General features: G+C 52.7%; 1 protein-coding gene and 1 non-coding gene across 4 annotated transcripts; both read right to left on the minus strand.

The window, feature by feature from the left end:
* Window positions 1-2381: 2381 nt before the first annotated feature.
* LOC133358323 (ATP-dependent translocase ABCB1-like) lies at window positions 2382-55517 on the minus strand. 3 transcript variants are annotated; one of them, XM_061576585.1, is made up of 28 exons: window positions 55421-55517; window positions 39933-40040; window positions 38124-38214; window positions 36215-36263; window positions 35559-35697; window positions 34273-34372; window positions 32444-32635; window positions 31931-32102; window positions 31285-31409; window positions 29493-29670; window positions 28441-28554; window positions 26901-27011; window positions 24714-24839; window positions 23929-24132; window positions 17898-18068; window positions 16867-17028; window positions 15602-15958; window positions 14633-14779; window positions 13849-13953; window positions 12976-13053; window positions 12411-12494; window positions 10616-10819; window positions 8125-8225; window positions 6727-6867; window positions 5942-6299; window positions 4861-5067; window positions 3911-4057; window positions 2382-3221 (listed from the first exon to the last, which is right to left on the minus strand). In XM_061576585.1, the coding sequence occupies exons 2-28, from the start codon at window positions 39994-39996 to the stop codon at window positions 3021-3023; spliced, it is 4128 nt and encodes a 1375-aa protein (XP_061432569.1). In that variant the 5' UTR covers window positions 39997-40040; window positions 55421-55517; the 3' UTR covers window positions 2382-3020. The 3 variants fall into 3 exon arrangements, with proteins under 3 accessions (XP_061432569.1, XP_061432568.1, XP_061432570.1); XM_061576584.1 differs by having other exon boundaries at window positions 55186-55493; XM_061576586.1 differs by lacking the exons at window positions 35559-35697; window positions 36215-36263; window positions 38124-38214; window positions 39933-40040; window positions 55421-55517 and adding an exon at window positions 35291-35309 and having other exon boundaries at window positions 2385-3221.
* Window positions 14478-14584, minus strand: LOC133358424 (U6 spliceosomal RNA). Its single transcript, XR_009757067.1, has one exon. It is a non-coding gene; the product is annotated as a U6 spliceosomal RNA (small nuclear RNA).
* Window positions 55518-72089: the final 16572 nt, after the last annotated feature.

Genomic DNA, 72089 nt, shown 5'->3' on the forward strand with positions numbered 1-72089 from the left:
CTTAGCAAAGGCTCGGGGAGGCTTAAAGAGCCCCCCCCCCAGTTTCGTGATGTGGGTGCCTCGAATCTCGGCGCAACTTAATCCTAAATACATTAAAATCCGTAAAAGGTGCCAGGTTGATGCCAACGGTGAATGTCTCGTCTAGATCTTGCTCTTTCTCTTCTAACCACATCTCCTTGTCCAAGTTCCACGGACAGTGCCGGATTATGCTAGTAGCAAAAGTAGCTACATATGTAGCTACGGGCCCAGCGCTAGAAATGCTTTCAAGCTATCAATTTCGGTTCAGTGATTCTGCACTTGCTCTATTAATAGAGTACTATAATGAACGACTGCGTGTTTAAGGTGAGCGATTTTCGACCTGATCTTCACCTGAGGACGGCTGCTTGCGTTGTGGCCGAAACGTCGTGAGAATTATTAAATTGTTTTATTTGTATTATTTTATTATTTTCCTTCTACGTGACTTACGAAAGACCAAGATGGTGAGCGATTTTGTCGTATTATCCGGCTGTATAGCAAATGCAAAAATACAATTACTTTATTATGCAAGTTACACATTTGTGTATTAATGTTTTTTTTTTATTTAGGGCCCCTTTATAGCATATGCTACAGGCCCCCCCCCCCCCACTAGTTTAATCCGGCACTGCCCACAGTGTCTTCTCTCGTCGCACTATCTTGTCTTGCGTTTACATTCCTCTATCGCGCCACCAATCTCCGCGCCGACATCGCTTTTCGTCGCCGCAGCTCTGAATCTCCGTTTTTTTTGTTCGCCGCCGTTTTCAAAATGCTTTGGGTAGTCTTGCAATATTCCTCGAGTAGCATGCTGGTCATCGTTCTCTGCAATGTCGTCTTGCTCTATTTAAGACCGGAAGCAGGTGGATTGCTTCACTCTTCTGGCAAAATCGCCCGTGATGCTGGTCAATGTCGTCACCAGCGAATCTCTGCCATGGCAAGGTGACATGGCCGTTTGCGCCATTTCCGATGGAACGCCGCGCTGTGTTGCACTGCATGGTCCCACCACCCACGATGTTGGACAAACGATTGCAGGGTATTTTTTCGCATCTGCGTTTCTCCTCACCTCTATCCCCCCCCCCCCCCCCCAAGAAAGGGGTTGAATGTTTTAGCTTCATATACACGGCGTCATCCTGCGTGCAAATTGCATCTCCCAGTTGCCATGGAGCAACGAGGCGCGGCACTTATACAGTGGTACCAACGGGTGCCTAAGCTCTGCAGTCCTCTATATATATTAAAGACTTTTTTATTTTGTTTACGAGCATTTTGGGAAGGAAACCTGCCAGGAGCACCCCATGAAAACGCACACTTTTTTACGGGGGGGGGGGGGGGTGGTGGCAATGCTACAATTCCATTCTTTGCAGAACCACCTTTTTCATATCATGTCTATTGTGCTTTATAAGATAACTTTAAAAACTTTAAATACACGAGTAGCAGGCTCCGCACCGAGTCGGTAGCCGGTAGGTGCGTAGGCTTGGGTACAACTAGCTGGGCCTGTGGCCGCCTCCGTGGCACTTTGTCGGATTCGATGCTTTTTCAACGGTTTTGCTTAACTTGATTCTTCTGTTTGTCGTGGTCAAATCTTGTAATCAAAATTTCCCGTTGTCCAATCAATTCCACATTTTGCACACGTACTCCGATGCGGTGACCATGCATGCCTGTATCAAAATCGGCATCGATTAAATCGCTACTTTTTAAAGCAATTAACATTTTGTGTGGACGCCTTATTATTTCTATATATTTGTATAGGTCAAAAACGCCGCGGTCGCTAAACTGTGGAATCGGCTCGCACAAAACGCAGGCGCCACGTGTCTCAGGCGCCATTTGACGTACTTCTCGACCGCGAGTTAAACTAAGTTGTTAATAAAACCGTTGTTTAAAAAAAAAATATTTTCAAGGAGTTTATTATTCCCTTAAAATCGACCCAGGGAAGTTCAACTTCCATAGGCCTTGCCCTTGACTCTTTAGGCCCTCACCTCCTGCCTCTGTATATCCCCCACCCCTAGATTTGGCCCTGTTGTTGTATCTTCCCTATTTTGTCTCTGTGCCTTTCCTTTTTAGGGAACGCGCCATTTTATGTTTAGGCACCAATCCTGTGGCCAAGGGGGTATTGGGCTGGTTTGGGTTGTGGTAGGGGTTGTGCAATTGAGCGGCGGGGGGGGGGGGGTGGGGGAAGTGTGCGTGTGCAGCAAGCCCAATGACTAATCTTTTTAAGAGCAGCAATATGCTTGTAGACTGCATGTGCAGCAGAGTTATCCGTGTCGACCGGGAGGGGGGGGTGGGGGGGGGTAACCAATGGGAACTGTTTCCCAGTGGCATGCCCGCCTGCCCGCCCACCCGGTCCCCCAACTTTCAAAAATCCCAGAGCAGCAGCTACCACCGCCTCCAAAAGAGGACGAACCTGGGGAAACTCCCCCAGTTCAGGTGGCGTTAAGGTTATTTACAGCCTGAAGTGTGTGTGTGTGTAAAGCGTGTTGTGCATATATACAGGTTCATATAAGTGTGTGCATAATATACATGTCCATGTGCGTACAAGCCTTTACTAGGCCCAAACGGGCCTGGCCTAGTGCAGGCTGTTTTGCGTGCCTCCATCAGGGAAGGGGTGTAAATCCCTTTTTAAAAGGTTTAATGCAACCGTATCCTACTTCTTAAAGTAATTCCAGTAATAATCCCAAGACAGCCTCGCCGAGTCAAGACTCTTTTTCAGGAGGGTCCTGCATTGTGATGTCTGGCCAGTCCCATATTTTTTTTTACCAAGCGTTTGGCATTAATTGGGATTAAGCTGGACCAAACCCACCATGCATTCAAGGGGACAACCATAAACTCCGCACAGATGTAGTCACGAATCCATTGCTGTACTGCCACTTGCAATGGTCCCCCATCCCCACCTAAAAATAAGCCGACCTCGATCCCGGTTTTAACCCACCTCCAGAAATCACACCAATTCTGGAAGAATTAACAGTTGGGCAGGTCAAATTGATGAATACGCTTCCATCGCAGAGGATCGAGTGCTAGTGGTGGTTAACCTGGGCGTTGACGAGAGAATGGTAGGCGCCCTGCCGCGCCAAAAGCTCGGTATGCGTGCCAATCTCGACGACACGGCCCTGCTGGATGACGGCTATGATGTCGGCGTTCTGGATGGTGGAGAGGCGGTGGGCGATGACGATGCAGGTCCGGCCTTCGCGGGCCCGGTCCAGGGCCTGCTGTACGATCTGTTGGGCAACAACGTGCGACGGAGAAGAGAGAAGCATTAGAGTTAAACATATTTTGCTTTAATGGACTCAACTGAACTCTTTACCATTTTAGGACCACCGAGCTGTTCAGCTCTTTCTCCAGAAGCGACGTGGCCACAAATGAAAGGTCAACGAATTGGCTTAGGTGGAACAGCCAAATGCTCTAAAGGCACGCTTCTAAACTGTGGAGGAGGGGAAAAAACTGAATAAAAATCCACGCAACCATGGGGAGAACATGCAAACTCCAAACATACAGGCGTCGGGGTCTGCATCAAACCCACCAAATTCCTGTATATCAGGCGAGGTAGTTAACATCTCGCTACCATGGACAGGTGGGTCGGTGGTAGGGCAAGTTGGTTCGCAAGTGGAAGCGTTGTGAGATCGAGTCCTGGTTTTGGGGTTGACACGAACCATCTCTCTCCAGGTCGATTTAAAATTGGTACCACTTTGTGGGGGGACGTCAACTGTGGTTACCCCTTCGCCACCACCATAAGAATGTGGAACAAAACCCCGTAAACACTGAGAACAAACAACCTTCGCGCAGAAAAATGGCGCCCGAGGGTTGGGAATCGAACCCAGGGCACGTCTGGCATTGAGCCACGAGTGTTACCATTTGCGCGATTTTTTTTTTTTGTAAACGTGTGTGACGATTTCGGCGGGACCCTCACCTTCTCGCTCTCCGTGTCGAGCGCTGACGTGGCCTCGTCCAGCAGCAGGATCTTGGGGTTGCGCACGAGGGCGCGCGCGATGGCGATGCGCTGCTTCTGTCCGCCCGACAGCTGCGCCCCCTTGTCGCCGACGCGCGTGTTGTATTTCTGCAGGTTTAGGCAGAGTTGCAGAGTTAGAACAACTTCCATTTTGGAGGTGTAGTGAGTTCTCAGGGAGACAGATGGCGTAGTTGAGGCACACTCTTTTATTTAACCAAAAGGCGGTAACAACACTTGAAGGGGTAACGGCCCCTTCACCCGTGCTCAATGGGAAACACCCCTAGCACTATTCCCTGACTCTCCTATTCCCAGTGCTAGGGGAGGCTATCTGATCCGGCCCTGGTCAAGCACGGATCCCGGCACCCAGCTAACCAGGCCGTGCTCTTACAAGAGCAGCGGTCCTGGAGCTCTTGGGGCCGCGCCACTGGCTTGCCCTGCTCGGCCCTGACAAGGACAGCGAGCCAGGGGAGTCCCAGGGCCTATTCTGCCGGTCTTCAGTCTTCACTGGTAAAGCTTCTAACACACTGGCTCCGAGCCCTCTGGCTCCCCGCCTTTTATAGGAATCCTCTCCGAGGGGTGGGGCTATGGGGGATCACAGCGCCCCCATGGCCCCCCCAGGGTTAACCGATGCGGACGTGGATGTAGACACCCGTGTGTGGGTGCAGACACCCTTGTGTTTCTGTCCGCCTTTCTCCCCGTAACAACCCCTACAGAGGCAAGGCGTTGTATAATAATAATAATAATAATGACGACATTGAAAGTTTCTGCGGTGGCTCCTGTGGACCTGATGTGATATTTGGGGGGGCCTTGCTGTGTTCGGTTGGGCCCACCCTCGTGATTAGACTCGGTGGCCTTTTGCGGGGAGGTTTTAGCGGTGGGCCCTGCAATGCGGCCGTGGCGCGAAGGCTTACGTCGGGCAGCTCCTCGATGAAGTTGTGGATGTTGGCCGCCTGGGCAGCCGCCAGCATCTCGGCGTGGCTCACGCTGCGCTCGTTGTCCCCGTAGGCGATGTTTTCGCCGATGCTGCAGTCGAAGAGGATGGGCTCCTGCGACACGATACCCATCTGCTGTCGCAGCCAGCTGATCCTCAGAGTGCGCAGCTCCTCACCGTCCAGCAGCTGCACGAAGGGGGTCGGGGGTCGGGGGGGGATGGGGTCGGTGTGCAGACAAGGATGTGTGGTAAGGGTTTGGGGGTTTAAAGTCCCCCCCCCCCCCGCTCCCTTTATACAATGCATGGCAATTCTATGAGAGTATTTGGCTGCTATGAGTTTCCACGTGATTTGAAAGCCACTTCGTTGAGCTATTATCTGTGGCCATGTCGCTTCTGTGTGCCCCTCCCTTTTTTGAAACACGGTCTCGTTTACAAGGTTGTGACAACCTCTGATTTTCTTTTTAATGCACGGTTGGCTACGTACAGTGCCAAAGAAGTTCAGCATTCAAAATCATCATCAGCAGCATAATAACCATCGGTCTCCCCTCCTCTACCCCCTCACTTGCACCGTCTGAAACCGTAATCCTCCTAACCGCCCTTGCTCTAACACCTCGCCCTCCTCCATCCCCTCCACCCGTGACTCTTGCTAACCCTTAAACATCCCTCGCCGTGTACCAGAGGTCGCAACCGGGTACCCGATACCCGTACCCTGCCCAATACCCGGCTACCTGTACCCGGCCAGGTACGGGTACGGGTAGCCGTTTGCGACCCTAGTGCGGCCAGGTATGGGTACGAGTAGGCCACGAGTCACTGGTGAGTAACCGTTTGTCACTCATTTCGGGTAGGGTACGGGTAGGGTACGGGTAGGAAACGGGTACCCATACCCGGCCGAGTACGGGTAAGGAATCAAAACCCGTTTGCGACCTCTGCCGTGTACCTCCATAACTCGCTCGCCCCTAACCTCCATCATAACCCTCCTCCCCATCCCTCGCCTCACCCTCTCGCCCTCAATCTCTGCTCCCCCCTCGCACCTCCCCCCCACCCCCCCCACCACCACTCACCACAACGCCATCGGCGGGGTCGTAGAAGCGCTCGAGGAGCTGCACCGAGGTGCTCTTGCCGCAGCCGCTGCTGCCGACGAGGGCCAGCGTCTGGCCGGGCTCCACGGCGACGCTGAGGCCCTGCAGGACGGGCACGCCGGGACGCGTCGGGTAGCGGAAGCGCACGTCACGGAACTCGACGCGCCCGCGGGCGCCCCCCGGCGGGGCGGACCCGGCCTCGCTGTAGCTGTCGATGGAGGGCACCTGCGCCAGCAGCGCGAAGACTCGCCGCGCCGACATCTGAGCCTTGGCGAAGTCGGGCGCGAAGGAGCTCGTCTGACCCACCGACATCGCCGAGAAGACGATGGCCGAGAAGACCCTGGGGGGGGGGGGGGGGGGCGGGGAAGAGGAAGGTTGTTTGGTGGTTGTGGTGGGGGTTGAAGTGGCGGTCCTAGTAGGAGAAGAGGGAGGTGGATGTGTGGTGTGATGGTGGTCGTGGTGGGGGGTGGGAGTTAAGAGGGAGATGTGTTTGAATGAAAGTCTTGTGTGACCTCATGGGGGTGCTTTTAACGAGTAGCGGCAACCTATAATTATGCTGAAGCCCGGCAAGACGCACAAGGGGTTGGTGGGTGGTCAACGGCACCATGTACTGCCTCTAGTCAACCTAGGGGAGGCCCAGGACCGGTTCGGGTAATCGTCTCCAGCGCTGGTTTGTGGCAGTGCGCAAGTGGCGAAGGCAAGTCGCCAGTGGAGGGGGGGAGTTGAACTCGCAGGAAGACCACGTGATGAGTGGGATTTGGACTCACAGGAAGACGTTCTCGAACGTCATGTACTGGTTGGCGACAAGCCAGGCGCCGAAGCGGAAGGTGACGGCGTAGATGATGTAGAGCATCATCTGGGAGATGCCGTACGTGAGGCCGGAAAGCGGGGCCTGGCGCATGCTCTGCCTGGGAAGGGGGGGGGCGGGGGGGGGAGGGGGGGGCGGGGGGGAGGGGGGGGCGGGGGGGAGGGGGGGGGCAGCAGCGGTGAAGACGACATCAGCAGTGGTGGTGACCTCATGATTAATGGTCATTGCATTGGTGGTGGTCATTGGAGGTGACAGTAGTGATTGTATTGCGAGGATGGGGCTGACAGTGGTGGTTCTGCTCGTGTTCATGGTTGTGACTGTGGGTAGAGGTGGTGGCCGCTGTGAAGACGACATCAGCAGTGGTAGTGACCTCATGATTAACGGTCATTGCATTGGTGGTGGTCATTGGAGGTGACAGTAGTGATTGTATTGCGAGGATGGGGCTGACAGTGGTGGTTCTGCTCGTGTTCATGGTTGTGACTGTGGGTAGAGGTGGTGGCCGCTGTGAAGACGACATCAGCAGTGGTAGTGACCTCATGATTAACGGTCATTGCATTGGTGGTGGTTATTGGAGGTGACAGTAGTGATTGTATTGCGAGGATGGGGCTGACAGTGGTGGTTCTGCTCGTGTTCATGGTTGTGACTGTGGGTAGAGGTGGTGGCCGCTGTGAAGACGACATCAGCAGTGGTAGTGACCTCATGATTAACGGTCATTGCATTGGTGGTGGTCATTGGAGGTGACAGTAGTGATTGTATTGCGAGGATGGGGCTGACAGTGGTGGTTCTGCTCGTGTTCATGGTTGTGACTGTGGGTAGAGGTGGTGGCCGCTGTGAAGACGACATCAGCAGTGGTAGTGACCTCATGATTAACGGTCATTGCATTGGTGGTGGTCATTGGATGTGACAGTAGTGATTGTATTGCGAGGATGGGGCTGACAGTGGTGGTTCTGCTCGTGTTCATGGTTGTGACTGTGGGTAGAGGTGGTGGCCGCTGTGAAGACGACATCAGCAGTGGTAGTGACCTCATGATTAACGGTCATTGCATTGGTGGTGGTCATTGGAGGTGACAGTAGTGATTGTATTGCGAGGATGGGGCTGACAGTGGTGGTTCTGCTCGTGTTCATGGTTGTGACTGTGGGTAGAGGTGGTGGCCGCTGTGAAGACGACATCAGCAGTGGTAGTGACCTCATGATTAACGGTCATTGCATTGGTGGTGGTCATTGGAGGTGACAGTAGTGATTGTATTGCGAGGATGGGGCTGACAGTGGTGGTTCTGCTCGTGTTCATGGTTGTGACTGTGGGTAGAGGTGGTGGCCGGACACTGGTTTTTGTTGTTGTTGTTGTTGTGGTTAATTACTTGTGCACATCCTCCAAGCTGTCTGCAAAGCTCTGGAAGAAGGCATCCTCCCGGCACAGGCCCACCACCGTACGGATGTTCTCCACTGCCTCTGTGCTGATCTGGATGACACACACGCAAAACAAACACAAAGATCCCCCGTGTAGCCTTAGCAGACTTTTGGGGTAGGTGCTGCAAGCGAGTGGCACGCAACGAAGGTTGGCGCAGCGCACGAGGGGAGCGGGTGGCCAGAACCCACACCTCACCGCCTCCCTCGTGCCGATGTTTACACACGGCACTAGGTCGTAATTTGAGGCCGAGCCAACCTAGGGGAGGGCCCAGGAGAGGCTCCAATAATTATCACCCGCTGTGATAATTCCCGCGAGCAAGGATTCCGGTGGATGAGTTCGGAGCGCCAAATGAGACAATAGGCATGCGGCAGAGGTCGCAACCGGGTACCCGATACCCATACCCTACCCGATACCCGGCCGGGTACGGGTACCTGTTTGCGACCCTGGTGCGGCCGGGTATGGGTACGGGTAGGCCGTGAGTCACTGGTGAGTAACTGTTTGTCACTCATTTCCCAACGTCTTGTCTCTTCTCACAATTCAAGTTCCTAGAATCAACCCACCCGCGCCTGCAACATGGCTTCATCCCAGAGGTCGCAATCAGGTACCCGATACCCGTACCCGGCCGGGTACGGGTATGGTACGGGTACGGCCGGGTATGGGTACGGGTACCCATTTGCGACCCTGGTGCGGCCGGGTACGGGTAAGGAATCAAAACCCGTTTGCGACCTCTGGCATGCGGGTGCAAGTGTTGGCCACTCATCTTGTGGTGGTGGTGGTGGCGATGATGGCAGAGGGTGGTAGTGGGGAGCGGTGGCGCAACGGTTAGGGCAACTGCGCTACAGACCACCTGGCGACTCGCATTCGACTCCCGCTCGACCAATAGCGTTGGAGATTATTTGGACCAGTTTAACACGTGTAAGGCTTTCGCGACCAATATTATTCATAATCAACGTTTTTGGGTTTAGATCGCGTTATTTATAAATGTGTCGTAACCCTCCACCACCCGACATGGCCAGTCAGTAAAAAATTAACCCGTAAATCCTTTATATGCGTGGCGGCTAGAGTCCTCTCGTCCTCTGGCTTGAGATGGTTGCCACCTCTGGGTCAGATGATTGTCTGCAGTATTAAACAATTGGTAATTAAATATTTAATTTGTTTTCCCTAATCAGTGTAAAATTTTGGAAGAAAAAAATTCACGAACATTAATTGTCTCGCACAACGAGTCTGTGTGCAAAATGTCAGCTCGATTGGATTACGGGAAGTGGGTTAAAAAACGACCGAAAGATTTGCATGGTCCTAAGCAAGCAAACAAGCACGCAAGCAAGCAAGCAAGCACGCAAACTTAATATAAAGGATTTAAAAAGTGTCACGTTGACAAAAGACAATTAGTTCACCGCTTTAGCCCACCGGTGTGTTGAAGCGTGAAACCACAACATTTACAATTTGAGTAGTACGACGTTTCGCTGGTAATTGCAACCAGCATCATCGGGCAATTCGCCAGAATGGTGAGGCTCTGCTGTGTCTCCCGTTCTTATATAGAGCAGCAGCAGGAGGGTGACGTCATCATTAATTAATGATGACGTCACCCTGCTGCTTATATAGAGCAGCAGCAGCAGGGTGACGTCATCATCAACTCATCAACTCATCAGGTGCAATGATTTGAGGGGGGGGGGGGCGGGTTATTGTAATTATATACTAGATTAGTAATCGGGCAGTTGTTACGATGCGAGTTGTAGATTAGTAATCATTTGGAATGTGTTTTATTGTGATTATGCTACGTTAGTAATCAGGCCTGGGCCCTCCCCTAGGTTTACTCGCCATTAAACGAGTACCTGGGTGCAATGTGGTAACATCGGCACTTGGGATTCAACAACAGTGCCTGGCGTGCGGCGCTGGCCCACCCATCTCCTTGTGTGCCATACCGGCCTGTGTTTGATTCTGCTCACGTACAATGTTATTATTACACCGAGACCTCCTTTAGCAGTGGCAAAATATAGTGATAGGTTTTAACCCTTTAAACTGGTACAAAAACTGACACCTTTATACAAGGCATCATGTTACAGTAAATGCTTACCCCGAGCTCTCAATACTCTGATAGTGCGCTGTTTTTGAGTTGTACGCCTTTTGGCGTCATCTGGTCCAACACCAATGGAGACTAGGCTCTAAGGAAAGCTGTCTCGGGTGTGGACCAATCAACTTCAAGGACATCATCAGAGTTATTTATTTTAGTTTGCAATTTAACTGCTTGTGTTGTGGTTATTGCAAACATGATGTCTTGTATAAAGGTGTCAGTTTTTGTACCAGTTGAAAGGGTAAAAACCTATCACAATGTTATTATTATTGACCTGACCCTATGTTTACATGTCATATTGGGGGGTGTGTGTGGGTGGGTGGGGGATGGAGTGGGCTGCTACCACAACCACCGCTTTGCCCCTCCTCACCCTGCCGGAATTCTCCAGCGCCGTGTGATCCTTGTTAGCGTGGCCGCCCACGGCACGGAAGCGGATGACGGTGGAGATGGCGATGATGGGCATGAGTGCGAGGATGAGCAGGCACAGCTGCCAGCCGAAGACGAACGCGATGATGACCCCCGTCGCCAGGCTGGCGAGCGTCTGCGCAGACAGGCCCAGGCGAGCCCCCGTAGCCTGCACCACAAAAACGCGTTGGCAACTGCGTTAGAACCCTGTAGCTACGTCGTCGGCTGTGTTATAACTCTAATTAACGAGCCAAATGCGTTATAACCCTGTAATAACTAGGTCGTCGGCTGTGTTATAACTTTAATAGACGAGCCAAATGAGTTATAACCCTGTAATAACTAGGTCGTCGGCTGTGTTATAACTCTCATAAACGAGCCAAATGAGTTATAACCCTGTAATAACTAGGTCGTCGGCTGTGTTATAACTCTAATACACGAGCCAAATGAGTTATAACCCTGTAATAACTAGGTCGTCGGCTGTGTTATAACTCTAATACACGAGCCAAATGAGTTATAACCCTGTAATAACTAGGTCGTCGGCTGTGTTATAACTCTAATAGACGAGCCAAATGCGTTATAACCCTGTAATAACTAGGTCGTCGGCTGTGTTATAACTCTAATAGACGAGCCAAATGCGTTATAACCCTGTAATAACTAGGTCGTCGGCTGTGTTATAACCCTGTAATAATGGCATCAACTTTGTTATAAATGTAATAACTACACCTTGTAACAGTGTTATAAATAACAAAGCTACAACCCTGTAATAACCACGTGAACTGTTATGGACCGCAACCATCGACTGTTATAACGGTATTACATTCTCGTTATCCCTGCACCGGGACACATTATATAATCGTACAAACCACATTACAGTGAGGGAAAAAAGTATTTGATCCTCCGCTGATTTTGTACGTTTTCCCACTGACAAAGAAATGATCAGTCTAATTTTAATGGTTGGTTTATTTGAACGGTGAGAGACAGAATAACACTAAAAAAAATCCAGAAAAACGCATGTCAAAAATGTTATGAATTGATTCGAATTTTAATGCTACTGTAGTGACATAAGAAGGGAGGGGCTGCTGGGGGCTCTGAGTTCCCAGGTGGGTCCAGACGCTTAAGCTTCTGGGCGCCAGGCGTTGGGTTCCCAGGCGCTTAAGCCTTTTTGGCGCCGCCAACGGGGGGGGGGGGGGGGGGCTGTGTGTGCTCTGTGGGATGTCTGGTGGCGCACACAGCCCCACCCCTCGTTAGACCAGGCATAAAAGGAGAGCTCCCTGGACGATCAGGGTCCAGTTGTAACTCAAGACCCAAGACCCACGACCAGCCATCTGAAGACCCTGGGATGCTGTGAGAGCCAGCGCTGGGACTCTGGAACTCCCGACTCTACGACCTTGTGAGGGCGAGTTCCGGAGCGTAGCCAGAGTAGTGGATCTAGGTTGTGTAGCTAGGCTGTGTACCTAGGCTGTAACAGAGTATCAGGACTGTTGGAGAGTTGGAGTACTGTTGGAGTGTTGTATTGTAATAAAGAAGTACATCTAAAAGTGTCTCCGGAACCCGTTACACTACCAACAGCTACATTCAAACGGGCACACACCACACACGAACCCGCAGCATCATTAACCGCAACGTAACCGCGACTTAACCGCATTATAACGGCGCCGCTTGGCATTGTCGCCACGACAACATTGCCCGCTGAGCGGCCCCGCGTCTAGACGAAGACGCGAGCGTTCCAAGGCCGCGCTCCGCCACAATGCGCCACTCACCCCCTTGATTTGCGAGGCATCCGTCGCTAGGCGTGTGGTCAGCACCCCCACGGCGTTCTTGTGGTCGTCGAACCAGGAGATGTCCTGCACGCGGAGCGAAGGTAAAGAAACCTGCCACACTCCCCACCCCCCTCTGTGTAGCCTCCAGAATCTGCTGGGGCAAGTGCTGTCGACGAGCTCAAACGATTACCACGATGACAAACATGATGATGATGATGACAACCATGACGATGATGATGATGACAACCATGATGATGATAACCATGACGATGATGACGACGATGATGATAACCATGACGATTATGACAAAAACGATGATGATGATGACAACCATGACGATGATGATGATAACCATGACGACGACGATGATGACGATGACGACCATGACAACGACGCTGATGATGATGATGATGACGACAACGACGATGATGAGAACGACGACGACAATGCTGACAACCATGATAATGATGACTATGACAACCATGATAATGACGACGACGACGACCATGATGATGATGACAACCATGACAACGACGCTGCCGATGATGACGACGACGACACACACCTGTCGCAGTATGGCCTTGAAAAGGCGGCCGCGCACTCGCATGGTGAGAATCTCGCCGGCCTTGCCGAACATGACGCCCTGGGAAAGCCGAGAGACGCACGACACGCTCATGTTGACGCCTCTCAGGGGCTCTACAGGGACGACGCACGTGGAGATGGAGGCCCCTCCCTCTCAGCCATTCGGCCACACCCACTTTGACACTAGCACCACCCACTTCACCACCAGCCCCAAAGAAAACAAAGACCCCCCCCCCCCCAACGTACAGAGACTCCTCCGTTTAAGACGCAGGGGGGCTTTGCGCGACCAGTTAATCAATCGCAAAGGTTTTTTTGGGTTAGATGGCATAAGTAGAATTGTGTCGTGACCCTCCACCACCCGACACAGCCAGTAAAGTTCGTGACGTAAACAAAACGCCAATTAGTGGGGTGGGGGTGGGGGGTCGGGAAATATCCATTTAGGGCCGTCCATAAATGATGTCACGTGATTTGACGATTTTTGACCCCCCCCCCTCAAATATGACATCACAAAGCTCTGCCCCCCCCAAAAAAAAATAAAACATGCTTCAAATCTCTTTAAAGTATTGTCATTGCAGTGCGTATTTAATGTGGCGCTGCACTCTGATGTTGTAGGAGAAAACATTTATTACAAAGTCTAAGTAGAAAGTATCTATATTTATTTAAAGTTGCGTATGACGTCTCATTTCTCACCCCCCCCCCCTCGTCACACCGTCACAAATGTCTGACCCCCCCCCCCAGGTTCGTGACGTCATTTATGGACGTCCCCTTAGGGACGAGCACTGCTGAGCGGGCACGACGTGGGATCTGTGGGTCAGCCTGCCAAGGTGCCCGGGGGGGTGGGGGGTGCAGGGCTCACCTGCAGGAAGTAGGAGACGAAGCTGATGGCGCCCAGGAGCAGGAAGATGAGCGAGTAGGTGATCGTCTTGGTGCTCTTCACCTGTGCGTCTGGTTCGTTAAACACCTGGGTGACGGGACACGGACAAAGGTTTTCCCCGTTTAGCCCAAACGGACTGCTGGGGAAAGTTGTTGTGATGGCGAGCGGAGCCCACGAAGGCCGGCACGTCACACGAGGGGGTGGTGGGGTGGTCAACACCGCCGTGCCCGGCCGCCTTTGTCTCCCCGGTGGCATTGTGTTTTTTTTACTTTTTACACACCACACCAGGTCGAATCGACCTAGGGGGGGGGGGGCGGGAGGCCCAGGACCAGTTTGAGATAATCATTGCCGGGTGTTGACCGTGAGCGGGAAATCGAACTTCGTAGCGCAGCGTAGCCAGCCACTCCACCACCGGTCCCCCCCCTACCACCACCACCACTGCTCCTCTACCGTGTCCACCAGTGTGGCAAACCTCTCCACACACACAGCTCGTTAACCACGTGGGCAAGGGGAGAAAACCCCACGTGTGCAAGGGGGGGGGATTTAAAACATAAAAAAAACTGCTGCACGCAAAGAGGCGGCCAAGTCTCTCTCTCTCTCTCGCATGTTCTGTCTCTCCTTTTTTTTTCACGAATTTGCGTGTCATCCTTGTGCAGGGGCCATGCTAATCTTCTCTGTATCGTTCCAATTTTAGTATATGTACTGCCGGAGCAAGTACTCTCGTTCTCTCTCTCGCTCTCTCTCGTGCTCTCTCGCTCTCTCTCACCCCGATGATTTTGGCAAAAAAGACGGCGAACGCCGGCTGCACCCCGCCGCTCACAATCGCCGCCACGACGCCGATCACCAGGAAGTGCCATTCCGGGCGGTTCATCGCCAAGATCTGGGAGTACTTCACTGTTGGAAGCTCCGCCTCCTACACACACGGACACACGGACAAACACAAAGACACACATGAACACGCAGATTCCCCCGTATAGCCTTAACAAACTGTAAGGGCAAGTGCTGTTAGCGAGCACCAATGAAGGCCGGCACGGCACACGAGGGGGTGGGTGGTCAGCACCACGCCCGGCCGCCTTTGTCTCCCCCAGTGCTGATGTTTTACACACTGCACCAGGTACTCATTTGAGGCCGAGTTGACCTAGGGAAGGGCCCAGGACCGGTTTAGATAATCGTCACCGGGTGTCGGCCGTGAGCGGGAATCGAACTCTGGTCGCCGGGGTTTGTAGCGTGGCGCTAACCACTACTCTACCGCTACACCACAAACAAAGATTCCCGCGTGTAGCCATTGCAGAGCGGTTGGGGCGAGTGATGCGAGCAGCTATGAAGGTTAGCGAGCACCTAACCAGCGGTTGCTCGGGGGCGGGGGCAGCGACATCCCGATGCCGCGGAGGCATTTCACTCGATAGGGGAAATAAATTTCGATGTAAAGCTTTCGTGACTGCAGGGATTCATCTTCTTGGTTCTTTCGGTAAAGTCACGTAGAAGGGAAGTAATAAAATAATAAAAATAAAACATTAAATAATTCTCACGACGTTTCGGCCGTCCTCAGGTGAAGAACAGGTCAGACGCTGTCTTCTCGACAGACCTGCTCTTCACCTGAGGACGGCTGCTTGCCGTTGTGGCCGAAACGTCGTGAGAATTATTTAATTATGTTTTATTTTATTATTTCCCTTCTACGTGTCTTCACCGAAAGAACCAACAAGAGGGGAAATACAATAAAATAAAAAGTCCAAACCTCCTCCTTCTCCAGCTCCTTCTGGCTTTTGGCTTTCTCTCCCTGCTCCGCCTTCCTCTTCTTCTTCCTCCGCCTCTTCTCCGCCCGGCTCATCTTCGCCGTCCTCTGCGACCGTCGAGAGCTCGCGCCGTCACGGAACGACGCCCCCGCCAGCGACGCCGCGTCGCCCGGCGCGCCGTGGTTCGAGTCCTGCCCGGGGTGGAGCGAGCCGGTAGCCACCACCTCGTGGTCGTCCTCCAACACGATATCCTCCTCCTCCTCGTCCTCCACCGCATCATCATTGATCTCGTCGTCGTCCTCGTCCTCCAAGTTTTCTAAATCCGCGGCGCCCTCCTCGTCAGGATCCTGTCCCAGCGTCTGGCCGGAGGACGGAATACATCGCGGTTAAAGCAACTCCGGCCCACGGCTTGGCCACGCAGTGGCACCACTCGTTTGACCGTCGGCTCCAGAGGGATGCTGCGCAAGTTACGCACGACTGTTGAACTTCTTTTGCACCCTACGGAGCCAACCGCGCTCATGCGGAGGTGCGACGACGACGATGATGATGACGATGAGTCGAGCCGGCCCCCATGACCGGCATGCGAATTCGCCGTTTGATTTTGTGAGCTGCTCGCGTCAAAAAGCTGTGCCCACATCCAGACGCCCCAATGATTTGAAGAATGTAAAAAAATTGCCATCAATTATCTGGGAGGCTCCACAGGCAGCACGGTGAACTGGTCTGGCATCTTGAGTCCGCACATGTGACCGTGCACGTGTGTGACGATTATCTGAACCAGTGCTGGGCCTCTCCTAGGTCGACTGGTGCGGTGTGTAAACATCGCCACGACAGAGACAAAGGCGGCCGGGCGTGGTGTTACTCGCTAACAGCACTTGCCCCAACAGTCTTAAAGCTACATGGGGGAATCTTTGTATTTAGTCTTTGCATGCGGCAGTGGTAAGTTTGCACAGTAGGGGGCACAGCTGCTGCATCTGCCAATCATCTCAGTCGAGCCGTCGCACCTGGGGTCTGTCCCGTGTGTGCTTGTGTGTGTGCGTGTCTGTGTGCGTGTGGGTTTGTGTGTGTGTGTGCTGGGTCTGCCCCGTGACCTCCTACCACTGAGCCTTCGACACTTTACGTGCCCTCGGAGTGCACCTAGCCTGGCACAGGCGCCGTGGTGACGTCACTTAGCGGCGAACGGCGGCTACTGCTGCATGCGGTCATACGGTCGGGCGCTCCGCGCTGCATCGGCGTACCCGCGCGCTCCGTGCGGCGGGTGGGGGAGCACCTGCTGGGTGACGAGGAGGTGGTAGATGCCGCGGCGCTCCATAAGCTCTGCGTGCGAGCCCTGTTCCACCACGACGCCGTCGTTGAAGCCGGCGATGACGTCGGCAGTGCGGATCGTCGACAGCCGGTGGGCGATGACGATCGTCGTGCGGCCTTGGCGAGCCTGCAAGCGACGATGGCAGCGGAGAAGGAAAATGTCGAGCGGAGGAGGAGGAGGCAGTGACTCCCTCGCATGAGAGTCCAATCGTGACGGCGGTGGAGAGCGATCCACCACTCGCATGGCGATGTCTAGTGTGCCGCTCGATTGCCAGTCTGTGGTAGTCTGCGACCCTCTACGCGAGTCTGTGATTCTCTACGCGAGTCTGAGTCTCTGTGCTGGTCGAAGGGTCTCTGCGCGAGTCTGTGATTCTCTACGCGAGTCCGAGTCTCTGTGCTGGTCTACGGGTCTCTGTGCGAGTCTGTGATTCTCTACGCGAGTCTGAGTCTCTGTGCTGGTCTACGGGTCTCTGTGCGAGTCTGTGATTCTCTACGCGAGTCCGAGTCTCTGTGCTGGTCGAAGGGTCTCTGTGCGAGTCTGTGATTCTCTACGTGAGTCCGAGTCTCTGTGCTGGTCGAAGGGTCTCTGCGCGAGTCTGTGATTCTCTACGCGAGTCCGAGTCTCTGTGCTGGTCGAAGGGTCTCTGTGCGAGTCTGTGATTCTCTACGCGAGTCCGAGTCTCTGTGCGAGTCTGTGATTCTCTACGCGAGTCCGAGTCTCTGTGCTGGTCTGTGATTCTCTACGCGAGTCCGAGTCTCTGTGCGAGTCTGTGATTCTCTACGCGAGTCCGAGTCTCTGTGCTGGTCGAAGGGTCTCTGCGCGAGTCCGCTCACGGCCGTCGCCCCACTGGCGACCCCCCCCCCCCCCAGACACCAATTGCTTCTTCACACCCACCGCTCGCTCACGCACGCACGCCTCGCTCGCTCGCACACAGAGTTTGTGATAAACTCGGTGCCGCTGTTTCTCCGGCGCCCCCGGAGGGACCGAAGTGAGACCTTGTCGAGGGCGGACTGCACGACGGCCTCGCTCTCCGTGTCGAGCGCCGACGTTGCCTCGTCCAGCAGCAGGATCTTGGGGTTGCGCACGAGGGCGCGCGCGATGGCGATGCGCTGCTTCTGTCCGCCCGACAGCTGCGCCCCGCGCTCGCCCACCATCGTGTTGAATTTCTGGAAGGGCAGGACATGGCGCCAACACGTTACCGCTGGCACCCTCCGTGTGTGTGTGTGCCGTGTGACTGCCACGTGACTACCACGTGACTGCCGCCACCCTCTTGAACATGCGACTACAAATTTGTGTACCACCATGTGACCGTCATCGCCCTCTGTGCCATGTGACTGCCCCCACCCTCTGTAACATGTGACTTCTACAAATTTGTGTACCACCATGTGACCGTCATCACCTTCTGTGCCATGTGACTGCCGCCACCCTCTGTAACATGTGACTACTACAAATTTGTGTACCACCATGTGACCGTCATCACCCTCTGTGCCACGTGACTGCCCGCCACCCTCTGTAACATGTGACTACTACAAATTTGTGTACCACCATGTCACCGTCATCACCCTCTGTGCCACGTGACTGCCCCCACCCTCTGTAACATGCGACTACTACAAATTTGTGTACCACCATGTCACCGTCATCACCCTCTGTGCCACGTGACTGCCCCCACCCTCTGTAACATGTGACTACTACAAATTTGTGCACCATGTGACTGCCGCCACTCTTAAGACCAGACCAGACTTGTATCTCAATGCTGGCCAAAGTATGCGTTACACGAACATAATTCAATACGCGATCGTCATTTGTGTATATAAATGATGATCACAATAATCGACAACCTTTTTCAGATCTTAGCGCAGCACGCAAACCGCTGTCCCTGCTACCCCATTATATAACAAAGACAAAGATCCCCCGTGTAGCCTTCAGAGGCTGTTGGCGCAAGTGCTGTTAGCGAGTCGGCACACGAGGGAGGTGGGTTGCCAACACCACGCCCTTCCACCTTTGTCTCTCTAGTGGCAATGTTTAGACACCGCCCCAGGTACTCATTTGAGGCCGAGTGGACCTAGGGGAGACGCCGAACCGATTAGGATGATCGCCACTGGTGGGTTCGTAGCGCAGCGGGTTAACCGTTGCACTACCACTCCCCACACATACATACACACATATAATAACACCCGTCATTCGCCACTAAGTGGCGGTAACGTCACCACAGCGCTTGTGCCAGGCCATGTGCACGTCAAGGCCACGTGAACTGGCAGGAGGTCACGGTGCCGTGGGTTTACCGCCTGTGCCGCCCTCCCTCTGCCAACATACATACGCACACACCTCACACGCACGCACACACACGCGCAGGTATAATTGTCTCTTACGAGGCAGATCCGAATCTTGAGACCTTGAAAATCTGCACATTTGTAAGCGATACGAGGAGGCGCCGTCGTAGGTACGTTCCCGTCACGGCGTCCGCAAGTCGGGTTGCATTCTTTCAAAGCGACAAAATCGGGCCCCGAGAACCCAACTGCACCCCCCCCCCTCCCACCCCCGCGGCATCTTGATGCTCGTACCAAAAATAAAACGAGAAAAACGCGACTTGGTTCCCAGACGAGTGTTTTTTGTGTCCCACGCGCCGTGCCACACGCCGGCTGTCAAAAACGATTCGTCGGGCAAAGCCCCGCGGAGCTGTCTAGCTCTTCGCCACGCTTGGTAGCTGACTGCAGTGACCGGTATCATCGCCATCGTCACCCATGAAGCTTGGTGGCCTTCATCCAGCAGTAGGTAGACCACGGCTAACGATGGTGGCGGCCTTCATCCAGCAGTAGGTAGACCACGGCTAACGATGGGGGCCTTCATCCAGCAGTAGGTAGATCATGGCTGACGATGGGGGCCTTCATCCAGCAGTAGGTAGATCATGGCTGACGATGGGGGCCTTCATCCAGCAGTAGGTAGATCACGGCTGACGATGGGGGCCTTCATCTAGCAGTAGGTAGACCACGGCTGACGATGGGGGCCTTCATCCAGCAGTAGGTAGATCACGGCTGACGATGGGGGCCTTCATCTAGCAGTAGGTAGACCACGGCTAATGATGGGGGCCTTCATCCAGCAGTAGGTAGACCACGGCTAACGATGGTGGCCTTCATCCAGCAGTAGGTAGACCACGGCTAATGATGGGGGCCTTCATCCAGCAGTAGGTAGACCACGGCTAACGATGGTGGCCTTCATCCAGCACTAGGTAGACCACGGCTAACGATGGGGGCCTTCCTCCAGCAGTAGGTAGACCACGGCTAATGATGGTGGCCTTCATCCAGCAGTAGGTAGACCACGGCTAATGATGGTGGCCTTCATCCAGCAGTAGGTAGACCACGGCTAACGATGGTGGCCTTCATCCAGCAGTAGGTAGACCACGGCTAATGATGGTGGCCTTCATCCAGCAGTAGGTAGACCACGGCTAATGATGGGGGCCTTCATCCAGCAGTAGGTAGACCACGGCTAATGATGGGGGCCTTCATCCAGCAGTAGGTAGACCACGGCTAATGATGGTGGCCTTCATCCAGCAGTAGGTAGACCACGGCTTACGATGGGGGCCTTCATCCAGCAGTAGGTAGACCACGGCTAATGATGGTGGCCTTCATCCAGCAGTAGGTAGACCACGGCAAACGATGGTGGCCTTCATCCAGCAGTAGGTAGACCACGGCTAATGATGGTGGCCTTCATCCAGCAGTAGGTAGACCACAGCTAATGATGGGGGCCTTCATCCAGCAGTAGGTAGACCACGGCTAACGATGGGGGCCTTCATCCAGCAGTAGGTAGACCACGGCTAATGATGGGGGCCTTCATCCAGCAGTAGGTAGACCACGGCTAACGATGGTGGCCTTCATCCAGCAGTAGGTAGACCACGGCTAACGATGGTGGCCTTCATCCAGCAGTAGGTAGACCACGGCTAATGATGGTGGCCTTCATCCAGCAGTAGGTAGACCACGGCTAACGATGGGGGCGGCCTTCATCCAGCACTAGGTAGACCACGGCTGACGATGGGGGCCTTCATCCAGCAGTAGGTAGACCACGGCTAATGATGGTGGCCTTCATCCAGCAGTAGGTAGACCACGGCTAACGATGGTGGCCTTCATCCAGCAGTAGGTAGACCACGGCTAATGATGGTGGCCTTCATCCAGCACTAGGTAGACCACGGCTAATGATGGGGGCGGCCTTCATCCAGCAGTAGGTAGACCACGGCTGTTGATGGGGGCCTTCATCCAGCAGTAGGTAGACCACGGCTAACGATGGGGGCGGCCTTCATCCAGCAGTAGGTAGACCACGGCTGACGATGGGGGCCTTCATCCAGCAGTAGGGAGACCACGGCTGACGATGGTGGCGGCCTTCATGCAGCAGTAGGGAGACCACGGCTGACGATGGTGGCCTTCATCCAGCAGTAGGTAGACCACGGCTAACGATGGGGGCCTTCATCCAGCAGTAGGTAGACCACGGCTAACGATGGGGGCCTTCATCCAGCAGTAGGTAGACCACGGCTAACGATGGTGGCCTTCATCCAGCAGTAGGTAGACCACGGCTAACGATGGGGGCCTTCATCCAGCAGTAGGTAGACCACGGCTAACGATGGTGGCCTTCATCCAGCAGTAGGTAGACCACGGCTAACGATGGGGGCCTTCATCCAGCAGTAGGTAGACCACTGCTGCTGGTGAAGATGTCAAGCATTACGTAAGTTCAGGGACTCGGGCATAATCTGCTACCCCCCCCTATTAAATGTACAGGAATGGGGGGGGGGCATCCGTGCCAAGAATTTTAAGAATCCGTTTATTATAAAACAGAACCTGGTACAGTCGCATTTCAAAGGTAGGGAGAGCCGAGGAGAGCCGCGCGGGTTTTTACTTTTTTGTCTTAAAAGAAACCGGTTCTGCAGCCCCTGCTGCTGCTGCTGTGCTCGGGTTAAATTTAGCACGAGACGGTGGTGGGGGCGGTGGGTGGCCCAGTGGTTGTGGGGGCCGGTGGTGGGGGCGGCGGTGGGTGGCCCAGTGGTTGTGGCGGTGGTGGTGGTTGTGGTGGGTGGCCCAGTGGTTGTGGCGGTGGTGGGGGAGGTGGTGGGTGGCCCAGTGGTTGTGGTGGTGGTGGGTGGCCCAGTGGTTGTGGCAGTGGTGGAAGGTGGTGGATGGCCCAGTGGTTGTGGCGATGGTGGGGGAGGTGGTGGGTGGCCCAGTGGTTGTGGTGGTGGCGGTGGGAGGCCCAGTGGTTGTGACAATGGTGGGGGGCGGTGGTTGTGGCGGTGGTGGCGGTGGTGGTGGCGAGTGGCCCAGTGGTGGAGGCGGGGGGGGGGGGCGTGAGTGGTGGCGCTAGCGGTTAACGCTACGAACCCGGCCACCCGAGTTTGATTCCCGCTCGCGGTGTTGGCATCCCCTCGGTCAACAAATGAGTACCTGGTGCGGTAGTGTGGTTAATCATCACCACTGGGGAGACAAAGGCGGCCAGGCGTGGTGTTCCCAAGCACCCCCCCCCCTCGTGCGCCGTACCGACCTTCGTAGGTGCCACTAGCTCACAGCACTTGCCCCAACAGTCGGCTAAAGGCTCCACGGGGGATCTTTGTCTTTGCTTGGCGTGAGTGTGCCGGGTATCATGTCAAATGTCACAAGCGAGGCGGCTCGGCTCGCCTTACACAAACACAATGGATGTGTAACCGATACAAACACGAGCAAGGAACCTCTGCATCACCCCGTGTGGCCCACACAACACTATGGGGGGGCAAGTGTTTTATTCTTTACGAGGTAAGGACCACTGAGCTGGTCGCCTAGCTCGTTTTCAGCAGCGACCGGCTCTCGCGAAGGATCGCTCGACTGATCGGTGGCTTATCGTGTGGGAATCCAAAGCAGCCGATGACTCGAAAAGCGTGGTCATGTCGACTCTAAATGTGGAGGGGAAAAACGGAAGGAGCCGGACAAAAAATCCACTACACACCGTACCAGGTACTCATTTCAGGCCGAGCCGACCTAGTGGAGGGGAACCCCGTTCAGACACCCGGTTATTGGCCGCGCGAGCGGGAAGTCAACGGGGAAGCAATCTCTTGCCGGGTTCGCGTGCGCTAACCGCTGCACCTCCGCTCTCTCCTCCCCCCTCCCCCCCCCAACCCCCAAGCGATGGACGCGTGCAAATTCACGGTGGAGCGAGGGGGGGTGACGCAATTGCCGCGGCCTCTCTCAGGCGTGGCAGTTGATGTCACCACCATCATCATTATCGGAGGTGGAGGAGGAGGTGGTGGTGGTGTTGGCACAGAAGTCACCCAACGTTTTTGCCGTCAAAGCGATTCGAACAAGTTCCAACCGACACATCCCCGCAAAACACCTTTGATCTCCACACTTTCGGTAAAGTCACGTGGGTAGAAAATAAAATAAATCAATCACGACGTTTCGATTGCAACACAAGCAATCATGGTTACCGAAAGAAGCAAAGAGTATGGATTCCTGCAGTCGCGAAAGCTTCAAACCTTTGCTCACAGCGCTTGGGAACGAGCGCCGACAGTTACGCACCGTAACACAACCCCGGCTCATATTCTTTGGTTCTTTCGGTAAAGTCACGTATAAAGGTAAAATAATAAATTAAATAATAGCATACGACGTTTCGATCACAACACAAGCAATCATCATCAGGTATAATGAAATAGCGACATAAAATCTAACCAGAAAACTATAGGCAGACATATAAGCAGACAGATATCACCAAGATGCATAGAGAGAGCAACACAGGTACAGAGAGGGGTGATCGTCCAAAATTAAGATTGAACCCCGGCCCGCCCCCCACCACCCCAAACAAGCTGGGGGGAGGGCGAGTGGTGAGAAACGAAGCCCCCCCCCCCAAAGCCGGCGAGCGAACCACCACGCCCCGTCACGCCTGACCCAGGAGGCTCAGCAGGTCTGCGAGCCTGACCGGCGCACGCGAGCGGGGCGACCGACCGACTGCTGCCACATGTGACACGGGCGACACAACGCGGGGGGAGGGGGGGAGGGGGGGACGCGGGGGGGGGGGCACCTCGGGCAGGCGCGAGATGAAGTCGAAGGCGTTGGCCTCGTGCGCCGCTCGCTCTACGTCGGCGTCGCTGGCGTCCTGGCGCCCGTGCCGGATGTTCTCGCCGATGGTGGCGGCGAAGAGCACCGGCTCCTGGCTCACGACGCCGATGTGCTCGCGCAGCCAGCGCACGCCCAGCGAGCGCACGTCGCGACCGTCCACCAGCACCTGCGAGGGGGGAAGTTGGGGGGGGGGTGCGGGGGGTGAGTCACGTGGAGAGAGGCGCAGCCCTGCAAGGCCGCCCCGATCAACGCTGCCACTGCTGGTGCCGGACAGGACCACGCCAGCGAGCAAGAGACTTCGCGCCAGCTGACAGGATCACACCAGCTGACAGGACCACACCAGCTGACAGGACCAACCGCTGAACCACCGTTAAACACACACATACACACACGTGCACACACAAAAATACAAAGATCCCCCTGTACAGCCTGTAACAGACTGTAGGGGCAAGTGCTGTCAGCGAGTAGCAGCACCTATGAAGGCCGGCACGGCACACGAGGGGGGTAGGTGGCCAGCACCACGCCCGGCCGTCTTTGTCTCTCCAGTGGCGATGTTTACTACACCGCACCAGGTACTCATTCAAGGCCGAGTCGACCTAGGGCAGGGCCCAGGACCGGCTCAGATAATCGTCACTGGTGTTGGCCGCGAGCGGAAATCGAACCCGGGTCGCCGGGTTCGTAGCGCAGCGCGCTAACCGCTACCACCACCGCTCCCCGACACACGTGCACACGCGCACACGCACGCACCTCGCCAGCGCCGGGGTCGTAGAACCTCTGCAGCAACTGGATGGTGGTGCTCTTGCCGCAGCCACTGCTGCCCACCAGGGCGATCGTCTTGCCGCTCTCCACCTCCAAGTTCAGCCCCTTGAGGATCTGCGGGCCCCACGGTAGCAAACCCTTGAATATGACCTCTCACCGTCCCACGCAATCCCAGCAAGATCCCCGCGCAATCTCTCACAACTCCGATGGGATCCCTCACGCAATGATTTACAGCTACTCGCAATCCCATTAGAAGCCAGTCGTAATGCCATAGAATCCCCCTGGAATCCCTCAATCCCACACAATCGCTCACAATCCCACACAATATCATACAGTCCAACAGAATATAGCCGCAATCCCACACAATCCCATAAAATCCCTCAATCCCACACAATCTCATACAATCCCACACAATCCCATAGAATCCCTCACAATCCCACACAATCCCATAAAATCCCTCAATCCCACACAATCCCACACAATCCAACAGAATCTAGCCGCAATCCCACACAATCTCATTAAATCCCTCAATCCCACACAATCCCATTAAATCCCTCAATCCCACACAATCTCATACAATCCCACACAATCCCATAGAATCCCTCACAATCTCACACAATCCCTCAATCCCACACAATCCCATAGAATCCCTCACAATCCCATAAAATCCCTCAATCCTACACAATCCCACACAATCCAACAGAATCTAGCCGCAATCCCACACAATCTCATTAAATCCCTCAATCCCACACAATCCCATTAAATCCCTCAATCCCACACAATCTCATACAATCCCACACAATCCCATAGAATCCCTCACAATCTCACACAATCCCTCAATCCCACACAATCCCATAAAATCCCATAAAATCCCTCAATATCCCATGAGGATCTCACGTTGGTGATGAGGTGGAGGCACTGATGCAGTGTCAGCGATGGGGTGGTCTTGACGAGGTGGAGATGGTGATAAAGAGACGGTGATAAGGCGGTGAGCGGCGGGGGTGGTGAGCGGCGGGGGTGGTGAGCGATGGGGTGGTGAGCGACGGGGCGGTGAGTGATGAGTGATGGGGTGGTGAGTGGTGAGTGACGGAGGTGGTGAGCGACGGAGGTGGTGAGCGATGTGGTGGTGAGTGATGAGCGGCGGGGTGGTGAGTGGTGAGCGACGGAGGTGGTGAGCGATGGGGTGGTGAGCGGCAGGGTGGCGAGTGATGAGTGATGGGGTGGTGAGTGGTGAGCGATGTGGTGGTGAGTGGTGAGCGACGGAGGTGGTGAGCGATGGGGTGGTGAGCGGCAGGGTGGCGAGTGATGAGTGATGGGGTGGTGAGTGGTGAGCGGCAGGGTGGTGAGTGATGAGTGATGGGGTGGTGAGTGGTGAGCGGCAGGGAGGTGAGTGATGAGTGATGGGGTGGTGAGTGGTGAGCGACGGGGGTGGTGAGTGGTGAGCGACGGGGGTGGTGAGTGATGAGCGATGGGGTGGTGAGTGGTGAGTGATGGGGTGGTGAGTGACGTGGCGGTGAGCGACGGGGTGGTGAGTGATGAGTGATGGGGTGGTGAGCGACGGGGTGGTGAGTGGTGAGCGGCGGGGTGGTGAGCGATGGGGTGGGGAGTGGTGAGCGACGGGGTGGTGAGTGATGAGCGACGTGGTGGTGAGCGACGGGGTGGTGAGTGGTGAGCGGCGGGGGTGGTGAGTGACGAGTGATGGGGTGGTGAGCGACGGGGTGGTGAGTGGTAAGCGGCGGGGGTGGTGAGCGACGGGGTGGTGAGTGGTGAGCGGCGGGGTGGTGAGTGGTGAGCGGCGGGGTGGTGAGTGGTGAGTGATGGGGTGGTGAGTGACGTGGCGGTGAGCGACGGGGTGGTGAGTGATGAGTGATGGGGTGGTGAGCGACGGGGTGGTGAGTGGTGAGCGGCGGGGTGGTGAGCGACGGGGTGGTGAGTGGTGAGCGACGGGGTGGTGAGTGATGAGCGACGTGGTGGTGAGCGACGGGGTGGTGAGTGGTGAGCGGCGGGGGTGGTGAGTGACGAGTGATGGGGTGGTGAGCGACGGGGTGGTGAGTGGTGAGCGGCGGGGGTGGTGAGCGACGGGGTGGTGAGTGGTGAGCGGCGGGGTGGTGAGTGGTGAGCGGCGGGGTGGTGAGTGGTGAGCGGCGGGGTGGTGAGTGGCGAGCGGCGGGGTACCTGCACGTCAGGCCGGGAGGGGTAAGAGAAGTGGATGTTTCTGAATGAGATGTCGCCTTTGATCCGCTCCGGCTTGAACCCATCATCGGAACTGCTGTCTATGGGGCGGGGCTGTGCGTACAACCATCATCAGCATCATCAGCATCATCATCATCATCAGCAGTCGTCGTCACTATCATCGTAGTCATCATCGTCATAGCAAAAGCTCTGGGCCGGTTTTGACATTCGGTGCCTCATCGTCATCGTCGTCATCAGAGGCAGGCAGGAGGCTTGCCCGAAACCGATGCTGGTGAACTATTATTGGTTGAACCAGGTGGCCCGCGATGCGTCTATGTTGAACTTATTTTGCACCGCACTAATCAAAGGTGCGGGAGAAGGACAACCAAAACTAACACACACACAAAAAGCAGTTTTAAAGAGACGAGTTTGCAATCGAGATCATGGTGATTTTTAAGTGCATAGCCTCCCAATGGCTTCCTAATATCGGAAGGGGAAGAGCGTTCCAGACGGCCACAGAAGCAGCGCATCTGAAAGCCGCCGCTACTGATGCTCGGGGGGAATGATCGGAGTTTGCGCGATGGTTCGCAAGCTCGCAGACACCAGTTTAGGCACAGTGGTTCTCTCCAACCTTTACTTCTTGCAGCATTGCAACATCTTTTTTGGTTGTCAATCATTCAAGACAATGTGCAATGTTAAATAAAAACGTGTAGGGTCTGATGAAACAAAGTACGCTGCAACTTACATGCCCCATGCTTAATTTGTGTTTTCGATGAATTACCTTCTAACGAAATTAATCTGTCCATGTCTCGCACACCGCCACCCCCCTCCCCCCCCCCCCCCCCCCCAGTGCTGGTGGATTGAACTGTGCGTGTGTGTATATACCTGGCGCGGTGTGTAAACGTCGCCACGAGGGAGACAAAGGCGGCCTGGCGTGGTGCTGGCCACCCACCCCCTTGTGTGCCGTGCCGGCCTTAAATAGGTGCCGCTCGCTAACAGCACTTGCCCCAACAGCATGTTAAGGCTACACGGGGGATCTTTATCTTTGCGAGTGGGTGAGTAAGTGGGCGAGTAATTGGGCGAGTGATTGGGCGAGTGAGTAGGTGAGTGTGCCGTTTCGGCCTTCGTAGGTGCCGCTCGCTAACAGCACTTGCCCCAACAGCATGTTAAGGCTACACGGGGGATCTTTATCTTTGCGAGTGGGTGAGTGAGTGGGCGAGTAATTGGGCGAGTGATTGGGCGAGTGAATAGGTGAGTGTGCCGTTTCGGCCTTCGTAGGTGCCGCTCGCTAACAGCACTTGCCCCAACAGCATGTTAAGGCTACACGGGGGATCTTTGTCTTTGCGAGTGGGTGAATGAGTGAGTGGACGAGTAATTGGGCGAGTGATTGGGCGAGTGATTGGGCGAGTGATTGGGCGAGTGAGTAGGTGAGTGTGCCGTGTCGGCCTTCATAGGTGCCGCTCGCTAACAGCACTTGCCCCAACAGCAAGTGTTTTTTTTGTGTGTATGTAGAGGCCACGGATATCTGTGTCGGTGGCGTCACCTTGTCTAGGATCTGGAAGATGGTGAACGCCGCACCGCGGGCGTTGGAGAAGCTCTCCAGGTTAGGAGCTCCTTGTCCCAGCGAGAAGGCGCCAATGAGGACGGAGAAAAACACCTGCAGAAGGCAAAAGGCAAAAGATTCACAGCGTATGCCCTGTGACCTTGGTAATCCAAGGTGGTGGTGCGGTGGTGGCGGTGGCGGTTGGAGGTGTTGTGACGGTGCATTGTGACCTTGGTAATCCAAGTTCAAGTTCATGTATTAGGTGTAGCCCTGTGAGCCATTCGGCTCTTGAAATCGGGTACAACCGCAACAAACAAAAAACGAAAACATGAACAAGAATACATCTTATAGTGACTATGCGTAAACAGAAGATCCAAGAAAAGACAGCAAAATATTGCAGAAAAAGCACCGTACACTAACGTTGTGTGCAAAAATCCCAGTGGGATGCAAGTTAAACAACAACAACAACAACCACAAGACAACTTAGATTAAGGCCATCAGTCCAACTCTGTACTACAACAAACAAACATGACCAAACCAAAAAACTTTTCGAAAATCACCAAAATAAAGCCATAAAAGCAATGAAACCGTGTAGGTCATAGGAACTGTGACCGAATTTTCACAATAAACGACGTAAGCAACATGCATTACCAAACTCTGCAGCCAAGGTGGTGCGGCGGTGGTGGCGGATAGAGGTGTTGTGATGGTGCATTGTGACCTTGGCAATCCAAGGTGGTGTGGCGGTGGTGGTGGCGGTGGTGGTGGCGGTGGTGGATGGAGGTGTTGTGACGGTGCATTGTGACCTTGGTAATCCAAGGTGGTGGTGCGGTGGTGGTGGCGGTGGTGGTGTGACGGTGCATTGTGACCTTGGTAATCCAAGGTGGTGGTGCGGTGGTGGTTGGAGGTGTTGTGATGGTGCATTGTGACCTTGGCAATCCAAGGTGGTGCGGTGGTGGCGGTGGTGGTGGTGACGGTTGGAGGTGTTGTGACGGTGCATTGTAACCTTGGCAATCCGAGACTGGTGGGAGCGGTGGTGCTGCGGTGCGACTCACGATGAGCACGCGTCCGATGGTGTAGTTCTCGGGCTCTTCAATCACCAGCTTGGTGCCGTACCAGAAGGCGAGGGCGTACGAGCCGAAGATGATGAACTGCGTGAGTCCGAACGACAGGTTGGTGGCGACGGCCTTCTTCATGCCCATCGTGCTGGCGTCGTGCAGGTTCTTGTTGTACCTGCGGCGCCAGCGGCGACGAGCGCAGGAACGGGAGGTGGGGAGCGTCGCGGTGAGCGTGGTGGTGAGTGTGTTGGTGAGCGTGGCGGTGAGCGTGGTGGTGAGTGTGTTGGTGAGTGTGGCGGTGAGCATCGCAGTGAGCGTGGCGGTGAGCGTGGTGGTGAGCGTCGCGGTGAGCGTGGTGGTGAGTGTGTTGGTGAGTGTGGCGGTGAGCATCGCAGTGAGCGTGGCCGTGAGCGTGGTGGTGAGCGTCGCGGTGAGCGTGGTGGTGAGTGTGTTGGTGAGTGTGGCGGTGAGCATCGCAGTGAGCGTGGCGGTGAGCGTGGTGGTGAGCGTCGCGGTGAGCGTGGTGGTGAGTGTGTTGGTGAGTGTGGCGGTGAGCATCGCAGTGAGCGTGGCGGTGAGTGTGTTGGTGAGTGTGGCGGTGAGCATCGCAGTGAGCGTGGCGGTGAGCGTGGCGGTGAGCGTGGCCGTGAGTGTATCATGGTGAGCGTGGCGGTGAGCGTGGCGGTGAGCGTGGCGGTGAGCGTGGCGGTGAGCATGGCGGTGAGCGTGGCAGTGAGTGTATCATGGTGAGCGTGGCAGTGAGCGTGGCGGTGAGCGTGGCGGTGAGCATGGCGGTGAGTGTGGCGGTGAGCGTGGCGGTGAGTGTATCATGGTGAGCGTGGTGGTGAGCGTGGCGGTGAGCGTGGCGGTGAGCATCGCAGTGAGCGTGGCGGTGAGCATGGCGGTGAGCGTGGCGGTGAGCGTGGCGGTGAGCATGATGGTGAGCGTCGCAGTGAGTGTATCATGGTGAGCGTGGCGGTGAGCGTGGCGGTGAGCGTGGCGGTGAGCATGGCGGTGAGCGTGGCGGTGAGCGTGGCGGTGAGCATGGCGGTGAGCGTGGCGGTGAGCGTGGCGGTGAGTGTATCATGGTGAGCGTGGCGGTGAGCGTGGCGGTGAGCGTGGCGGTGAGCGTGGCGGTGAGCATGGCGGTGAGCGTGGCAGTGAGTGTATCATGGTGAGCATGGCGGTGAGCGTGGCGGTGAGCATGGCGGTGAGCATGGCGGTGAGCGTGGCGGTGAGTGTATCATGGTGAGCGTGGCGGTGAGCGTGGCGGTGAGCGTGGCGCCGTTCCTTTGCATCTCTCCCAATGACAACGATGACAACAACGAGGGTGGGTGGGGGGAGGGGCTGTGGACTGGACACCGTGCAGGAGAAGGCCGATGGGGGGGGAGGTGGAGGCAGGAGGCAAGCTCCTCGGTGTATCGTGACCTCTCTGTGTATCGTGACCTTAGTAATCTAAGCGTGGGGGGGGGGGGGTGCTGGTGGGGTTCGTTGGGACCAGGCGGTCTTCATTGGGGGGTGGAGGGGAGCGGGGCGGGGGGGTAACGGAATCAGAACAAGGACCAATGAGGCACGCCGTGACGTACGTCGTTGCGTACGCCGTGACGTACGTCATTGGAACGGGAAAGGGTTAATAGAGCAATGGCGTATTTGCTAAATTACGTAAAAAGGGGGCGACGTAAATCAACGTTACGGAGGGGGGCGGTGGGGGGGACAGTGGTGGGGGGGAGCAGTGATGGGGGGGGGCAGTGGTGGGCGGTGGTGGCGGGGGGGGTGCCCGTGTGCTCACCTGTCGACGGCTTTCTGCTGACCTCCGAAGGCCACCACCGTCCTGATGGCCATCAGGACCTCCTCCGCCACAGCTCCGGCCTTGGCGTACGCGGTCAGTTCGGCTGTCGTCAGCGAGCCCAGCAGCTGGTGTACGCGGACACACACACGCACACACGCGCACACACACAAAGACAAAGGTCACCCATAGAGGCAGACAGACCTGCTGGGGCAAGTGCTGTTAGCGGGCGTCTTATGAAGGCCGGCACGGTGCACGATAGCACGTGGCCACGTTTGTGTGTGTGTGTGTGTGTACGTTGAACTTGTTCCGCACCCTACGTAGCCAACTGTGCCAAATCGCTACTGGGGCACAGTTGGAGCAAGCAGTCGCCTAACAACAACAACAACAACGGAGGGTTAGAGGAGTGAGCGCGCGAGCTCATCCACCCAATCTAGCAGGCGAGCGAACGAGCCATCGGGCGAGCGATCGATCGAGCGGGCGAGCGAGCGAACGGTCGACGAATGAGCGATTGAGCGAGCGAGCGATCGATCGAGCGGGCGAGCGAACGGTCGACGAATGAGCGAGCGAGCGAGCGAGCGGGCAGTCAAGGCGTGGCCCACGCCGTGACCGCCAGCCCCGTTCGCCGACGGAGCGGCGCCGTTCTCACCTTGGCGAGCATCGAGGCGCAGATGGCGAGCAGCGGGCTCACGGAGAGGATGACGAGCGTGAGCTTCCAGCCGTGGGCGAAGCCGATGACGAAGCCCACCACGAAGGAGGAGAAGAACTGCATGAACAGGCTGACCTTGTCGCCGATGCCAACGTTGATCGTGTTGATGTCGCTGCGAGACGGGAGGATGGCAGAGAGACAGAGAGAGAGACGGAGGTGGGGGTGGGAGAGGGGATGAGTCACGGTGCCGTGAACAGGATGGTGCTTGTCACCCCCGCAAGCTTTCTGTGACCGGTACCGGCGGTGTCAAGGAGGAGGTTGTTGAAGGAAGGACGCTGCTGCTGCTGCTACTGGGCCGTTGGAGGCAGTCGCCCTTCAGCAACAGCGGAGGGCAGAGGAACGACGCTCACAACAACGAGCGGAGCGCCGGGCGTGCGTGTACTTGACTCCATGTGTATGTGACTCCGCGTGTACGTGTGCGCCCGACTCCGCGCGCGCGTGTGCGGTGCTCACTCGGTGAGTCGCGAGCCCAGCTCGCCGATCTGCGTCGTGTCGAACCAGCTCATCTCCTGGTGGAGGATTGCGCGGAAGAACTGGTGGCGGATGCGTTGGCACTGGCGCGCCGCCGCCAGCATCCAGCACGACACCTGCAGCGTCGCGGACACCAGCACGGCGCAGCCGATGGCCACGTAGTACCACGCGTACCTGCGCAGGCCACGGCGGGAGGGGTCAGAGTTCAGGAGGCGAGAGGAGCAATGCTCGATCCCCGCTCTCCTCCCGCATTCTCCACCGTTGCCGAAGCTATCTCCATCGCACCCCGGCCACAACACCCCCCGCCCCTCCCCCCCCTCACTTTGCGGCCGACTCCCAGATGGCGGCGAGGTGGCGCCCGCCGGACCGTCGTCTCCGCGAAACTTTGTGACGCTACGGCGTGCCCGCCCGGGGTCGGGCTGCGAGCGACGTGTTCAATCCACTGCCGGACTAATAGCCCTCCCCACCCCAAGAGCTGCCGTGGCCTCCGTCAGCCTCCGCCGTCGGCTTGCGCCCTCCGACAAGATAAAAACTGAGCTTTGAAAAGGGAGGAACCCTTGCGCTGCTTGATCATCATCATTATTACCATTACGAGTCGTAGTATTATCATAACCACTTGGAACGTCTGTGGTGTTGGCTCATGGTGGGCATCACTTTGGAAGGTGCTGCTGCCACCGCTGCGGTTCCTGTTCCTGCTGCTACTGCTGCTGTTCCTGCTGCCACCACTGCTGTTCCTGTTGCTGCTGCTGATCCTGCTGCCACCGCTGCGGTTCCTGTTCCTGCTGCTACTGCTGCTCCTGCTGCCACCACTGCTGTTCCTGTTGCTGCTGCTGATCCTGCTGCCACTGCTGCTGTTCCTGCTCCTGCTACTGCTGCTGTTCCTGTTCCTGCTACTGCTGCTGATCCTGCTCCTGCTACTGCTGTTCCTGCCACTGCTGCTGATCCTGCTGCCACTGCTGCTGTTCCTGCTCCTGCTACTGCTGTTCCTGCCACTGCTGCTGTTCCTGTTCCTGCCACTGCTGCTGTTCCTGTTCCTGCTACTGCTGCTCCTGCCACTGCTACTGCTGTTCCTGCCACTGCTGCTGATCCTGCTGCCACTGCTGCTGTTCCTGTTGCTGCTACTGCTGCCGATCCTGCTGCCATGCCTGCTGTTCCGGTTCCTGCTGCTGCTACTGCTGCTGCTACTGCTGCTGTTCCTGCTGCCACTGCTGCTGTTCCGGTTCCTGCTACTGCTACTGCTGCTATTCCTGCTGCCACTGCTGCTGTTCCGGTTCCTGCTACTGCTACTGCTGCTGTTCCTGCTGCCACTGCTGCTGTTCCTGCTGCTGGTACTGCTGTTCCTGTTCCTGCTACTGCTGCTGCTCCTGCTGCCACTGCTGCTGTTTCTGCTGTTGCTACTGCTCCTGCTGTTTCTACTGCTGTTACTGCTCTGGCAGCTACTCCTGCTACCCGTTGCGCTTGCTGCTGCTGCACCACAATGATGATGATGATGACGGTGATAACGATAACCGTGACAAAGATGTCGTTGGTGACGAAGATGATGATGGCGGTGATTATCATTGAGACCCATGACAATGATGATGACAATCATGACGAAGATGATGACCATGATGAGGATGATGACCGTGACATTGACCAAAACGATGATGACGACGACGATGATAACAAGGACGACGATGATGACGACGATGATGACCATGATGACGAAGACGACGACAACGACAATGACAACGACGACGATCATGATGACGATGACGATCATGATCATGATGACGATGACGACGCAGGACAAGGGCGACGACGATCCTCACTTCGACATCTCGGCCTGCAGCAAGTCGCCCATTTCGGTGGCGCTCAGGTTTGCCGACGGGAAGGTGACGTTCGTGTCGTTGGCACCGCCGGGCACCGTGGCTGTGGCACAGGACAGGGCGCGCGCAGAAGCCACCGAGAATTGATTACACGGAGACTCCACGCGGATAACACACAAAGACAAAGATCCCCCGTGTAGCCTCAACAGACTGCTGGGGCAAGTGCTGTTAGTGAGTGGCACCTACGAAGGCCGGCACGGCACACGAGGGGGATGGGTGGCCAACACCGTGCCCGGCCGCCTTTGTCTCCCCAGTAGCGATGTTTACACACCGCACGGGGTACTCATTTGAGGCCGAGTCGACCAAGGGGAGGCCCAGGACCGGTTCAGATAATCATTACCGGCGTTGGCCGTGCGCGAGGATCGAACTCGCGTCGCCGGGTTTGTAGCGCACCGCAGCGCTAACCGCTGCACCACCGCTCCCCACACGTACAGGCACACACACACACGCACTCACAGGCACCGAGCGAGCGATGGAGAGAGGAGGTTTCACATCGTCTCTCTCCGGGCTTTGATCACCGGATCGCCTCTGCCGGCATCACGGCGTCACGGACGCCTCCACATGAGCAGAGAGCGGCCCGCAGAAGCGGATTTCACAGAGCTACCTCCGAGATCCCTTCATCACGTGACGACACTGGTCCCACTTGCCATGTTCGTGGTTCTTTCGGTACAGTCACGTAGATAGAAATACAAATAATAGAATAAGATACAAAATAAGGCGGTCTTTTTCTTTTTTCTTTTTCTCTCCGCCTGATGAAGACCGCTAGTGTTGCGATCGAAACGTCGTGGGCTTTTTGCTTTCATTATTATTTAATTTAATTTTTATTTATTTCTATCTTGGTGACTTTACCGAAAGAACCAAGAATATTAATTCCTGCCGTCACGAAAGCTTTAAGTCAAAATTTAACCCACTTCCCATGTTAGAGAATGACCTGCAGGAGTAGATATCACCACAGAGCTACCTCCGATATCCCTTCTTCAAGTGTCACTCGAGCGAGTCTTTGAGAGTCCGGTTCAATCACAGGGGGCCAGAGTCGCTGCGGCCCCCCACAGTCGCGCCAAAAGAGCGTCACGGCAGCGTCAGACCGACGACGTCGAGACGGAGAGAACGAGAGGCAAAGAGAGCGAATCTGGACACCTGTGAAAAAGAGCTTCATAGGTCATCGGATTTCCTCCGGTCTGAATAAAGGTCGTGAATCGCGAGGTCGTGACCCCCCCCCCCCTTCCCACCGTTGATGCCGCTGCGGACGAAGCTGTCGGTCATTTGACCGAACACGATGATCATGAGCGGGAGGGCTCCTCCGTGACCCATCGCAGCCACCAGGCCCACGATCATGAGGGCCACGTCCAGGCCGTCGGCGAACCGGAACTACGGGCACCGGGACAACGGCACGGAGACATCGACACGGAGACATCGACACGGAGACATCGACACGGAGACACGGACACAGAGACATTGACACAGAGACATCGATACGGAGACATCGACACGGAGACATCGACACGGAGACAACGGCACGGAGACATCGACATGGAGACATCGACACAGAGACATCGATACAGAGACATCGACACGGAGACACGGACACATTGATAGAGAAACATCGACACGGAGACATCAACAGAGACAACGGCATGGAGACACGGACACGAACACATTGATAGAGCAACATCGACACGGAGACATCGACACCGAAACATCGACACGGATATCGATATGGAGACATCAACAGAGACAACGGCATGGAGACACGGACACATTGATAGAGAAACATCGACACACAATGACGCGGAGGCAACGACTCAGGTAGAAGCAATGTTTTACCCGTGTGTGTATAATAACTACACGTATGTAAATGTACGTGCGGCGTAGTGATTATAATTACCACTTCCAGTACGCCGACTGTCTGCTTTGGCTTCTTGTCCTTCTTGTCTCTGATTGGGGGGGGGAGAGAGATGGGGGGGGGGGAGATGGGGGGGGATGGGGGGGAGGAACAGAGATGGGATGGGGGGGGGTAGAGAGATGGGGGGGGGGGGGGGAGAGAGAGATGGGGGGGAGAGATGGAGGGGGGATAGAGAGAGATGGGGGGGGGAGAGAGATGGGGGGGGGGGGGTAGAGAGATGGGGGGGGGGGGAGAGAGATGGAGGGGGGAGAGAGAGAGATGGGGGGGGAGATGAGGGGGGAGAGAGATGGGGGGGATAGAGAGATGGGGGGGGAAGAGAGATGGGGGGGGAGGGGTGGAGAGAGAGATGGGGGGGTGGAGAGAGAGATGGGAGGGGACAGATATGAGGAGGGGGGGGTAGAGAGATGGGGTGGGAAGATGGGGGGTGGAGATGGGGGGGGGGAGAGAGATGGGGGGGGGAGAGAGATGGGGGGGAAGAGAGATAAGGGGGGGGGGGGGGAGAGATGCAATTTAAATTGCTGTGACAGCTTTAGATTCAGCGCAGGCTGGAGGCGTCTTATCAAGTAACAGACCACACACACATTGCAATTCCTTACAGGCGAGTCACATGCCAAGTGGCTGATTACAGATCTATTACATAATTGCATTCACCCCCACCCACACCTCCGCCTCCGATCTCGAATCCTGATGGGGTTCAACAATGATGACGTAATCCTGCACTATTTAAGACCGCGATCAGTTCACTACTCTGGCAAATCGCCCGACGATGCTGGGTGTAATCTCCAGCGAAACGTCGTACTACTCAAACATTTTTCAATGTTGTGGATCCACTCTTCAACACACCGGTGGGCTAAAGTAGTGAACTATTTTGTCTTTTGTGAACGTGACACTTTTTTTTACTGATTGGCCGTCTCGGATGGTGGAGGGTTGCGACACATTTATAAATAACGCGATCTAACCCAAAAACCTTTATTTAAATAATACTGGTCGCGAAAGCCTGCTACGTGTTAAAGTTGCGGTCTAAGTTTATTTTTTGCGCTTTGCTTACCCTTCCCTGTACTTTGCCCTCCCCATCGTTGTTGTATTGTTGTTGTTGTGTTGTATTGTTGTTATTATTGTATTGTGTTGTATTGTTGTATTGTTGTTGTATTGTTGTTATTATTGTATTGTTGTATTGTTGTTGTATTGTATTGTATTGTTGTTATTATTGTATTGTGTTGTATTGTAGTTGTTGTATTGTATTGTTGTTATTATTGTGTTGTATTGTAGTTGTTGTATTGTATTGTTATTATTGTATTGTGTTGTATTGTATTGTAGTTATTGTATTGTTGTTGTATTGTATTGTTGTTATTATTGTATTGTATTGTTGTTGTTGTATTGTTGTTGTATTGTAACACTCTGCCCCGCCATCCTGACTGGACACTCGTCAAAAAAAAAAAGGCTGCATAGCGCACAGAAAAATCTCGAGCATAAAAAAAAATCGGCATTCAGATTCTTCGTCTTCCACCGCTCAATGTCCTCCCCCGATGGAGGTCGCAAACGGGTTTTGATTCCTTACCCGTACCCGACCGGGTACGGGTAGCCGGGTATCGGGTAGGGTACGGGTATCGGGTAGCCGTTTGCGACCCTGGTGCGGCCGGGTACGGGTACGGGTTGGCCGCGAGTCACTGGTGAGTAGCCGTTTGTCACTCATTTCGGGTAGGGAAAGGGTAGCCGTACCCATTTGCGACCCTGGTGCGGCCGGGTACGGGTAAGGAATCAAAACCCGTTTGCGACCTCTGGGTCACAGCGATAGGCCGCCCCTCATTGTCGCCGCTGAACCGTTCTGACGTCACAGAAGCCCAGCCTCACCCCCCCCCTCCACCCCCCAATGAAAGAACCGTGGACTCACTTGTTCGCCTTCTTTGTGACCTCCTCCTTTGTGACCTCCTCTGGCGCGTCTCGCTCGAAGCCGGCGTTGTGGAAGCCATTCTTGACGCTACCTGCACGCAACGGACGACACGCAAAAAAAAGGGAGGCACCGCGCCCCCCACCCCAGCGCTGTCAGTGAGCGCCTATTGAGGCCGATTGGCACAGTTGGCGAAGTACGGTGCGAAAGAAGTTCAACGTACACGCACACACACAACGCGCGGTTAACATGCCAATGTTGACCCACCGTTGGTCCGACGTTGGTTTAACGTTGACCCAACGTCGCCCCAACGCTCCACGTTTACTGCGGTTTGCCAACCCCACCAGGTAGGTGCTCATCCGAAGCTGAGTCGACCTAGGGGAGAGTGGGAATCTAACTCGGGTCGTTGGCTTCAGAGGCACTACGAAGGCCGGCACGGCACACGAGGGGGTGGGTGGCCGATGTTTACACTCCACACCAGGTACTCATTTCAGGCTGAATCGACCTAGGGGAGGCCCAGGACCCGTTCAGACAATCGTCACAGGTGTTGGTAGCCACGAGCAGGAATCAAAGTCGGGTCGCCGGCTCCACAGCTAAATGCGCTAACCACTGCGCCACCTCTCCCAACATGTGTACATGTACACATACGACACACACACACAAACACAGTCGTGTATGCACGGTACACACGCACACACAAAGGTTATTAGAAAGGCCATTGGAGGCAAAAATGCTTTGTGTGTGTTTAGTTTCTTGTCTTTCCCCCGCAACCTCCGATTAGCTCGGCTGTCTACGGACGGTGCGAAAGACGTTCAACGTGTACAAAGATAAAGATCTCCCGTATAACCTTAACAGACTGTACGGGCAAGTGCTGTTAACGAGCACCTATAAAGGCCGGCACGGCACACGAGGGGGTGGGTGGCCAGCAACCACGCCCGACCGCCTTTGTCTCCCCAGCAGCGATGTTTACACACCGCACTAGGTACTCATTTGAGTCCGAGTCGACCTAGGGAGGCCCAGGACCGGTTCAGACAATCGTCACTGGCGGTGTTGGCCGTGAGCGGGAATCGAACCCGGGTCGCCAGGTTCGTAGCGCAGCGCTGCGCTAACCGCTACACCACCGCTCCCCGCACACACGCACACACACACGCAGGTTAAATAAACGCCGCACGCAGAAAGAGAGCGTAGCCTTACGCCACCTGACCGCGGCTCCGGGTTAAGCGATGACACCAGGTCCCCGGGCATCTCACGGCGACGCCGCCGTCAATCCGCCGCTGGACTAGAGCCTCGCGCGTTATTTGACCGTACTTCACCATGCTGGTCAGTGCGGGTTTGGCGAAGACGGGCGGCGCAGAGAGTACAGCACAACACCAATGGGGGCGGGGAGAGGGGGGGGTGCTACCCTGTCCTCTGCTGCCCGCCAAAGCATCCCAGCAGCAGCAGCAGCAGGAGCCTATAGCATCTGGCATGCACGGTGGTCACCCCATCCGAGCACTGTCCAGGCTCAACCCCGGCTTGACTTCGTGATGGTGCGATTTATTTACGATCATGCCTCACCGAGTACCAAGGCCTACTTCCCAGGAGGCTGCTGCTGCTGCTGCTGCCGCTGCTGCTGCCGCTGTTGCTGCTGCTGCTGCTACTGCCGCTGCTACTGCTGCTGCTACTGCTGCTGCTACTGCCGCTGCTGCCGCTGCTACTGCTGCTGCTGGCAGTACTGCATTGGGGACGTTTGGCCGACTGGAGCGACGGATGAGCGTTTGGGATTTCGCGTGGGCACCGCCAAAAAACGAAGAGCCCGGTGGGAGCGTTTACCTCGTTCGGGAATGAAGGTTGGCGTCAGATCAAATCCGTCGCTCTGCTTCCCCTTCCCGGCCATCTCGGCGGCTGCGGGTGGAGGACGATCCTGGGGTAGGTGGATTCCTGGAGAGAGAGAAAAAGAAGAAAGTCACGTAGGTAAAAAAAATCAAAATTAATGAAAGTAGAATTAAAATAAAGTAAAAATCACGACGTTTCGGAGGCAACACAAGCTTCCGTCTTCAGGTGGAACCGTCACAGCCCGATAGCTGTATCAAGTGATACAGCTATCGTGCTGTGAAAAAAATTAAATTAATGAAAGTAAAATAAAAATAAAATAAAAATCACGACGTTTCGGAGGCAACACAAGCTTCCGTCTTCAGGGGGAACCGTCACAGCCCGATAGCTGTATCAAGTGATACAGCTATCGTGCTGTGAAAAAAATTAAATTAATGAAAGTAAAATAAAAATAAAATAAAAATCACGACGTTTCGGAGGCAACACAAGCTTCCGTCTTCAGGTGGAACCGTCACAGCCCGATAGCTGTATCAAGTGATACAGCTATCGTGCTGTGAAAAAATTAAATTAATGAAAGTAAAATAAAAATAAAATAAAAATCACGACGTTTCGGAGGCAAGACAAGCTTCCGTCTTCAGGGGGAACCGTCACAGCACGATAGCTGTATCAAGTGATACAGCTATCACAACGCTTGATACAGCAATCGTGCTGTGACGGTTCCACCTGAAGACGGAAGCATGTGTTGCCTCCGAAACGTCGTGATTTTATTTTTATTTTACTTTTATTAATTTTAAATTTTTTACCTACGTGACTTTACCGAAAAAACCTAAGAATATGAATCCTTGCAGTCACGAAAGCTTCAAATCTAGAGAGAAAGAACAAACGTTGGGGCGGGGTTGGTGGTGGCGGCGGCGGCGTTCGTCCCCGCGGCACGGACCATGAGCGACGGGGGACGCGGTCGTGGCGGGCGCACTGCGGCGAGGAAAGAAAAATGCCACGCCGAGGTGACACACACACAGCAAAGGGAATCTCCTGAGAATCATCTTCTTGGTTCTTTCGGTAAAGTGACGTAGAAGGGAAATAATAAAATAGTAAAAATAAAACATAATAAAATAATTTTATTATATTAAAGTGACGTAGAAGGGAAATAATAAAATAATAAAAATATAACATAATAAAATAAAATAATTTTATTATATTAAAGTCACGTAGAAGGGAAATAATAAAGTAATAAAATAATAAAAATAAAATATAATAAAATAAAATAATTTTATTATGTTGTATTTTTAATAAAAATAAAACATAATAAAATAAAATAATTTTATTATGTTGTATTTTTATTATTTTATTACTTTATTATTTCCCTTCTACGTGGTGACTTTACTGAAAGAACCAAGAAGATGAATCCCTGCAGTCACGGGGGAGGGGAGTGGGGGTGGAGCAGTCGCCTCTCCCCATTCAACACGATGACGTCCACTCGTCGTCGCTTGCAAGGTCACGCACGGCATGTCCGTTTTGGACCTGTGCGCTTAACCGACAACGACGCCGGGGAATGGAATTCAACGGATCTCGTGAACAAACACCAGCTTGTTGTGAAAGAGCCACACGCAGCAAGAACATCTGGGTTTGAACTTCCCACCCTAAACCGCATCCGCTTGACAAAGCTTCAGCGGCAGCACATGCTTGATCCCTGTTGCGCTGGTGGAAAATTTGAAAAATCTCCAGTAGCGTGTGCGACTGTGAGTCACCCAGGGCAGACACGTAGTACAACGTGGAATGACGCAATGGCCCGATCCACAAGCACGAAGGAAAACATCACAGCGGTACACTCCGCTTGCTCCTGATGCGGTTATCTGGCCTGAACACCTGAATGTTAAATTGTAGCCGTTGGTTGATGTAGATCAGCGGTCGGGAACCTATGGCTCGCGAGCCATATATGGCTCTTCCAGTGACGGCATATGGCTCCCAGACAATTTTGAGTTGAAAATAATAATAACAAAAATAAATAAAAAAATCGGTTTGGAACTGATTTTAAAATACTTGTGATATTGTTTAATAATGCTGTGTCATTTTAAAGTAAACAGAAATAAGTTTTGAAGATAAATTTCACGGGTCACGCCTGCATGAAGCTCAACCTCACCACGTACGAACCAGACTACAAGGCAATCAGCAAAACCATGCAGCACCAGAAGTTGCATTAAAAGTAAGACATATTTAATTTATTATACGTTAAAAATACTATATGGCTCTCAATGAAATATATTTAGAGATATTTGGCTTTTATGGCTCTCCCAGTCAAAAAGGTTCCCGACCCCTGATGTAGATGCACATCACACGGAAGAAATAAATGCAAGGAAGGAGGCCGCCGAGTAAACATGGAACGTCGCCGGGCCCAAGTCAGGCCTAACGTTTTCAACCACATCCCGACGTTGGCCCAACGTTGACCCAACGTCGGCCCAACGTCGGTATGTGCCTGCCCACCGGGTTGATGCCATCGGTTGTTCACCGCCGGCCCCAAAGCGTCAGAGTTGCGACGGATGAAGAGTGCATTCACGCGCGGCTGGGAACGAGCAAGGTTCATCGTAAGAGGTTATCTAACGTAATAAGTTATCCATCGTAAGAGGTTATCCATCGTAAGAACAAGGTGATCATCGTAAGAAGTTTCCCCTCGCTCTGTGCGGTGGTAGTCGGCGTAGTAGTAGATTTTTTTCAAAGAATAAAGGGGAGCACGCAGTGAAATTGCGTGGCATCACGGACCACGCGGTCACACCCAACCCACAATGCACTGCACGAGGCGATAGCTGCCTGCCGAGTAGCGTACACACACACATCTATATTGCCAACTATTCAAACTATTTTCTATTATACTTGATACAGATATTTTGCTGTGACGGTTTCACCTGAAGACGGAAGCTTGTGTTGCCTCCGAAACGTCGTGATTTTTATTCTTTTATTTTTATTAATTTTAATTTAATTTTTTACCTACGTGACTTTACCCAAAAAACTAAGAGTATGAATCCTCGCAGTCACGAAAGCTTCAAATCTAGAATTATACAAGGTTTTCGAAAAAGATGGACTCAATTTCAAAGCAGTATATTTCACGATGGCAACATGTTACAATTACACAAAAAGTTACAAACGGTTTAACGAGTTATCAAGTTTTACTAACCATTTTATAAATGTACCCTCCACCTGCTGTACGGACAACATCGAGACGATAGTTGAATTCATCCCAAACGCCTCTCTTCTCACGTTTTCCTCTGAGGTGTGTGGTCGCTCCGTGCTCTTCCCCTTACATCAACAGCCCGTTTCCTCAAATTGTCGGCACCAACGACGAATGCTCTTTGACGTTGGCGGCTCAATGCCAAAACGCCGTTGAAACGCACGCTGCACCGCGATTACGGATTCAGTCTTGCCGAACTGCAGAACACAAAACGCCCCTTGTGTTGTGACTGAGGCTAGGGGCTGTTTGTGCGCTGGGAGAGGCATCTCGCGGTCATCATTTGAAACTCTGTGCCCCGCCCTCTCTCTATGCCCCGCCCTCTCTACGCCCCACCCTTTCAAGTGGTAAGAGTTTCATTCATGGGCGGTTCGTGGTTACAGAGATATAGCGATTTAAAATCGGGTCCATCTTTTTTAAATTTCTTCTTCTTTAGTGCTGCCTAACGGCGTGTGCGACTTCACGATGATATTGGTCCCGGTCTAGCACGGCGTGTAGAGTTTGTGCTGCTGTTGTTTATTGTAGCCATGTTTTGATGTTACTGAGCCATGTCGTTTTTAGCCGTCCTGGTCGTTTTTTCCCTTCGATTTTTCCTTCCAAGATTTGCTTTAATAGCTGGTACTTGTGGTCGTTTCGGGCAATGTGGCCTAGGTAGTAACACTTCCTGCTAATTATGGTCTTCAGCAGTTGCCTGTCAGTGCCCATATCTTGCAGAGCTTGTGTATTGGTGGTTTTGGCTGTCCATGGGATTTTCAGCATCCTTCGATACAGCCACATCTCGAAAGCTTCGAGCCTTTTTGTTGCTGTTGTTGTCAGTGTCCACGTCTCTACTCCGTACAGCAAAATTGACCAGATGTAGCATTTCAGTGTGCACAGTTTCAGTGATGTACTCAAGTTGTGATCTGCAAGGAGTGTTTTCCATTTAATAAATGCTTGCCTTGCTTGTTCAATTCTGCTCTTGATTTCGACTTCATGGTTCAACTGATAGTCAATGATTACACCAAGGTATTTAAATCGGTGTACTTGTTCCAATTTTTCGCTGCCAAGCTTGATTGTTATTTCGCTTGTAGTTCGGCTGACCTTCATAACCTTTGTTTTCTTTTTATTAATTCGTAAGCCCCATATTTGACTCTCTGTGGCAATCTCGTCCAAGAATTGTTGTAGGTCTTGTTCCGAATCGGCCAACAGTGCAGTGTCGTTGGCATAACTGATGTTGTTAATGTATTGTCCATTGACTTTAATACCAATGTTTTTATTTGCTAGTGTTCGATCAAAAATCTGCTCCGAGTAGATGTTGAAAAGACTGGGTGAAAGTGGGCAGCCTTGTCGTACACCTTTTTGTATTGGTGTTGGGTCTGTCAATTCGTTGTCATATCGGAGTTGGGCTGTTTGCTTCCAATAAAGAGCAATGATGAAGTTGATGTCGTTTTTATCTAGTCCCAGTTGTTTTAATAGAGCTGCTAGTCGGTCGTGGTCTACTGAGTCAAAGGCTTTCTCGTAATCTATGATGCAGACGTACACTTCTTTCTGATGTTCGTAGCATCGCTGTAGTAGTATCTGTAGACAGAAGATTGCTTCTCTTGTGCCTAGTCCTTTGCAGAAGCCAAACTGTGTGTTCTTCAATTCATTTTCGCATGTGGAACGTATGCGCTGTTGGATCACCTTCAGGAAGACTTTCAGCACGTGGCTCATCAAGCTTATCAGTCTGTAGTCCTCGCATTTGCGGCTTGTTGCTTTCTTTGGTATGGCCACAAAGATGGATTGTAGCCAGTCGGATGGAATTTTATTGCCATTGTATATATGATTGTACCAATTAGTCAGTTGTCGTATGTTGTTACTGTCTAATAGTTTGAGCAATTCTACATGGATTGTGACGGGCCCGCACGCTTTGCCTGACTTAGCTGTTTTGATTGCATGTTCTACTTCTGATGTTAAAATGTGTAGAGCGTCTTTCGACATCTGTTGGTCTTTTTCTGCAGGTGTTCTCGCGGCGCCATAGAGCTTGTGTATATAGTTTGTCCAGGTGTAAATATGTTCTTGTTTATTTAGGATTGGTTGGTTGTTGTCCGCATACAAGGTAGCTGTTGGGGCTGGTCTGTAGATGTTACCAGATTCTTTGAGCTTCTTGTTGCCTCCGAAACGTCGTGATTTTTGTTTTATTTTATTTTAATTAATTTTGATGTTTTACCTACGTGACTTTACCGAAAAAACCTAAGAATATACTTCTTGTGCAGAGTCAAATTGTCATGTTTTTTAATTAGTTCTTCAATCTCGGCGCATTGTTCTTCCATCCACTTTTCTTTTGCCTGTCGGATTGCTTCTCTGATCTTCTGTTGCATTTGTTTGTACTTCTCCAAGTTGTTATTTTTGTACATTCTTCGTTTGCTCATTAGATCGAGAATACAATGTGTCATCCATCGTTGTTTCTTTTTCAGTGGCCGATGTCCCAGCATGACTTCTGTTGTTTGTGATGCATTGTTTGAACGAGCGCCAGTACTCCTGAACATCTGCTGTTTCTGTTGTTATTGAGCGGATGCTATCGTTGAGATGTTGCTGTACTTGTATTTTATCGGCGCTGTTTTTCAGTTTCTCCAGGTCTGCTCGTCTCGTCTTTGTACATTGGATTGATCGCAATTTGAGTCTTATTGTAGCTGTTACTGGGTTATGATCTGACGATATATCGGCTCCAGGGTAGGTTTTTGCTGTAATCACACTGGACTTAAACCTGATGTTAATTAGGATATTTTTTTTTATCAGGTAAGGCCCACTGAGCTATGTAGCTCTTCTTTCAGAAGCGACCTGGCCACTAACTGATAGCTCAAAGAAGTGGCCCATCATCGTCACGTAGAAATATATTTTGGCAAAATACTCCAAGCGCACGATGTTGATTCTTAATGTGGAGGGGTAAAACCGGAGGTCCCAGAGAAAAAGCGACAAGTACAGGTAGAGACAATGCAAACTCCAAATATACAGCAGCAGGTGTCAGGGTCGGGATCGAACCCACGACCCCCTGTATACCAGGCGATGTAGTTAACATCTCCTAGCCACCGTGATGATGATGAGAGAGAGAGACACGCAAACTCCAAATATGCAGCAGCAGGTGTCAGGGTCGGGATCGAACCCACGACCTCCTGCATACCAGGCGAGGTAGTTAACATCTCCTAGCCACCGTGATGATGATGAGAGAGACACCCAAACTCCAAATATACAGCAGCAGGCGTCAGGGTCGGGATCGAACCCACGACCTCCTGTATACCAGGCGAGGTAGTTAACATCTCCTAGCCACCATGATGATGAGAGAGACACCCAAATTCCAAATATACAGCAGCAGGCGTCAGGGTCGGGATCGAATCCAAGACCTCCTGTAGACCAGGTGAGGTAGTTAACATCTCCTATCCACTGTGATGATGATGAGAGACACGCAAACTCCAAATATACACCAGCAGGTGTCAGGGTCGGGATCGAACCCACGACCCCCTGTATACCAGGCGATGTAGTTAACATCTCCTAGCCACCGTGATGATGATGAGAGAGAGAGACACGCAAACTCCAAATATGCAGCAGCAGGTGTCAGGGTCGGGATCGAACCCACGACCTCCTGCATACCAGGCGAAGTAGTTAACATCTCCTAGCCACCGTGATGATGAGAGAGACACCCAAATTCCAAATATACAGCAGCAGGCGTCAGGGTCGGGATCGAATCCAAGACCTCCTGTAGACCAGGTGAGGTAGTTAACATCTCCTATCCACTGTGATGATGATGAGAGACACGCAAACTCCAAATATACACCAGCAGGTGTCAGGGTCGGGATCGAACCCACGACCTCCTGCATACCAGGCGAGGTAGTTAACATCTCCTAGCCACCGTGATGATGAGAGAGAGAGACACACAAACTCCAAATATACAGCAGCAGGTGTCAGGGTCGGGATCGAACCCACGACCTCCTGCATACCAGGCGAGGTAGTTAACATCTCCTAGCCACCGTGATGATGATGAGAGAGAGACACGCAAACTCCAAATATACAGCAGCAGGTGTCAGGGTCGGGATCGAACCCACGACCTCCTGTAGACCAGGCGAGGTAGTTAACATCTCCTAGCCACCGTGATGATGAGAGAGACACCCAAATTCCAAATATACAGCAGCAGGCGTCAGGGTCGGGATCGAATCCAAGACCTCCTGTAGACCAGGTGAGGTAGTTAACATCTCCTATCCACTGTGATGATGATGAGAGACACGCAAACTCCAAATATACACCAGCAGGTGTCAGGGTCGGGATCGAACCCACGACCTCCTGCATACCAGGCGAGGTAGTTAACATCTCCTAGCCACCGTGGTGATGATGATGAGAGAGAGACACGCAAACTCCAAATATACAGCAGCAGGTGTCAGGGTCGGGATCGAACCCACGACCTCCTGTATACCAGGCGAGGTAGTTAACATCTCCTAGCCACCGTGATGATGATGATGAGAGAGAGACACGCAAACTCCAAATATACAGCAGCAGGTGTCAGGGTCGGGATCGAACCCACGACCTCCTGTAGACCAGGCGAGGTAGTTAACATCTCCTAGCCACCGTGATGATGAGAGAGACACCCAAATTCCAAATATACAGCAGCAGGCGTCAGGGTCGGGATCGAATCCAAGACCTCCTGTAGACCAGGTGAGGTAGTTAACATCTCCTATCCACTGTGATGATGATGAGAGACACGCAAACTCCAAATATACAGCAGCAGGTGTCAGGGTCGGGATCGAACCCACGACCTCCTGTAGACCAGGCGAGGTAGTTAACATTTCGCCACTGCGGGGGCCATTATTTATGCATGTAGAACTTGTTTTGCACTGTACGTGGCCAACAGCGCTAATTGGAAGTGCGGGATACAAGGATGGTGACGATGATGATGATGGTGGCGATGATGATGGTAATGATGACGATGGTAACGATGATGGTAACTATGATGATAACGATGACTGTAATGGTGATGATGGTAACGATGATGATGGTAACGATGATGGTAACGATGATGGTAACTATGATGGTAACGATGACTGTAATGATGATGATGGTAACGATGATGGTGTAACAATGATTGTAGTGATGATGATGATGGTAACGATGATGGTGTAACAATGATTGTAGTGGTGATGATGATGGTAATGATGATGGTGTAACAATAATTGTAGTGGTGATGATGATGATGGTAATGATGATGGTGTAACAATGATTGTAGTGGTGATGATGATGATGATGGTAACGATGATGGTGTAACAATGATTGTAGTGGTGATGATGATGATGGTAACGATGAAGGTGTAACAATGATTGTAGTGGTGATGATGATGATGGTAATGATGAAGGTGTAACAATGATTGTAGTGGTGATGATGATGATGATGATAATGATGATGGTGTAACGATGATTGTAGTGGTGATGATGATGATGGTAATGATGATGGTGTAACAATGATTGTAGTGGTGATGATGATGATGGTAATGATGGTGTAACAATGATTGTAGTGGTGATGATGATGATGGTAATGATGATGGTGTAACAATGATTGTAGTGGTGATGATGATGATGGTAATGATGAAGGTGTAACAATGATTGTAGTGGTGATGATGATGGTGTAACAATGATTGTAGTGATTATGATGATGATGGTAATGATGATGGTGTAACAATGATTGTAGTGGTGATGATGATGGTAATGATGATGGTGTAACAATGATTGTAGTGGTGATGATGATGGTAATGATGATGGTAACAATGATTGTAGTGGTGATAATGATGATGGTAATGATGATGGTAACAATGATTGTAGTGGTGATGATGATGGTAATGATGATGGTAACAATGATTGTAGTGGTGATAATGATGATGACGTTGGTGTACAGTAAAGACGGAGGTAGCCGCGTCACTTGACCCCTATACACACGTGACCCCTCTACACACGTGACCCCTCTACACACGTGACCCCTCTACACACGTAACCCCTCTACACACGTGACCTCTCTACACACGTGACCCCTCTACACACGTGACCCCTCTACACACGTAACCCCTCTACACACGTGACCCCTCTACACACGTGACCAGACACCTTGCGCCAATATATCAAAGGGACGACATCAACAAAAGACAAAGATCCCCCGCGTAGCCTCAGCAGACTGTTGGGGCAAGTGCTGTGTTAGCGAGCACCTATTGAAGGCCGGCATGGCACACGAGGGGGTTTTGGTGGCCAGCACCACGCCCGGCCGCCTTTGTCTCCCCGGTGCCGATGTTTACTACACATCGCAACCAGGTACTCATTTGAGGCCGAGTCGACCTAGGGGAGGAGGCCCAGGACCGGTTCAGAGAATCGTCACCGGTGTTGGTTTGGGGCCGTCCATAAATGACGTCACGCGATTTAGGATAATTTTTGACTCCCCCCCCTCCCCCATCGTCAAACGGCGTCACAAAAAGTCAGACCCCCCCCCCCTCAAATATGACGTCACAAAGCTCTGCCCCCCCAAAAAAAATAAAACATGCTTCAAATCGCTTTAAACGATTGTCATCGTAGTGCGTATTTAATGTGGCGCTGCACTCTGCTGTTCTAGGGGAAAACATTTATTACAAAGTCTATTTAATTAAGTAGAACGTGTTGTCTACATTTATTTAAAGTTGCAGCATTTTGATGTGACGTCACATTTCTCAAACACCGCCCCCCGCCCCTGTCACACATCGTCACAAATATCTGACCCCCCCCCTCTTCCTCTCGGTGCGTGACGTCATTTATGGACGGCCCTTTACCGTGAGCGGGAATCGAACTCGGGTCACCGGGTTCGTAGCAGACCGACAGCTCGCGTGATGGTGCCAGGAAGACGACTCATCACAAAAAAAAAAATCTTAAAATAACAAATCCTGCCAATCACCTAGAGGGCAACTTAGTTTATTTCTAAACTCCCACCCGTAAAAACCCCAGCAGTGCCTCCTTAACCTTAGAGGTTATTGGGGTGGGGGGGGGGGAGATTGCGTAAATATATTAAATATAAGTGTGTCGTTAAACCCGCCACCGCCCGACAAAGCCCAGTTGAATTTCGATTTGAAGCTTCTTTCGTGACTGCAGGGATTCATCTTCTTGGTTATTTCGGTAAATTCACGTAGAAGGGAAATAATAAAATAATAAAACTAAAACATTTTTAAATAATTCTCACGACGTTTCGGCCACAACGCAAGCAGCCGTCCTCAGGTGAAGAACAGGTCTGTCGGAAAGACAGCGTCTCATTCAGACAGCGTCTCATTCAGACGCTGTCTTTCCGACAGACCTGTTCTTCACCTGAGGACGGCTGCTTGCGTTGTGGCCGAAACGTCGTGAGAATTATTTTATTATGTTTTAGTTTTATTATTTTATTATTTCCCTTCTACGTGACTTTACCGAAATAACCAAGAAGATGAATCCCTGCAGTCACGAAAGCTTTAAATGCTCAAAAGTTTGTTTGGTAAAAATAGAAAAGTCTTTCCGAGTTGCTGCTCCACGTTTCAGCTTGGTCTCATCCCCCCGCCCCCCACTCTACTTCCATTATTCAACCAAAACACAAGTCAAGTTCCTGGTAAGCTCCAACATATCCCCGACGCCTCGTGCTACCACCGAAAGTTTCCATTGCAGACCCGCCCATCTGTGATATCAACAGCTTCGTAGCTCATCAGATTCCTCCATGCAGTCTAAATCAAGATGCTGATGCTCGATTCGCGTGCGTTCATGCCACTAAACTATAGGCGCGGCCGTGCGCCTGTACCTAACGTTCCAAATGACACTTTGCAACCTGCGTTTCGTTTAACACCCGTTTAATATTACTCGTTTGTGAGTCGTGACGAATCCCTTAGGGACCCAGCTGCTGTATAGGCAAAGACAAAGATCCCCTGTATAGCCTTAACAGACTGTCGGGGCAAGTGCTGTTAGCGAGCTGTATAGGCACTCCTCTACTGACGAACAATCGACTTACGAACTTTCAGAGGTACGGACAAACCCGTCCGTATGTCCAGTTGCCTGTTCGGACCGAGAGTCGCAAGTTATAGATGGCGGTGGTGGCATCTACATCTGCTGAACGTGAAGAACCAGTGGCATCTACATCTGCTGAACGTGATGAACCAGTGGCATCTACGTCTGCAGAACGTGAAGAACCAGTGGCATCTACATCTGCTGAACGTGATGAACCAGTGGCATCTACGTCTGCAGAACGTGATGAACCAGTGGCATCTACGTCTGCAGAACGTGATGAACCAGTGGCATCTACGTCTGCTGAACGTGATGCACCAGTGGCATCTACATCTGCTGAACGTGATGAACTAGTGGCATCTACATCTGCTGAACGTGATGAACCAGTGGCATATACATCTGCTGAACGTGATGAACCAGTGGCATCTACATCTGCTGAACGTGATGAACCAGTGGCATCTACGTCTGCAGAACGTGAATAACCAGTGGCATCTACATATACAGAACATGAAGAACCAGTGGCATCTACATATACAGAACATGAAGAACCAGTGGCATCTACATATACAAAACATGAAGAACCAGTGACATCTACATATACAGAACATGAAGAACCAGTGACATCTACATATACAGAACATGAAGAACCAGTGGCATCTACATATACAGAACGTGAAGAACCAGTGACATCTACATATACAGAACATGAAAAACCAGTGACATCTACATATACAGAACATGAAGAACCAGTGGCATCTACATATACAGAACATGAAGAACCAGTGGCATCTACATATACAGAACATGAAAAACCAGTGACATCTACATATACAGAACATGAAGAACCAGTGGCATCTACATATACAGAACATGAAGAACCAGTGGCATCTACATATACAGAACATGAAAAACCAGTGACATCTACATATACAGAACATGAAGAACCAGTGGCATCTACATATACAGAACATGAAGAACCAGTGGTATCTACATATACAGAACATGAAAAACCAGTGACATCTACATATACAGAACATGAAGAACCAGTGGCATCTACATATACAGAACATGAAGAACCAGTGGCATCTACATATACAGAACATGAAAAACCAGTGACATCTACATATACAGAACATGAAGAACCAGTGGCATCTACATATACAGAACATGAAGAACCAGTGGCATCTACATATACAGAACATGAAGAACCAGTGGCATCTACATATACAGAACGTGAAGAACCAGTGACATCTACATATACAGAACATGAAGAACCAGTGGCATCTACATATACAGAACATGAAGAACCAGTGGCATCTACATATACAGAACATGAAAAACCAGTGACATCTACATATACAGAACATGAAGAACCAGTGGCATCTACATATACAGAACATGAAGAACCAGTGGTATCTACATATACAGAACATGAAGAACCAGTGGCATCTAAATATACAGAACGTGAAGAACCAGTGGCATCTACATATACAGAACATGAAAAACCAGTGACATCTACATATACAGAACATGAAGAACCAGTGGCATCTACATATACAGAACATGAAGAACCAGTGGCATCTACATATACAGAACATGAAGAACCAGTGGCATCTACATATACAGAACATGAAGAACCAGTGGCATCTACATATACAGAACATGAAGAACCAGTGGCATCTACAGAACATGAATAACTAGTGGCATCTACATATACAGAACGTGATGAACCAGTGGCATCTACATATACAGAACGTGAAGAACCAGTGACATCTACATATACAGAACATGAAGAACCAGTGGCATCTACATATACAGAACATAAAGAACCAGTGGCATCTACATATACAGAACATGAAGAACCAGTGACATCTACATATACAGAACATGAAGAACCAGTGACATCTACATATACAGAACATGAAGAACCAGTGGCATCGACATATACAGAACATGAAGAACCAGTGGCATCTACATATACAGAACATGAAGAACCAGTGACATCTACATATACAGAACATGAAGAACCAGTGGTATCTACATATACAGAACGTGATGAACCAGTGGCATCTACGTCTGCAGAACGTGAAGAACCAGTGGCATCTACATATACAGGAGTTTAAGAGGTTATACAACATTTAAAAGCCATTCCCCGTGTTTCGTGTACACGCCGTACATGTTTCGAATCAAGGGGTGTCAAGTGGGACTTACGTGTCTCTCTCTCTCTCTCATCATCACTACGGGAGCTAGGAGATGTTAACTACCTCGCCTGGTATACAAGAGTTCGCGGGTTCGATCCCGACTCCTGACACCTGCTGCTGCATATTTCGAGTTCGCGTGTCTCTCTCGCCGTGGTCACGTGGATCTTTATCCGGGTCATCCGGTTTATCTCCTCCACGGCGTTCCGCGTCTAACACTATTTGCCGACTTGCTGTAAAATCTCCACGTGCCGACGAGGAGTCAATTCGTAGAGCCGCTATCGTTCGTGACAGCCAAACTCGCGTCTGTAAAAGAAGCAGCTTCGTGGGGGGCTTTACCTGGTGAAAAAAAAATTAACCCGTAAAAACAAAGTTTTTCACTATAAATCCTTTATATGCGTGGCGGCTGGAGTCCTCTCGTCCTCTGGCTTGAGATGGCTGCCACCTATATTAAGCAATTGGTAATTAAATATAATGTATTTTTTCCTAAAAAGTGTAAAAATTTTGGAGAAAAAAAATTTCACGAAAATAAATTGTCACGCACAACGAGTCTGTGTGCAAAATGTCAGCTCGATTGGATCACGGGAAGTGGGTTATAAAACGACCGAAAGATTTGCACGGTCGTAAGCAAGCAAGTGAACTTAATATAAAGGATTTAAAAAGTTTATAGTTTACCCTTAAACAACCTCAACCCCTCCCCCCTCCTTCTATCACGAACACGCGATCGACCAATTACAGCCAGCCCTTGAACACCGCCGGGTTGATCTTCTTGGTTCTTTCGGTAAAGTCACGTAGAAGGGAAGACAGCGTCTTCCCGACAGACCTGTTCTCCACCTGAGGACGGCTGCTTGCATTGTGGGCGAAACGTCGTGCGAATTATTGTATTATGTTTAATTTTTACTATTTTATTACTTCCCTTCTACGTGACTTTACCGAAAGAACCAAGAAGATGAATCCCTGCAGTCACGAAAGCTTTAAATCGAAAAATACCGCCGGGTTGATTTCATCTCCATCCGGTCGACGTCTTCCTCCGCTCGCACGCTGCGTTCCCTCCCTTGGGCTTTCGTTCCGTTATTTGTCTCGACCATCGTCCACATCGGCATCACCATCGTCGTCCCGCCCAAGTTCCACTCAAAACTAAAACTATATGCACGATAGCCCCCCCCACCCCCCCCAACTATGGCCGCGTTCTCGAATAAGCCACGTGCCCACCCCCCTCTCAGTGAAAGCCCCAAGCTGACACAGACCCACAGACCTCCCTTCCCCCCGTGGGCTTCACCTCGCGTGCGCGTTCTTTCTGCTCGCTCGGAGTTTCCCCCTTTTGAATGCATTTACGAACCGTCTTAGCTGGGACAGCTCCCGCCATGCCAGTCGTTCGCTTGTCCCCACGATTCCCCTACTGTGCCCTGCCAATGTCCGTGCGTGTCAACCAGAGGTCGCAACCGGGTACCCGATACCCGTACCCTACCCGATACCCGGCTACCCGGCCGGGTACAGGTACCCGTTTGCGACCCTGGTGCGGCCGGGGACGGGTACGGGTAGGCCGTGAGTCACTTGTGAGTCACCGTTTGTCACTCATTTCGGGTAGGGTACGGGTAGGATACGGCTACCTGTACCCGCCCGGGTACGGGTAACCATTTGCGACCCTGGTGCGGCCGGGTACGGGTAGGATACGGCTACCCGTACCCGGCCGGGTACAGGTAGCCGTTTGCGACCCTGGTGCGGCTGGGTACGGGTAGGATACGGCTACCTGTACCCGGCCGGGTACAGGTAGCCGTTTGCGACCCTGGTGCGGCTGGGTACGGGTAAGGAATCAAAACCCGTTTGCGACGTCTGGTGTCGACTGCGCAAGTGTGCCTTACCTTTGGTTCCAGAGATCGCTCGCAGTCGGATTCAAGTCGCCCGCGTGCGCGCGCGTGTCTCTCTACACAAGCGGCGTCCGACACGCCGAGTGACACGTCGACCCGAATCGCCGTGGAAAAGTTGTCGAAGCCACCGCGTGGCACCAGGGCGATGCCGAAATAAATGATTCAGCCCAGCGGTTGGCGTCCCACGCATTCGGCTGCCGAGTTAGCAAGCGACACGCTCGCAACTCACTTTTGTTTGCGAAGGGAGCGCCGACTGATCGACCGTCGGCGTTTCTGCTCCAACGTCCGTCTCGCGTGTGAGCTGTGCGTTTGATGTTTTATAGATGGTGGAGGTGAGTCGGTGGGTGGGTGGGTCAGAATGCTTTAAGCATGAGGGACCGCCCCATCACCTCATGCTATATCTGACTTGTTGATGCAACGGCGCTGTAATTCCGGTGGCTACATCCTCTACGATCATTATCACTATCAGTAACAACCATCATCACTATCAGTACAACCACCATCATCATCATCATCGCTACCATCATTATTACTCGTGTCATTGTTATCACCACCACCAACCATCATCATTACCATCATCACCACGACCATCATCATCACTACCATCGTCACTGTTAGTACAACCAAAGCGAACACCACCATCATCGGCACAACTACAAGTATCACAGCCATCATAATCATAACCACCAGCACCACCTCCATCATCATCGTCATCACATCACCACTACCACCAAAACCACCTCCATCATCATCATCAACACCACCACCAACACCACCAAAACCACCTCCTCCATCATCATCACCACCACTTTAATTACTACCAACATCACAACCACTTTCATCACCACCACCACGAGTACAACCACACAACAGCAACGTCACCGCCCCTGAGTAGCGGTGACGTCACCACGACGCTTGTACCAGGCTAGGTGCACTTTGAGGCCACGTGAAGTGGTCGAAAGCTCATGGGACAGACCCAGGTGCCATCATCACCATCATCACCGCCGCCACTATCACCACCACCATCATCAGCACGTCTATCAACCACCAACATCAACCAGTCTCATCCGGCAACCAGTCTCAATCCGGGGCACACACAGATAAAGACAAAGATCCCCCGTATAGCCTTAACAGACTGTAGGGACAAGTGCTGTTAGCGAGCACCTATGAAGGCCGGAACGGTACACGAACGAGGGGGTGGGTGGCCAGCACCACGCCCGACCGCCTTTGTCTCCCTAGCGGCGATGTTTACACACCGCACCAGGTACTCATTTGAGGCTGAGTCGACCTAGGGGAGGCCCGGGACCGGTTCAGATAATCGTCACTGGTGTTAGCCGTGAGCGGGAATCGAGACCCGGGTCGCCAGGTTCATAGCGCAGCGCGCTAAACGCTACACTACCGCTCTCTATTATACACACACACACAGATACACACACACAGATACACACACAGACACACACACATACAGACACACACATACAGACACACACATACAGACACACACACACATACAGACACACACATACAGACACACACACAGACACACACACACATACAGACAACACACACATACAGACACACACACACATACAGACACACACATACATACACACACACATACAGACACACACATACAGACACACACACACATACAGACACACACACACACAGACACACACAGACACACACACACATACAGACACACACACACATACAGACACACACACACAGACAGACACACACATACAGTCACACACACACATACAGACACACACACATACAGACACACACACACACAAGAGGCAGACAGAGTAACAATAATGCAAAGCGCCTCGACACGTTCAGAGTACGTTACATTATCGCCACCAAGCAGGCGATTCCCACGTGTAGCTACCCACGATCGTGGCGGTTTGGTGCGGGCCAGGAACCACGGCCCGGCCGCCTTTGTCTCCCCAGACACAAAGGCCGCGATGTGCGCGATGAAAAGGGGGCATCGCGGAAGGCGCCTCTTACTCGTTTTAAGGCTGAGTCGACCGCGGGGCGAAACTGCCAGACCGCTTCGGCAATAATTCCTCGAACGATCGTGGCTTTGCATAGAATGACATGATCCGGCAGCCGCTAGAGGCCGCTACGTCGCGAACGAGGGACAGGCGGGGTGGGTAGGGGGGATGAAAAATCCATACATAACTATACAAAGACAAAGATCCCACCCCCAACCGTATAGCCTCAACAGACTGTTGGGGCAAGTGCTGTTGGTAGCGAGTAGCGCCAATAAAGGCCGGCACACCGCACCGCACCAGAGTAGTCATTTCAGGCTGAGTCGACCTAGGGGGGGGAGAGCCCAGGACCGGTTCAGATAACCTCGCACTCCCCCACCCCCCCTCCCCCACTCATTATCGATAATCGTAGATCAGCGGGACCCCCCCCCCCCCACGACCAACACCGCCACCCCCCATTGAGAGGGCGTGCGAGACGTCTTCAACGGTGACGCATTCCGCACTCGAGGTGCCTCGGGGTGCCGGCAGAGTGGCTCAGTGACCCCGGGGACCCAGTGCCCCATCTCACCCAGTTCCCCCCCCCTCTCCCTCGCCGTCGTTCACCCATTGGCGACGATAAACATCTCAGCGCGTGCCGAAGAGATTCCACCGAGTTCATCGGGGGAGGGGGGTGGAGGAGGGGGGGTGGGGGAAGGAGGCTGCTGCTGTTTGCTGCTGCGTGTGTCAGAGTGAGTGTGCGTGCTTTTGAACTCGCGTGTGTGTGTGTTCGTGTTAGTGTGTGTGTGTCAGTGTGTGGAGACAAAGGCGGTCGGGCGTGGTGCTGGCCACCCACCCCCTCGTGTACCGTTCCGGCCTTCATAGGTGCTCACTAACAGCACTTGCCCCTACAGTCTGTTAAGGCTATATGGGGGATCTTTTGTGTGTTAGTGTGTGTTAGTAAGTAGTGGGGAGCGGTGGTGTAGCGGTTAGCGCGCTGCGTTACGAACCTGGCGACCCGGGTTTGATTCCCGCTCACGGCCAACACCCAGTGACGATTATCTGAACCGGTCCTGGGCCTCCCCTAGGTCGACTCAGCCTCAAATGAGTACCTGGTGCGATGTGTAAACATTGCCACTGGAGAGACAAAGGCGGCCGGGCGTGGTGTTGGCCACCCACCCCCTCGTGTGCTGTGCTGGCCTTTATAGGTGCTTGCTAACAGCACTTGCCCCTACAGTCTGTTAAGGCTATACGGGGGATCTTTGTTAGTGTTATTTTCTTTAGACGTGGGCTCGCCTTCCCATCAACCGGAGGCGAGGAGTGGTGGTCTTGGTGACTTATGCCCCCAAGACCGTTGAGTCAGATGCCTTTTATGACCTCCTGTCACAGGTGCTGGCTAAAGTGGCCCCTCGGGATAGAGTCATCTTGGTGGGGTGACTTCAATGCCCGAGTTGGTCATGATGCTGGCACCTAGTCTGGAGTGATTGGAAGGCATGGGCCATATCAGCTCAATAACAACGGTAGGAGGCTGCTAGATTTTTGTGCAGCCCATGGGCTTGTAACACGCTGGTCCGGCGTCGGCGCATCCATACAGCATCATGGATGCATGCCGGGTCCAAGCAAGAACATCTGCTGGACTATATATTGACATACCAGCGGATGCAAGCCCATGTCATTGACACCAGGACCTACTGTGGAGCTGATCTGCCCTCTGACCATCAACTTGTCATCTGTAAGATGCACTTGCCATTTTTCCACTCCGGTGGTGGGTGTACACCCACGAACCAATTCCAACCAAAGGTTGCCTGGTCTGAGCTAGCTGATGGAAATTTCAAGCGAGAATTTCATCATCGCTTGCGGCTGGGGTTGGCATCTTTCCCCACTCCTCCTGATGTCGAGGGTAGATGGGCGAGGTTTAGGACTGTGACTAATGCAGCTGCAATGGCTGCTTTGGGAACGCGGTCCAGACCTCCCCAGAGACCCTGGCTGACAGAGGAGGTGTTCAGGATGGTTGAGAAAAAGTGACATGCCCACACTCATCGATTACAGCATCCCACGTCAGAGAATGAGGAGGCTTACCGCAGCCTTCGCTCGGAGGTTCGGAGAGCCGTTAGGCGCTGCAAGGATGGGTGGTGGTCGCGGGTTGCTGAGGAGATGGAGTCTGCCTCAATGGCCCGCGATCACAAATCCCTATTTAACTCCATCAAAAAAGTAACCTGCTGTGCCACACCTATTATCATCATTAGGGGAAAGAACGGTGATCCAATCCCCGACCCCCAGGAACAGGTTTGCTGTGCATTCCTGTGAGGTCCTGTGGGAGGGGGAATCCCTCGGCCTGGAAAACCTCATGGGACAAAGTGGGGATGACCCTGCTGAGGCTGCGGTGCCGCAAATATTGGAGGAGGAAGTCACCCCCTGTGAGTGGCTGTCTGAGGTGCCATCTGTTGAGGAAGTACTGCAAGCGATCCAGAGTTTGAGACCAGGAAAGGCACCGGGCAGAGATGATCTCCCAAGCGAAATGCTGAGGGAGGGTGGCATTTGTGCACAGAATGCCCTACATGACATCATAACAACAGTTTGGGCCACTGGACGGGTTCCGCAGGATTAGAAGGATGCCCTGGTGGTCCCCCTCTTTAAGAAGGGGGACCCCACACAGACTGTAACAACTACAGTGGCATCTCACTATTCAGTGTGCCGGGAAAGGTCCTGGCAAGGATTATTCAACTAAGCACCTGCCTGGGTATTTTGTACCATCGGGCAACCCACCAAAACAACTCCCAATCGGTGATGGGGCAGTTGTGGAGAGTAGAGAGTTTCCCATACCTGGGCAGTGTGCTCATGACTGGCTCCGGTTTGACAGCAGAGGTCTCACTCAGAATCAGTCAAGTGGTATTATCTTTTCATCGGTTGCGTAACGCTGTGTGGAAGCTACCTGGTCTGTCGCTCCGCACGAAGCCTCAAGTCTTCTCGGCCATCCCTTCTCTACGCTTGCGAAACGTCGACCCCCCTAATGGAGCATCTTCGCAGATTGGAAACATTTAGGCTGGCCTGCCTAAGATCCATCCTGGGTTTAAGCAGGGTGGATTGTGTGAAGAGCTCACAAATCCCAGAAATATCTGGGGAAAGTCCCATCGGTGAACTCCTCCGGCAGGCAAGGCTGCGTTGGCTGGGTCATATAGCTTGTATGCCCAGCCACCGCATTCCTAACCAGCTTTTGTTCGGCCGAATAGAGGGGGCTAAACGAGCGCGGCACAGGCTAGAAAAGATATGGAATGACGTGGTACAGGAGGATGTGGAGCTGAGTGGACTTGCCAATGACTGGTACCAGCGGTGTCAAGATCGGCCTCTGTGGAGGAGGCTCGTGAAGGACGCAGTTGGAGGCAGTCGCCCTCCAACAACAACGGAAGGCGGAGGAGCGACGCTCACAACAACGAGCGGAGCGCCGGGTGGCTAAATCACATAAAGTTATCACAGTAGGGGGCACAGGTGGTGCATCAGCCAGTGATCTCAGTCAGTCGACCCGTGGCACCTGGGTCTGCCCCGTGACCTCCTGCCAGCGGGCGTTCGACACTTCACGTGGTCTCAAGGTGCACATAGCCTGGCACAAGCGTCGTGGTGACGTCACCGCCACTCAGTGGCGAATGGCGGTTGTTGTAGTGTGTGTGTGCTAGTGTGTATGTGTAGAGTAGCGACCCGGGTTCGATTCCCGCTCACGGCCAACACCCAGTGACGATTATCTGAACCGGTCCTGGGCCTCCCCTAGGTCGACTCAGCCTGAAATGAGTACCTGGTGCGGTGTGTCAAAAATGATCGCCTCTGGGGAGACAAAGGCGGCCGGGCGTGGTGTTGGCCACCCACCCCCTCGTGTGTCGTGTCGACGCTTCATATGTGCTCGCTAACGGCACTTGACCCAACAGTCTGATGAAGGCTATACGGGGGGTCTTGGTCTTTGTGTCTCGCTACGAATGCGTCAACGAGGTCAGACCACGAGTGTTCCACTTACACTGGTCAACAAACAAACAAAATTCTGGCCTGGACTTTTGCAGCTGTTTTAGACTAAATTCAGGGTGCTGATTCCAAATCTGATCTCAGATTTGCTCTATCACATCTCATTTTTATGCTATCGGTATACCCCGTTTTCATTGATTTTACCCGAAATTAACTCTGTCACTTATGATTTCAAATTGTTGTGAGTCAGTGACTGCTTTAGTGTTAAAATATGGTGCTGTATTTTTAGGATAGTGTGTTTATAATATAACTTTATGTAGATATCCACATTTATTTAATATTTTTCTTCCGCAGTTTTTATTGAAAATGCAATATTTGATATCTCAAACACCTGATGTGATAGACAAAAACTGCCAGATTGGAATCAGCACCCCAAAATTACATTAAAACCCTTGGAATACCTTATGCCAGAAAAAGTGTGTTGACCAGTGTTATTAATAAACAGCCAATGATGTCTCCTTCACGTATCCGTCCCTCTGCGTAAAAACATCATGCATGTATCTTCCTGGTTCTTTCGGTAAAGTCACGTAGAAGGGAAGTAATAAAATAATAAAAATAAAACATAATAAAATAATTCCCTTCTACGTGACTTTACCGAAAGAACCAAGAAGAGTTAAGAAAGTTCTTGCTAACTTAGCTCTGCTGGTGTCAGCTCTGAGTTACTGGGTTAGCCCAATGCATTCTCTGGGTCATTGGGTTAGGGGCCGTCCATAAATGACGTCACGCACCTGGGGGGGGGGGGTCAGACATTTGTGACGATGTGTGACGAGGGAGGGGGGTGGGGGGCGTTTGAGAAATGTGACGTCACATCAAAATGCGCAACTTTGAATAAATATAGACAACGCGTTCTACTTAATTAAATAGACTTTTTACTAAATGTTTTCTCCTACAACATCAGAGTGCAGCGTCACATTAAATACGCACTACAATGACAATAGCTTAAAGCGATTTGAAGCATGTTTTATTTTCAAAATGGAAATATGGTTTTGGGGGGGGGGGGCAGAGCTTTGTGACGTCATATTTCAGGGGGGGGGGGCTGACTTTTTGTGACGCCGTGTGACGAGGGGGGTGGGGGTCAAAAATTGTCCAAAATCGCGAGACGTCATTTATGGACGGCCCCCCTTAATCCAATGTCTTCTCTGAGTTACTGGGTTAGCCCAATGCATTCTCTGTTCATGGGGTGAGTGCAATGCCTTTACTGAGTCATTGGGTTAGTCCAAAGCCAACTCTGGTCATTGGGTTCGACCCAATGGTGAGGAATGTCCCCCGCATGTTTCAGCGACGAGAAAGAACACAATTGCAGCTTCTCAGAATTGTGGCTAAAATTAACATCTGGACGAACGGCATATCTATCCAGCGTGACGCGTGTGGGCGTGGAGAGATGGCGAAGCGGTCAGGACCACAGTGACGATGAACCTCGTTCACCCAGGTTGGGTGTCCGGCCTCGGCTAACAGTCGAGGGCGTTGAGATGCGATCTGAACCGGTTCTTTACCCGTCCTTAACCCCCCCACACACACTCAGTCCACGCACACTCAGTCCACGCACACTTAGCCCACACACACTCACCCCACGCACACTCAGTCCACGCACACTCACCACACGCACACTCAGTCCACGCACACTCACCCCGCGCACACTCAGCCCACGCACACTCACCCCACGCGCGCTCAGCCCACGCACACTCAGCCCACGCACACTCACCCCACGCACACTCACCCCACGCACACTCACCACACGCACACTCACCCCACGCACACTCACCCCACGCACATTCATCTCACGCACACTCACCCCCCACACTCACCCACACACACACTCAGCCCACGCACACTCACCCCACGCACACTCACCCCGCGCACACTCAGCCCACGCACACTCACCCCACGCGCGCTCAGCCCACGCACACTCAGCCCACGCGCGCTCAGTCCACGCACACTCACCCCACGCACACTCACCACACGCACACTCACCCCACGCACACTCACCCCACGCACATTCATCCCACGCACACTCACCCCCCACACTCACCCACACACACACTCAGCCCACGCACACTCACCCACGCACACTCACCCCACGCAGACTCACCCCACGCACACTCACCCCACGCACACTCACCCCCCCCGCGCACACTCAGTCCACGCACACTCAGTCCACGCACACTCACCACACGCACACTCACCCCACGCACACTCACCGCACGCACACTCCCCCACACACACTCATCACACGCGCACTCACCCCACACACACTCACCACACGCACACTCACCCCACGCACACTCCCCCACACACACTCACCCAACGCACACTCACCCCCCACACTCAGCCCACGCACACTCACCCCACACACACTCACCCCACACACACTCACCCCACACACACTCATCACACGCACACTCACCCCACACACCCTCACCCCACACACACTCACCCCACGCACACTCACCCCACGCACACTCACCCGACACACACTCACCCCACACACACTCATCTCACGCACACTCACCCCACACACACTCACCCCACACACACTCACCCCACACACACTCACCCCACACACACTCACCCCCCACACTCACACACACACTCACCCCACGCACACTCACCCACACACACTCAGCCCACGCACACTCACCCACACACACTCACCCCACGCACACTCACCCCACGCACACGCACCCCAAGCACACTCACCCCACGCACACTCAGCCCACGCACACTCATCCCACGCACACTCACCCCACGCACACTCAGCCCACGCACACTCACCCCCACACTCACCCCACGCACACTCAGTCCACACACACTCAGTCCACGCACACTCACCCCCACACTCACCCCACGCACACTCACCCCACGCACACTCACCCCATGCACACTCACCCCACGCACACTCACCCCACGCACACTCACCCCACGCATACTCAGCCCACGCACACTCATCCCCACACTCACCCCACGCATACTCAGCCCACGCACACTCAGCCCACGCACACTCACCCCACGCACACTCACCCCACGCACACTCACCCCACGCACACTCACCCCACGCACACTTAGCCCACGCACACTCACCCCACGCACACTCACCTCACGCACACTCAGCCCGCACACACTCACCCCACGCACACTCACCCCACGCGCACTCAGCCCACGCACACTCACCCCATGCACACTCACCCCACGCACACTTAGCCCACGCATACTCACCCCACGCACACTCACCTCACGCACACTCAGCCCGCACACACTCACCCCACGCACACTCACCCCACGCGCACTCAGCCCACGCACACTCAGTCCACGCACACTCAGTCCACGCACACTCACCCCATGCACACTCACCTCACGCACACTCACCTCACGCACACTCACCCCGCACACTCACCATACGCACACTCACCCCACGCACACTCACCACACGCACACTCAGTCCACGCACACTCAGCCCACGCACACTCACCATACGCACACTCACCTCACGCACACTCACCCCACGCACACTCACCATACGCACACTCACCCCACGCACACTCACCACACGCACACTCAGTCCACGCACACTCAGCCCACGCACACTCACCCCACGCACACTCAGCCCACGCACACTCAGCCCACGCACACTCACCCCACGCACACTCACCATACGCACACTCACCTCACGCAAACTCACCCCGCACACTCACCCCACGCACACTCACCATACGCACACTCACCCCACGCACACTCACCACACGCACACTCACCCCACGCGCACTCAGCCCACGCACACTCAGTCCACGCACACTCAGTCCACGCACACTCACCCCATGCACACTCACCATACGCACACTCAGCCCACGCGCACTCACTCCACACACACTCACCCCGCACACACTCACCCCGCACACACTCAGCCCACGCACACTCACCTCACGCACACTCACCCCACGCACACTCACCCCGCACACACTCAGCCCACGCACACTCACCCCACGCACACTCAGTCCACGCACACTCACCACACGCACACTCACCCCACGCACACTCACCTCACGCACACTCAGCCCGCACACACTCACCCCACGCACACTCACCCCACGCGCACTCAGCCCACGCACACTCAGTCCACGCACACTCAGTCCACGCATACTCACCCCATGCACACTCACCTCACGCACACTCACCTCATGCACACTCACCCCGCACACTCACCATACGCACACTCACCCCACGCACACTCACCACACGCACACTCAGTCCACGCACACTCAGCCCACGCACACTCACCATACGCACACTCACCTCACGCACACTCACCCCACGCACACTCACCATACGCACACTCACCCCACGCACACTCACCACACGCACACTCAGTCCACGCACACTCAGCCCACGCACACTCACCCCACGCACACTCAGCCCACGCACACTCAGTCCACGCACACTCACCCCATGCACACTCACCATACGCACACTCACCTCACGCAAACTCACCCCGCACACTCACCCCACGCACACTCACCATACGCACACTCACCCCACGCACACTCACCACACGCACACTCACCCCACGCGCACTCAGCCCACGCACACTCAGTCCACGCACACTCAGTCCACGCACACTCACCCCATGCACACTCACCATACGCACACTCAGCCCACGCGCACTCACTCCACACACACTCACCCCGCACACACTCACCCCGCACACACTCAGCCCACGCACACTCACCTCACGCACACTCACCCCACGCACACTCACCCCGCACACACTCAGCCCACGCACACTCACCCCACGCACACTCAGTCCACGCACACTCACCACACGCACACTCACCCCACGCACACTCACCTCACGCACACTAACCCACACACACACTTAGCCCACGCACACTCACCCCACGCACACTCACCTGACGCACACTCACCCCACGCACACTCAGTCCACGCACACTCACCCCACGCACACTAACCTCACGCACACTCACCCCACGCACACTCAGTCCACGCACACTCACCCCACGCACACTCACCTCACGCACACTCACCCCACACACACTCACCCCGTACACACTCACCACACGCACACTCACCCCACGCACACTCAGTCCACGCACACTCACCCCACGCACACTCACCACACGCACACTCACCCCACGCACACTCACCCCACGCACACTCACCCCACGCACACTCACCCGACGCACTCACCCCCCCCCCCACACTCACCCACACACACACTTAGCCCACGCACACTCACCCCACGCACACTCACCCCACGCACACTGACCCCACGCACACTCACTCCCCACACTCACCCCACGCACTCACCCCCCCCCCCACACTCACCCACACACACACTTAGCCTACGCACACTCACCCCACGCACATTCACCCCACACACACTCACCCCACGCCCACTCACCCCACGCACATTCACCCCACACACACTCACCCCACGCCCCCACCAAGACCCCCTCCCTAATCCCTCCATCCTATCCCCAACATTATTTGTTAAAAAATAAGTTGCGGTGGCTAGGAGATGTTAACTACCTCGCCTGGTATATAGGAGGTCGTGGGTTCGATCCCGACCCTGACGCCTGCTGCTGTATATTTGGAGTTTGCGTGTCTCTCTTCCCGTGGTCGCGTGGATTTTTCTCCAGGTCCTCCGGGTTTTCCCCTCCACATTTAGAATCGACATCACCACGCGCTTATAATGATTTGACTGCTGCTGTCACTTCCCACGTGATGATGATGATACGTCTCGCTGTGCCGGTGTGATTGTTAACATCAATACTCTGTTCATCGTAAGTTGCCAATTGAAATCTTGATTTGAAGTTTTCGTGACTGCAAGGATCCATACTCTTTGGTTATTTCGGTAAAGTCCCCACCACCTACACATTCCACAAGTAGTGACTAATCCCATATCTGCGTTTTCCATAAATATGCTAAATTCATCTGTTGGTATGTAAATTCCTTTGTCAAGGCGCCCTTCCTCCTCAAAACAAGCTTAAATATACGCTGCCAAGCTTGGTGGTGTTCATTCAGACGCTGTCTTTCCGACAGACCGGTTCTTCACCTGAGGACGGCTGCTTGCGTTGTGGCCGAAACGTCGTGAGAATTTTATTGTATGTTTTATTTGTCATTATTGTATTATTTCCCTTCTACGCGACTTTACCGAAAGAACCAAGAAGATGAATCCGTGCAGTCACGAAAGCTCTAAATCGAAATTTACATAAGCATTGCTACAGTCGACGTAATAAGCTGGCAATACGGTCACCAGCTTAAAAAGCTGGCTACAGTCTTCATGAAAGACTGGCAGTACACTGACCGAGCTAAAGAAGCAGGCAATATTTTTCGATTTAAAGCTTTCGTGACTGCAGGGATTCACCTTCTTGGTTCTTTCGGTAAAGTCACGTAGAAGGGAAATCATAAAATAAATACAAATAAAACATAATAAAGTTCTCACGACGTTTCGGCCACAATGCAAGCAGCCGTCCTCAGGTGAAGAGCTGTCGGACTGACAGCATCCTAATGAACACAGCAGTGTTCATTAGGATGCTGTCTTTCCGACAGCTCTGTTTCTGCGTATTATGTTTTATTATTTTATTATTTCCCTTCTACGTGACTTTACCGAAAGAACCAAGAATATAAGCAGGCAAGAGTATATGTTATAGACTGGCGTACACTCACGCAGCCTACTAAAAACATATACAGTGTAGATGATAGACTGCCAGGGCACTGACTTTAATTAATAAGCAGGCAACATGCCACATTACAGACGGCCAGTACACTGGCCTAGCTTCGTAAACATGTGTGCAGTCTACATAAGAGACTGCCAGTACACTCACCTTACTTAATAATCAGACAACAGTAGACAGCATAGACTGCCAGTACACTCACCTTACTTAATAATCAGGCAACAGTGGACAGTATAGACTGCCAGTACACTGAGTGCGATCAAGAAGCAGGCTGCCGTGTACATAAGTGGAAGTTTTGCACTTTAATATTGCAATAGTATTTGTAGTCATTTATTTAGTAGTCACATTCAAGATTTCATGGCAATTGGTCTATGTAGGTAACGAAAGAAGCAACGTACGTGACGTTAGGGAAAGTCGCAAATAAGAAGTGAAATGAATGCAGATGTTGTTGCTGGCATGTTTTGTAATTTGTCCAGCGAAGGCGAAATGGAGATAGTTATAAAATTAATGCTGACGCATTGAAATATAATTTTCCAGAAGCGGTCATAAACGCAGTGTCAAGAATACATTATTTAGAGTCCCCGGTGGCGATGTTTACTGCACATCGCAGCAAGTTATCATTTGCAGCTGAGCTGACCTAGGGAAGGCTCACGACCGTTTCAGATGATCTTCATCGGTGTTGAGCGCGAGGGGGAATGGAACTAGTCTATTTAATTAAGTAGAACGTGTTGTCTATATTTATACTGGTAGGAACCTCCTGGTTACACCAGCCCACAGGGGATTATTGTGTCCGTCCGTCCGTCGTGCATCCAAAAATGGGAGGGGTGGGGCTAGGTGGAAAGGGGAGGGTGGGGAGTGGCTGGGTGGGGAGGGTGGGGCAGGGTGGGTGGTGGGAGGGGTGGGGCTCGGTGGGGAGGGGAGGGTCACCCCGTGGTGCCCTTATAAAACTCAACGTTTAACCTACTCACGCCGGCTTGTGCCCGCCCTCACAGTCGGCCATATTTGCGGAAAAAAACCACGCCGCCGTTGACCCTGGCCGTTGACCGAGCAACCCGACGTTCCTACCAGCTCCCTCCGCAGGAATGTGTTTTAAAGTTGCGCATTTTGATGTGACGTCACATTTTTCAACCCCCCTCGTTACACATCGTCACAAATGTCTGACCCCCCTCCCCCTAGGTGCGTGACGTCATTTATGGACGGCCCCAATGATAACGCTTTAACTCACAGAGCGTGCTCGATGTGTCCACCATTGTTCCTGAATTATCTGGACTCGTTCTTCCCTACTCGGAGAAATCTTGGACATGCAGAAACAAAACAAAACAAAATACGAATTCGTTATTTCACACCTACTACCCCGTACAATTTCCAGACGTACGGGACACACAGCGAAAAAAAGAGAAATCTCACCACTCCCAGATACACGTGGCACGATGCAGCAGAATGAGAGGCGAGAAATGTTCCCTGCGTCGGCGTGCAGGCTTCTGTTGTGTATTCGCGAACACTACGAGTATGCCCGCGTTGGACACAATATGCATCATCGCCATGATCACCACCATCGTCATCATCATCCTACAAAATTGCTTTTAATTACGAGCCGCTGGCGTGGCGGCGTTTCGTTACGATCACGCGGTCCTCATGTCCCTCGCTCTCCGCGGATGGCTTTGTGGCATTTTCGCCACGACGCTCAAATACAAATGGCAAATATGAATAGCGAATGTAAATTGCAAGTATAATTTACAAATGTAGATACAAATCAGTGGCGGCTCCTGCAAAATCTCTCAGGGGGAGGCAAATGTCTGGATGATTGATAAGGATAAGGTCCACCCATGCAATGGATAAATTAACAGCTTAAGCATGTAAAGGCAACTTCACTTCTTTAATATTAATGAAAAATAAAGTGACTCTTACAATACATCCTGTTTGTTTCTATACTCACTATTATTACAATCCACTCAGTTTATTTTATTAAAGATTCCACTAGGTGGCGACAAATAATATTGTTGACTGAAACGTGCTTACGTATGATGACGTAAGCACGTTAGTGCGAGCCCTCCCAGAAGCCATAGAGAATGCATTGCAGCGCCCGCCGTTCGAAAAAAAACATCTTTGAATGTAAGTCTATGGGGCCACTCTGGGCGATTCTCAGCCGGAGTGAAATCGCCCAAAAAGAGGCGGTACTCCACAGAACGTGACATGACGCTGATTGGACTATATCCAGAGGCACAGTGACGGCTAGCGTGACTCTGTGGTTGAATGAGATTGGTGGTGCGTCGCCCAATCTTCCTAATGAAGAAACCGCCCCTGATACAAATGTAAACACAAATATAAATAAAATATAAATACGCAAATAATGATCGTAATGAAGATGACGACGGTGGTGGTGGTGGTGGTGGATTGATTCCACCAAAATTATCGTGCAGAATATAAATCATCCGTCCGTCCTCGTGGTAAATACAAAGTAGATTTTACTCGTAGACAGGCATCTTTGCAGTTCATCAGCAGCGTTGGTTCAAGCGAGCTTGGCTCTGCTGCTGCTGCTGAAGATGAGACACTCAGTTTTAGATTTGATGCAGCAAATCTGGCTGTGACGGTCCCACCTGATGACGGAGACTTGTGTTGCCTCCGAAACGTCGTGATTTTTATTTTATTTTTTTTATAAATTTTAATTTCATTTTTTTTACCTACGTGACTTTGCCGAAAGAACTAAGAGTAAGAGTATGAGACACTCAGTGCCGAATCCAGTCCTTGGCCTGTAAGATCAACAGTTCGCCAGTGTTGATTCAAGCGAGTTCGACTCTGCTGCTGCTGAAGATGATGATGAGACACTGCCGAATCCGGCCCTTGGCTGTAAGATCGGTCGTGTTAATTCAAGTGAGCCTCACTCTGTTGCTGCTGATGATGAGACGCTCAGTGTCGAAACCGGCCCAGAGTTTTGCTTGCTTGAATTGATGCCGATGAACAATGAAACACTAGCAGAAGACCGTACTGCTTGATGGGATTTGTAAAAAAAAACATCCTAGACTTTAAATTTCGATTTAAAGCTTTCGTGACTGCAGGGATCCATCTTCTTGGTCCTTTCGGTAAAGTCACGTAGAAGGGAAGTAATAAAATAATTAAAATAAAACATAATAAAATAAAATAATTCTCACGACGTTTCGGCTACAACGCAAGCAGCCGTCCTCATTCTTCACCTGAAGACGGCTGCTTGCGTTGTAGCCGAAACGTCGTGAGAATTATTTTATTTTATTATGTTTTATTTTTATTATTTTATTACTTCCCTTCTACGTGACTTTACCGAAAGAACCAAGAAGATCCTAGACTTTATTATGCCAAGGAGACGTTGCTCATTATTTATTTTTAAATGACGACGATTCGTGGTTTGATCGGTGACGTTTCCAAGTGGCTGTCGCGTTCGCCGCTCGTTGTTGCAGTGGCTCGCGGTTCGAACTCCAGCGGCCGCCCTGGTGAATATCGCGGGGTGTGGATCAGCCACTCAAGTGCGCGCCGTCACGCCTCCGAGGAGATGTCATTCGTAACGGGGAGGCCACTGTGTGACGGCGTCATGGTTGCAGTGCCCTACAATCCACACGTAAACCCACTGCAACCTTTATAATTGTAGCATCGTGAAGTCTCGCTGGTTATTACAGCCGGCATCATCAGGCGACAGACAGAATTGTTCCTCTGCTCGTCTACTTCCTGGGTTATCTCACTCTCTCGTCGAGAGCGGCGTTGCATTACAAAGTTGAACTTTATTTTAAACAAAAACTTGGGACTCACACACACACACACACATGCGCGTATAGTCTTAACAGACTGTTGGGGCAAGTGCTGTTAGCGAGCAGCACCTATGAAGGCCGGCACGGCACACGAGGAGTTTGGGTTGCCAGCGCCACACCCAGCCGCCTTTGTCTTCCCAGTGGCGATGTTTGCACATCGCTCCAGCTACTCATTTGAGGCTGAGTCGACCGAGGGGAGGTCCAGGACCGGTTCAGATAATCGTCACTGGTGTTTGCCGTGAGCGGGAATCGAAACCCGGGTCGCCAAGTTCGTAGTGCAGCGCGCTAACCGCTACACCACCGCTCCCCACACACACACACGTACACACACACACACACGTATATACACACACACGTATATACACACACACGTATATACACACACACACACAAAGACAAAGATCCCCCGTATAGCCTTAACAGACTGTAGGGGCAAGTGCTGTTAGCGAGCA

Source organism: Lethenteron reissneri, chromosome 61 (assembly GCF_015708825.2).
Source record: "Lethenteron reissneri isolate LAM-NWPU_2019-01 chromosome 61, ASM1570882v1, whole genome shotgun sequence".
NCBI classification, from domain to species: Eukaryota; Metazoa; Chordata; class Hyperoartia; order Petromyzontiformes; family Petromyzontidae; genus Lethenteron; species Lethenteron reissneri.

Coding starts and splice junctions, on each gene's coding strand:
- LOC133358323 (XM_061576585.1), bottom strand. CDS start 39,996: ATGGCCGGGAAGGGGAAGCAGAGCGACGGATTTGATCTGACGCCAACC. Junction 14,780..15,601: donor AGGAGCTGGAGAAGGAGGAG/GTTTGGACTTTT, acceptor CCGTGTGTGTAG/GAGGCGGAGCTTCCAACAGT. Junction 13,054..13,848: donor TCGTCTCCTACTTCCTGCAG/GTGAGCCCTGCA, acceptor CGGCTTTCCCAG/GGCGTCATGTTCGGCAAGGC.